This window comes from Pseudochaenichthys georgianus, chromosome 4, assembly GCF_902827115.2.
Source record: "Pseudochaenichthys georgianus chromosome 4, fPseGeo1.2, whole genome shotgun sequence".
Taxonomy (NCBI): Eukaryota; Metazoa; Chordata; class Actinopteri; order Perciformes; family Channichthyidae; genus Pseudochaenichthys; species Pseudochaenichthys georgianus.
This window is the reverse complement of record NC_047506.1, coordinates 26,500,830-26,555,751: the sequence shown is the minus strand read 5'-3', so window position 1 is coordinate 26,555,751 and position 54,922 is coordinate 26,500,830. Positions and strand designations below refer to the sequence as shown.

Sequence of the window (54,922 nt, the reverse complement as noted above, 5' to 3'; positions counted from 1 at the left end):
AACATCCCTCATCCCTACATCCCTCCATCCCTCATCCCTACATCCCTTATCCCTACATCTCTTCATCCCTCATCCCAACATCCTCCATCCCTCATCCCTCCATCCCTCCATCCCTCATCCCTACATCCCTACATCCCTACATCCCTTCATCCCAACATCCTCTGCCCGTCACCATTTATATTTGAACGGTGCATGTTTATATACTGCGTATACTAACACCTTAATTCCAGGTATCGTCTGGGGGGCCCGTAATCAGCCCACGCAGATCATGCCGGAGTCGGAATCCCCACTCTGAGTCTCCCACTGCACGGACCACAGCTCGTCCTCCCAGATCATCTGGGAGGACATGTTACTTCAATAAACTTACAAACATCACATTGTTGTGGCGTGGTTCCTGCTAGTGAAAAGCATATACACACTGTATAGGAGAGACTCAGTGTCTATTTGCAAAGAGAATATTTGTCTGAATTTAAATACGCTTCTTTGTTTGACTTTTCTTATGATCATAATGTCCACACTGATCCTTACTGCTACAGACTCTTCTCATGCAACAACAAAGCAGTAAAAACTAAAACTATTTGAAACACAGAAAAAAATAGCTAGAGCAAACTGCCTGCAAAATATTTGCATTAAAAATGCTTAATATTCTTCAGAAATGATAACAGACAAAAAGATGCGAAATATATGTAAATAATCTAGCTGCAGATCAATAGGAAACTAATTTGTATTGATGATACAAATAATGACTTTCTCTACTGAATTTGAGTGCCTGCATGTTGTCAGAGAGCATCATTGTCTGTGTATTGTCATTGTGTCTTTTGTGTCTTCTGTCGTGTGTGGCAGAGCACACATGCATGTGGGGGGTTTGACTGTCATTACATCATTACATGTGTGTTCGTAGCCGTGTGTGTGAGGACTAGTCATTGGTAAACAACAAAAACCTTGTCAGGCAAAGAGGCGGTAACTGAACACGTGCAGTGAACCCCCCCGCCCTACCCAATCACATTAAGTGATGTTACAGAGACGTACGTGATGTCACCGACTCCTGATAGACCCCACGATCGTTCTCCTGGCACACAAACACACACACACACACACACACACACACACACACACACACACACACACACACACACACACACACACACACACACACACACACACACACACATACCAAGTATACATCACTTCAGGGGACATTACATTGACTTACATGCATTTCCTAGAGACTTATCCTAACCTTAACCATAACCAACACATGCCTAACCCTTAACCTTACCCTAATCCTAAACCTAACCAAGTCTTCACCCTAAAATTAAAGAATCCCCTTATGGGGACCTCCAATTTGTCCCCATAAGGGAGGCGAGTCCCCACACGTGACTGTGTAAACAGATTTAGGTCCCCACAAGTATAGTAATGCTAGGCCACACACACACACACACACACACACACACACACACACACACACACACACACACACACACACACACACACACACACACACACACACACACACACACACACACACATGGAGAGTCATTGGCAGTATGGGCTCTTTCATTATCGTCTGCTAGATACATATTATGCTGATGCTGCAATTATGCACAACATTAGTCAACTTCATCTCTTGCTCCACAGTTCATCCGTCAACTTATATCTTCCTGAAACACTGCAAAGTAACATATAAAGTAACTGTTACCCCATAATTACTGTTATTAATATTACTATTAGTAATAAAAGCAACACAAAGATGATTTCTCTTTGTTCAAATCTTTTATAGTTGATGTAGACTAAGCTACATTAGATAAATAACAGAAGCTTAACTGAACAACACCCTATGTGCATTACATCTGTTGCAATTGTTTATCTGTATGAAGCACTGATGATAGGCTAAGCGGCGAACATCCCTAAGCGGTTGACCAATCACAAAAGAGCCGGCCAGCTCAACAATTAGAGCGGACTGGGCTCAGGTTTCAGAGGGTGCAGTGAACATTAAAGCATGTGAATTTTTCAAATTAGAGACACAAAATACAATTATGAAATCTGAAAATTAGCATGATAGGGCCCCTTTAAAAGTGAAGCCGTAACCACAACGTAACTGTACCCTACAGATGTCATCTCTTTGGCTTCTTTCAAGAAAATAATTATCGCACGGACATTCTTTTACATGCCATTTACATTTAAGTCTCTTCAAACTGCTGCCGAATTGCCTGGTTTTAGTTTTACTGATTAAAAAGGGAAATCAGTCAGGAAAAAAGGGTCCAAGTAACATGTGATCATCATAAAAATGTGCCATCAAGTCTATACAACTGGGTTTAATTGAAAAGCTAGAACGAGCCAATGAAACCTGCGATAGATAGCCACTCCCTGTCTGCGTACGGCTCTGCTTCAGTCTACTGCACAGAGACATCAGGACGTTAAAGTGCATCTTTCAGCCAGATGATGCATGTCACTACTCCTACTACCTATTGAACAGCTGTATGTCATTTTAAAGTGTTGAGGTATTCCATGATATGGTTAGCGGTTTATCTCATAAAAACTTCAAAATGGCTCCACATGGCTGGTTGAAAACTCTTGAAAGATCACAGAACCTTTTTCAGTCACAGTAATACATTTACAGGTTTAGTGAAAGGATTGCAGCTCAAGGAGGTTCGAAATGTCCTTTGGGGAGGTCAGGTTTCCTTTCCTGGATTAGAAACAAGCCCTGGTTGTCCTTAGAAGACTCAGTAGGGATGCCACCAAACTGGCCAAAGCGGAAGAGTTTCATCGTGTTTGGATTTCATTTTTTCTTTTTGTTTACATTGAAAGGACATGTTTGTGCACATTCCCTAACGTGCTGCTGACAGGATGAGGAAGAAGATAATAGGTCAGCACTGATGAGGGGAAAGATGTGCACTGAGGGAAAGTATTCCCAGAAGAACCAGTGTGAACAAGTTCACTATCCAGAAAGTGAACCCGTCCTCCAGTCTCAAGAGGATTCTACTTCCTGTCCAGTCCAATACAAGCGTCCTCTCATCTCCTCTCCCTGTTGGTTTGACCTCAGCTGTTTCCCATGACCGCATTTATCTGAAGCAGTGTCACAGTGCCCATTGCAATGTAAATGTCCTGGCAGCATCCAACTTACTGGAGATTCTACGCTTGGATATTTGACAAACACACTCAACAAATACCAAAGCACCTATGGCAAATATTGACCTCAAAGTACAGAGCAGCCATGACAGCACTAGAGGACAATTTCTCATTTTACTCAGTCACTCTCTAATGTCTGTATTGGCTGCCTTTTATAGCCCAAGGGCATTCGCTTTGCCAATCACATTAGACCGACATAATCCAACCAATTTAATTAAGCTACAAAAATAACATCAGCACCACCATGGCAAGTCCAGAAGCCTGTACTACGAAGCCGGTTCATCATAAACTGGATATCTTTAAGTTACCCGGCTACCTAATCCAAAAGAAACGCACTCGTAGCTAAGCAGTCCTACGAGGCTGGTTATCAACTTGTTAACTCAAGCCAGCTTTGCCCTATCTAGTTATGTAGGCATTCAATTTGGGGTGAAGTGTCTTGCCCAGGGACACAACGACATGCTGACTGCAGTGGGGTTTGAACCTATGACCCCCTGATCCGAACACCTACGGACAACCCACTACGCCACACGCCTCCCATACTTCCTGAATACAAATAAAACTATAATATTAGACATATGAAGAAGTTAAACTTTAAACATAAATAATAATAATAATAATAGATTTAATTTGTTAGCGCTTTTACAGGTGCTCAAAGACGCTTTACAGATATAGTGAAGGGAAAAGAAAAGGAAGGAACAACAAATAAATATATAGTTAAAGTCAAATAATACAAAAACAATCACACATTAAAAGCCAGATTGAAGAGGTGAGTTTTTGCAGTCTCTGATGGGTTGGGGGAGTGAGTTCCAGAGGGAGGGGGCAGCGACGGAGAAGGCTCTGTCCCCCCAGGTCCGGTGATTGGTGCGGGTGGGGATGGATAGGAGGTTGGCTTCTGATGAGCGGAGGCAGCGGGTCTGTGAGGTAGGGGGGGGCCTGATTGTTGAGGGCTTTGTGAGTAATTTTAAACATCCATGACTTAAACACTTTATCCAGGATCAAAGCCACATAGCTGCACCTGCAAGGTGAATACTGCTGGTAGAAAAGCGTTTGAATGCGTACATTAACAGGTTTATGATATCACTGCCCCGTCTAAGACACGAGTGGATCTGACTTTAATTACATTTGAAGTTAGCTTGCTCAGCGAAAATCCGGCTTCGTAGTACAGGCCTCTGCTCCTATTACTGAGCCAGGCAGCATGATGTTTGTTTATTTCAAATGAAGGACGCCACATAGAACAGATGATTTATTTCATTGCAATACAGTTTCAGGCACTGTGTTAAAAATCCAGGTGGCAGCTAAGGTTGCCTCCCATTTGTCCTATTTGAATAACAAGGAAGTATAACAATAAAAGCAAACTCTCCCCAGCTGGAATACAACCAAACTAACCAAACAAGGTTTATGTTTCCAATACAATACCTGCCATACAAGCAAAACCAAAGGTCATATTGTAAAAAAAAAAAAAAATACTGTGCAAGTATCAAAATGCTTAATACATGGAGAAATCAACACTTTAATCTTTAGAAGGGACACCAAGATCTCAATTCGAGATGTCAAACATTATTGTCTCTAAATGTAAGAAATGCAGCTTAGCATGCAAGTCAAAGTAGCACATGTAACTCAACAAATAAAAAAACAATCCATATTTTAGTTTTTCTGTGAGCAGATTATGAGATGTTGAACTATTTCTAATTTATCAGAGAAAGAATATCATTTTCTCCCTGTGGTTTTGCACTTGGTTTAAGAACGTGTCTGAAGCTGTCTGAGAGTGTTTACCTGGAGGTTACAGTAACTGAAGAAGCAGCTGGAATATGACAGCTGAGCATATATTAGTGAAAATCTATCATCTATCATCTAATCATCTACTTTCAGCTTTTCCTTCCTTACAGTTCTTAAAAGATGGATCTTTATGCATAATATCTATCTTTTTTTTGTCCATCTTCCCTTTGCTTGTCTACTTAATTAATCCACAAATGTCTTCTCAGAGTTATGAAATAGTAAAGCCACTATTCAGCTGGTGCTCGTATGCTAAAGTGAGCTGAGGCTGATCTACTGCCTGAGGGTTTTTGCACTGACAACACACACACACACACACACACACACACACACACACACACACACACACACACACACACACACACACACACACACACACACACACACACACACACACACACACACACACACACACAGGTGCATTTCAAGCATGGCTGAGCTTGCAGCTAAGTAGCCACACAGCAGCAAACATCTTATTTGTGTGAAATGCTAGATGACTTTCACTGTCTGTGCCATAGGCAGAGGGGCTATTATATCACACTGCACCACCATATCAGTGGTTTTCAGAAGGTTTGGATTTGTGGCCCCAGGAGGCTGCATTTCATTTTAAGTTTTCTTCTGATCCTAACCAGGTTTAAATCCTCTCTCAATGGCTGGGTGTTTAAATAGAATTGTCTGTATTTCTTTTACAAGCCCTGCAGGGAAATACTTTTGCATTGTAATTTCACCCAATAAAATGTACATTCTCCAGTCAAAGTTCATCCTCTTGTATGTTTTCCTACAACGAATATACTTTCATTTTCCTTAAATCATCAGGCTGATATGAATCATTATATTCAAACAAGTGAATTCATTTTATTCAGAGTTAATTCAATGTAAAAACCTTTCGGTAGGTTTTATCCACATTCCTGCTTGGCTCTCCAAAATATTTCCAGGAGCTGTAAACTCACATGTGTCTGCATCACTGTCTGATACCCTTTACATTACAACACCCTGGATATGCAGAGAAATGTGTTTGCAACCTGTAATCACTTGTTAGGAATTAGTTTATTCCTCGTAAAAAGAAATGGGGGAATCCTACCAGTATGGGAAAACGATTGCATAAATGTTTGCAACATTGATTTTCATATCCTGACAAAATGTAATGAGAAGTTAGGTGATGTGTTGTAATTGTCTCTATTCCTGAAGTAAACACGTTGTAGGAACATGCATGAAACGTTGGAATCGAGAAAATACTAAATAATACATTTTTAAAAATAGAAGAAGAAGCTATGCTTAAAGAAAGTCACTTTTTTATGAAATGTTACCTGTTATTGAAATTAAATGATTGGTAAAAACACATCAAAGTTAAGGGAAGGGAGAACAGAGCGGAGGTATAATTTGCATGACTCAGCTCTGAGGTAAGGGCATTCCTTCGAGAAGCTGTCTGACTTCTGCACAAACTGAGGACATACAAACAGCTTAGCAGCATATGGTTTTCTGAAGGAGCTATGTAGAAGGTACAACAAGGAATAACAAAGAAGGAACACTCTTGGTTCAATGCCCTCCTATCTTTATCCTTGTAGGTTACAATGCAAGATCACCATACTCATTTAGGGATACACTGTACTGTGTAATTCATGCTGCTGCATGCTGAATAATAAATGACAAGCATGCAGCATTGGTCTCAAAATGCATAATGAAAGTAATTTAAGTAAAAAGCTATTGGACAAAATCCTCAACAAAAACATGATTTAAAGCAAACTGGAACATTTGCTCCATTGAGTTTAATTTCTCCTCACGGACTTTTTCTATCTTTGTCTGATTTGAACTAATTCTGAACAAATTGTGTTGAAGTTGCAAGTCAAGTGCAGGGCACACACGTGCACCCTGCAAGGTGAAAGGCAAGTTGGATTTGTGGACTACATCTTAAAGGTGTTGTAGTAGCCTAATGTGCATTTCATTTCCCAACATAAACAAAATATGTCAATCACTTAAGTAACAGATGTGTCCTACCTTGCGAGAGTTGCAGTGAAACAGAGACTCAGATGCGCTGCAGCGGAATGCTGCATGCAGGGTGCACACTGGCTGGAGATACACTGCAGAGTTGATGTGGGAGCCCCGTTTGGCACGTTTACGGGTCACTGCAAAGTTTAACTCGGGGATTGACATCAACTCGAGCTGCTGTCGACACCTCAGCTGAGGACTGAGTCCCAACCTTGAAGTACCTGTCAGCACGAGAGAGAGAGAGAGAGAGAGAGAGAGAGAGAGAGAGAGAGAGAGAGAGAGAGAGAGAGAGAGAAGAGAGAGAGAGAGAGAGAGAGAGATACTCAAGCAGGTACGTGAACAAAATAGCAAAGTTAAATTAATGCTCAATGCTGGTTAGAAATCCCTCCAGCATATTATTTTTATCTTGCACAGATGACATTCATCTTTCAAAAGATGTAGTGTTGTGAATGACTAAATTAAGCTACGATAAAAATGCGATTGTTGTTATTTTACAGTTATGTTTAGGTTAGATTTAAATGGCCTGGGGTATTGGTTGTGATTGCACATTATTAATGTTTAAGCAGCAGTGTCTTTATTACTGTCAATCGTCTTTCTCATCTGTCAATGTTCCTTTTCAAACTTAAACACTTCTATCACAGGAAGCTACAAAATAAAAGCAAAACCAAAATGCAAAGCATGAACCTACACGAAACTGAGAGCATACAAAAACGGGAACATTGTAATGTGCGTATACACTAAATTCTTCTTATCGATAGCCTACCTCCCCTCTCTTTTTCTTTTGTGTTAAATACTGCCCCCATGTGATATTTTTCAGTAACTGTGTCAATACATGTTAAATTGTGCCATCCTGCATACAAACATTGCAGATCATATAAACGCTCATATTTCCCCTTCTGAGAACATACTTTTGTGAAAATGCACCCCTCATTACCAAATATAATATATTGTAGCACTTTTAGCCCATTTGAAACGGGGCATAATGAACGCCTATGTAACTTTTTATTTGAAACATTTGTATCACTTTTTTTTTGTACAATAAAATATATTGTATGTTGTCCTGTATGACAGGACAGAGAAGTTCATGAATATTTTTACAGTATGTCATTTTCAGCAAGCACTTTGTAGATGGTCCCTGTACAACTGAGTAGCCTGATACTAAAAAATGACAACAAAGTGAAAAAACAACGGGAAAATTAAAACATCATAACCCTGACAGAACATTACTGTTTCTCAACCAATGAGAACGTCAAAAACCCGGAGTGGGCGGGCACTTTCTTGTTGTGGTTGACGGTTCACTTCCTGCTTTGCACTGAAATCAATAAACTTCAGCACAAAAGTAGGAAAAGCGAGGATACCGAGGATCTGTCAGCATAGTAGGTACTTTACGAGTAATATTTCACAGCTTTTTATCGCAATGACTGTTATTTGCAGCTAAAATGTGAGTCAACCGGAAGAAAAGTGTTAATCCTAATGTGTGCACACACCCTATGCTGCTCACAAGACTGCGGCGGCATGTGATATCGATTAGTGAAACACACACTGCTGCAGCCCTGTTTCAGCTCCTGATAGAATTAAAGAAATGTATCGAAAACTACATTCTACTTATTGGGGTCATGTATCTTATTTTATTGTAATACGTTTACATAGGCTACGTGACATTGGTTTCGAAGTGTCAGAACTTAATTACATTTAAAATAACGGATATATTTTCTCTGAAAACGTCGATGTCGAATATGCAACGAATAAGTTAGTTTAAGGTTGGAAATCCAAAAGACATTCAAACTACGGCTGTCATAGGAAGGGTTTCTCACATAGCCCTCTGTTATTCACAGGGTTAGTGTTAGGGACCGTCAATAAACCGTTTGACTGACAAAATAAAAACAATGTTATATATATATATACCTTTGTACTAGCTTGCACATATGCTAAAATAATGCAAACATAATAGGAATACATTTTTCTTGTGTCACATGTGATTAACCTGGTCAAACTAAAAAGTGAGCCTATTGCCACAGTTATTCACAAAAGGCAAGTCATAACAAGTCGATATAATTTGTAATTATATAAAATGACACGTCTCATAACAAAAAAGTATTTTTGAATAATATGTCAACACTGTTCAGCTCTAAACATTTTTATATTTGAATGGAAGCTGTCCTGCTGAATGAGGACAGTCCGTTACATTTCCACCCTGGGCTGATTCCTGTCTGCAAGAGGGGATCCAACATGGTGCACGTCTACAACTGCCATCCTTTCGCCTCACAGCAGATAGTACAGGTAGGTGGATGTTGCTGTGTGTGGATGTTTTTATTTTCTTTCTTTAAAAAAAAAAAATGCTTATCACGGCTGATAATGTTGTTTCGTGTATGTGTCAGGTCCTAACTAATATACCTTATCTCTCTGTATCTCAGGTGGAGCAGGAGCCTGGACTGGTCTGCTGTGGAGGGGGAGCTCTGTTTGTGGTGGCGACTGGAGGATGCAAGGTTATTTTTTAAAATATGTATATTTTTAAATAAAAGTTTTCCAGTTATTTTATTTATTTGTGTTTAAATAAAAACTATGCCCTCATTTGTTAAACCCACACCTCATCAAAAATATATGTTTTTTTAATATGCAGTAATGTGTTGAACTGAATCAAGGTGGAGGCTTACAATGTGGAGCAGGAGGGCTGCCCTTTCATCTGTCGCCTTGCCACCATGGGCACTGTGAAGAGCATCCAGCACAGCAAGATGGGTAACAAACTCATTATCGCTCACCTTTTGTCAGTCTTAGCAACTGCATACATACTATTGCACTTTTGTTTGTTTTATGTGTGAGTAAGGAAGCCGACAGCATAAGGGTTGAAGTGTCAGTTGAAGAGAGTGATATATTTGTATTTTTCTTTCTTTTCTGCATCCCATTCAGGAGATTACCTGGTTACCATTGAGGAGAAGAACAGCGCCACTTACCTGAGAGCCTACACCAACTGGCGTTATCAGGTACATACTGAAAAGCTTTCTTGAAAGTATTTATTATCATATAACATTGAGACTTAAGGGACCATGTTCATTTCTTTTGTAATTTTCATACTTTATGTTGGGGATCAATATGTGACCTTAACTAGGGAATGTTATAAAAACATATAGCATTTGTATTATATGGACTAGAAGAAAATGTTGTCCCTCAGATACTACTCTTTGTAGCATTAACATTAAACTTGAAATTGAATTGATCCACTAAACGAAAGACAAATAGAAGAGATGGTTTTTCATCTGTATATCTACCGCAATATTACGTTCTTTTGTCCATGTTTTCTTCTGTACTTATTGCTCTCCATTCAGGCGGAGGGGAAGGCCCGGGTCGGGGTGCGTTTGTTGGGCCACCTGCTGCGAGGGGCGTCTGTGCGGGGCGGGGTGCAGATGGAGATCATCGAGATCCCTCTTTCAAAGCGCCCTGTTGCCGTGGCATGTTGTCCGGTGACAGGAGACCTTCTGGTCGGCTGTGAGGACACTCTGGTCTTGTTCGCCTTGAGGAGACAGAACCAGCAGAGCCTGGTAAGAGTTCAACTGATAATCTGTGGCTTTATCTCCTCTGAAGACCCCTTTCTACTTATAGAGAGAGCTTTACACAGTTTAGATTATTACAGTATTGAGAGTCCTACTGGTGCATGATGTAGTCACGATTAACAATGCAGTGTTTTCCAGAAGTTGACAGTTATCCACAACATTAGAATGTGTATTTCATTGTGTCTCAAAAAGTATTCAAATATAAATTGCAGTACATGAATAAGACATTTTATGTTATCATCGGATTTATATGGCTCAATGAAGCATGCTATGACATTCTCAGTTACTTTCTCGAAGTGTTTTACATTTTATTCTTCTTGAAAAAAATACCTGCAGAATCAGAGTCAGCAGATCCTTCAGAGCACCTCGCAGAACTCCAGTCAGAATCAAGGTAACTCAAGACAATTGAAACACATTTTCATGCAAAGACTTGTTTTGCATCATGACTTGTGTTTAGTTTATAATGTGTTGACTGGACAGGAGGAACAATTTGAGCAAATTGCTTCAACCATGTTGCTCAAAAAGAATGACTCTTAGAAAAATGTAATTCAATTATTTTGTAACGTTCTGATTGTCATTTAATCCTCTGTGTTTTTTACTGACCTTAAATGTGACCAATGTTCTAGTAAACAATGCCTACTCTATGTCTAGTGGTGAAGGAGTTAGGTTGCGGTGATCTAAGAAAAAATATCCTCTTCGCTGACTCTCCATGTTTTCCTTCTTCAACTGATCCGTCCTTTGTTTCTTTTTCTTTTTAGCTCAGTCTCCAAGTCCAAACCAGAATTTCCTGGATTTTGAACGCTCAGTTATCCTGCATCTCCCAAAGATCGAGCCTAAACAGGTAATTTTCCCTCTTTCTTTATTATGTTCCTTTCTTTTTGTGGTATTTCCTTCATAGTGCAGTCAAAGTATCTGTAATGCACACAGAACAATACTCACTGGTTTGGTTTGGTTATATTGCTCCTCTGGCCCCTAGGTGGCACTGTGTGGAGGTTATGTGGCAGTGCAGATGGAGCTGGAGGTGCTGGTTTTGAAACTGGATGCATCTTCTGATCCTAAAACCCGGGAAGAATCATCAGACACAAAGAAAAGTTTGTGTTTGTTGCCCTCTATAATGATTGATGCCGCATCTATAGATCTTTTTGATTACGTTAAGTTTACTGTGTGTGTGTGTGTGTGTGTGTGTGTGTGTGTGTGTGTGTGTGTGTGTGTGTGTGTGTGTGTGTGTGTGTGTGTGTGTGTGTGTGTGTGTGTGTGTGTGTGTGTGTGTGTGTGTGTGTGTGTGTGTGTGTGTGTGTGTGTGTGTGTGTGTGTGTGTGTGTGTGTGTGTGTGTGTGTGTGTGTGTGTGTGGTGTGTGTGTGTGTGTGTGTGTGTGTGTGTGTGTGTGTGTGTGTGTGTGTGTGTGTGTGTGTGTGTGGCAGAAGAAGAAGAAGAAGAAGATCATATAGATGACCAGGCTGACTTCATGGTCCTTCCGAGACACCAGGAGTTGCTGGGTGATGTAGCTAAAGACTGTGACATTCCTGTCAGCATTGAGAATACTGGGCTGGAGGACGGAACAGGACAATACACGCTATCTTATGTTCTCTTCAGGTGAGTGCGTATCGTGCTGAGTACCAGTTTGACCCTTTAGATCTTTACGGTTAGCATATTTCTGCCATATGAGGTGTATCTTTTACTTTTCTTGCTTCTTTCTTGCAGGCATTTTACTCCAGACTTCTTCCAGGGCTGCAGTGTGGAGGAAACTCAACTCCACTCACTGCAGCTTTACCCACTGTACACCAGTGAGTACAGCAATACAGTGAAAAGCAGAATATGTTGTCACAGGAATTAGGATTACTACTCGATGTCCTCTCTTTATGTCTCCATGATATCAACAAATGGTAAACTTCCAATCAAATCAAAGCCACCAATACCTTCATTTAACCCTACTGAGCTGTGTTGCAGCAAAGTCCTGTATACCATTCATTGCAACTGCAACATATTTCTTAACAAGATACCTTTGCTTTTGATCACATTTTCAAAAAAATGCATTCTGCCACTTGCCTGGGATCTTTTCAGACGTTGTCAGTGCAGTTTCCCTTCTTTCAGGACTTGGACCTCGTTCTTTTTGGTAAAATATTGTTTTCTGCATTCTCTCTCTCCAGGTAACCAATCCGTGCCTCTGGAAGAACCAGCATGTGTCTTCTGCTTCTTCTCTCTCCCAAACGCTGGCTACCTGTACAGTCTGAAGGGTGGTGTCGAGCTTCTCTCCACCTATCAGTATCCAGAGAAAGTCCTGAAGGCGGTGCTAACGGACCACCTGCTGCACGTCATTACAAAGTACATCTGCAGTCTCATTTGATATTTCAATCAATTCATTTTCACTGAATTACAGCTCGTTAAAATATCTTCATCCATGTCTTGTCATGGAAAATCATAAAAAATAATAAGTTGAAACTGAATAAGAAGACATGTGTTTCAGCCTCAGTAATAGACTGATATGAAATCATGTTTACTTCTGTAGTCTAAAGTAGGGCTGTCACAATATCAGATTTTAACTTCACAACCTTCCTGACCAAAACATATTAACAATAACAAACAATATTATTGTCAATGTCAACAGAACATTTGAAAAACAAGAAATATGCTTTGTTTTTTTGTTTGATTGATGTATTGCTTGTCTTTATTTTGGCATATAAATTACACTGTGTGTTGGTTGTTGGGAAGGGAGAGAAATTATTAACAAAAAAACTGCTGAAATTAAAAAGGTGTTTAATTATTTACACAATGTAGTCATAACTGTATTTTTAACATGACCTAAATACCTCATTGTTTAAATATTGCAACTATTGTCAATACTGGTATATTGCAAATACTCTATTCTGAATTGTGTATTTCTCAACAAGTAAGTTTGATTCTTCTTGTGTGCCTAGGAGTGCATTGCAGTGTTTCACAGTGCGCTGTGCAGCAGTAGCAGCCAGGATTGTGGACCCTTACATCGACACCACCATGAAGGTATGATCCTATCATGGAACCCTTGCCTCATGGGTTGTTCAATAACTTTCTGTAGGGTTTAGTCTCACCATTTCCCCCTGTGTGTGTCTGAAGGCCTGTCCGCCCTGCAGCATGGAGGTGTGTGCGCTCAGGATTCAGCTGTTTATTGGTCTGCGATCAGTGTGTGTCTACGGCCGCCATGTCATCCTGCTCTCCGCCGCTGACACAGAGACACCAGAGGAACCTGAACGCACCCCGCAACGCAGACGCCTGTAAGTCTCACACATATACCCACATGTCTGTGATCGTATAGAGTGTACAAGTGTTTAAAAGCTTCATCGGATTAGTCATCAGATACCTCCCTGCCATACCAGAATACTTATCAACACTGGTGATATGTGTGATCAGGCATACATACATTTAAAACATGTTTTACAGTGTGTGTATGTGTTATTTTAGCAAGTTGAAAGAACACACCTTGCTGACTGGTATTTTCCTCGCGGTGGGAATCGATCCCACAACCACACCAGCTCTGGAGAGCTTTCTATCACGGCCCTTCCTGTAAGATAAACCCAAACCCCCCCTCCCCCCGCAGTCTCTGTCGTCACTTTAGTCCAAGCTGCAATGCCAAGAAACCCTTGAAAAGTACTCACTGTAGCAGAGGATTTTTAGCCAAACCCTCAAATCATTATTTAAAAGGGGATCTATGTAACCTTTCATGCCACAGAACAAACTTTTTTAGCTTCCATTAAAGTACCTTGTTTGTTTTTGCATTTGTCACTGAACCAGTATTCCTAGCTGAAGAATAACCATGGTAATTAACATGAACTGGAACATCAGTTATGGAGACTTTTCCTACTTTAGGACAAAATCATAAATGCTAAGAAAATAGTATATTCAAGATGTCAACGTATCTTCTTACCCTCACTTTAGACCCTCAGTCTAACTCTTATTTAGTAGCACAAAGATCCTAGCTCATTTAAAAAAGGTGGGAAGTGAGGGTCCTAAGTACTTCCTCCTTTGATCTGCCTTGCTTTTCCATAAGTTATCAATATTCAAGTCACTTGGATAATACATTCAAACATTTTCAAAATGTAAGACTTAAGCTTTGTGTTTTTCTGTACTTATAAGGTATATTATGGATTAACATTTGCTGCACTAATCCTGTAGTTACACTGCAGATTACCTTTAAAAGTTTATGTATAATGACAGATTCTACAAATATAATGTTCATATTTAAAATCCACGACTATAACTATAATATATAAAACCCCTAAAACAACCGGTTACTTCAACTCATGGTTAATCGCTGTTTTGAATTAATGTGTGCCTTTTACAGCTTGGTCTAAAAGTGACAACACTACCTGTTTTAGTTCCTTAACCAATTTAAAACATAACCACCCTAACTCCCTTTAGTGTGTGTGACCCTTTGCTCATAAACTAATTTTCTATGGACTGAAATAGATCTGAACAAGATCTGTTTTGGATTTAATACCAGCTTGTTATCCATCTTTGTTGGACATGTTACTTGTCCCTTATAAAACTTAGATAGTGGCCCATAATTGCTAGGAGAAGCTGGCGTTAATGAGTGCAATGTGGTGAAGAGCTCTCCCATGATCTAACGCTGCCTCTCAATGCCGCCACACTTCATCTTTTGTTTTTGTTGTTATTGAGAGACTCCTAGTGGCAGAACATCACATATTGTGCATCTAACAGGCAGGTGTGCTTTGTAGATTGTAAAATGTGCCTGTTTCTATTACAAATCAAAATACAGGTTTGAGGCCACATGACATGACTATCGAGCATGGCATGAGCCACAGGAAACACATCTTACTTATTTACCATGTTAATCTGTTCACTAACAGTTCACTAATGTTTGTTTGTTCATGTTTAATGTAGTAACGCTTTTTAATATTGGCAATAGTACTGTATCACATAGCAACTGTATGCAAAATGTTGTACTTTACTGTGAGTATGATGGTGCTGCACACAGTACTAAAAACCTTCCATTGATTAAAAACATGTTCAATGTCATGCAAAGTATGTCGGAAACGTTTTAAGTAATTAATTGAATTCCTGTTATCGACATGTTTAGCATACCGATTGTGCATTTTGCATCTTTAAATAAAAGAACATTTGGCAAAATCATAGTTTGCAGACTCTACAAATCAACGTACTGTTACATTTTTCACTCGTTGTTTTCTGTGATTTTCTTGAATAATGGGAAAATCTCTCTAAAAAGTCTGCAGATTTTTGGATTTAGGCAAATGTATCTTCTATCTCTGTGTGATGAGAAAATTGTGATTTTCTCTGATTATTCTTGTTGTTACCCCTCTTTGTAACCTTTGACCTCAGGAGCAGGAAATGGACGATCTCCTCTCCCAAAGAAACCCGCCCAGCAGGACACGGGTGGAACCTGTATGTGGTCGACAGCGTCAGCCCCCTCACTCTTTACCAAGAGATGGTAACAGACATACCACCTTAATGAACTGCTCAAAACAATCCACTGTATTTGCATGTCAGTTGTTATGGTTGTATACTTCTACTTGTAATATCATTTCAGTGTTTCCCACAGATCTGAAATATACTTGGGCGGGGGGGGGGGGTGGGTGCGTGAAAAAAAAGAAAAGTTTTAACAACATGTTTATTTATTGACTTTTCAGTCCTGTTATCATTTTGCGCAAAGATGGCACTGTTTGTCAGAGCACTTCATCCTTCTGGGATTTCATGAAGAACAGCTCCGACGTGTGTATGGGAACGCCTCTGGTGCTGGTCCATTAACTGCCAGTGTTTCCCACAGATCTGAAATATACTTGGGGGGGTGGTGGTAGCGGGGAGGGGGGGTTGAGGTGACGTGCAACAACATTAACCTTTCTGTTGGTCGCTTGTTAGCAGACCCTTCACGCGATGGCAGAGCGAACAGGTACAGGCAGGGCCCATAATGATAGCCCTATAGTTTAAATCTACTACCCACACATGAACATATGGAAATAGATTACTATTTAAAAAAATAAATGTATTTATAAATGTATTTAGGAACCTATCCATGTGATCTTTAGTGGGGGTCGACCTCAAATCCTCTAGGGGGGTCCAGGGGCATGCCCCCCGGTAAGATTTTATTTTTTAGTAAATGCATCAATCTGGTGCATTTTGAGGGGAAAATAAAGAGACTAGATCTATGAAAACACCTATATTAAACAGAACTGTATACATTTCAATAATCATAACATCATGGCCATAACCAATAACATACCATTTCCAATATGAAAAAAACACTGAAACTTGTTTATTAATTTATTTTTGGTTCATTTATAGTTGTGAGTGTGTCTGTGCTCCTGAATCAGCCTCTCCTGTCTCCCTCCTCTCCTCCCTGCTCCTCTTTGAGGCAGCAGCAAAGACTAGTTTTCTCTCAACAAGTTTTAAAAGTGTATCTTACCTTTTTTCACCTAGTTAACTTTTTATTTATTTATTCATGCATATTTTACTAATCACATTACATTTCATTTAGCTGACGCTTTTATCCAAAGAGACTTATAATGACCGATTACAGGGACATTCTCCCTGGAGTAACTAAGGGCTAAGTGCCTTACTCAAGGGCACACTAGTGGTGGTGTTCCTGGTGGGATTTGAACTCACAGCCTTCCGATCTTCAGCCCACCTCACTATCCATTAGACCTATCACTACCCTCTCAAATGGAAATATGTGTTTACATAAATGGTGACCACACCGTTTGAGATCCACTGAGAACTTAGACTAAGTTAACTATCTAAACACTCAGAGAGTCCTTTACCTCACCTGAGCTGAGCTTATCCCGAGCTTGAATGACACACAGAGACCAATCAAGGGCTTTGATTTATGATCTGTATGACAGTGGCCATGTCGGCAGGCCACATCATGTGGACAGCCAGTCACCCTGTGTGAGGCAGACCACTTAACAGGCCAGAAGGAGGCGAAATCAGAGCAAGGGAGCGAGGGATCATTGTCCACAAGTTAATCGATCGCAGATGGCGTCGTGGTCACGGACGAAAACAAAAAACAAAACAAAAAAAACCTAAATGTTTCACGAAATATATCTGGGCGGCCCGCCCAAGTATAGTCTATGTGTGGGAAACCCTGCATTTATGCACAATTATTAATCATACAGTATGAAAGACTAAAGAAATAAAACTAGAACAAAACAAACATCTTAAATGTGTAAAGAAAAAACATGAAAAAGTATATAAAAAGACACATGACTGTGACTTATAGTTAAACAACATAAATACAATTTGCCTGTGGAATGAGAGTGCAAATGTATTTGTTGAAAATATATGTATTAATCAGATTATATATTTTCTAAATCTAGTGAAACGGACTGCTTTATTCTTTCTGTTTTAAAGAAGCAGGCAGCATTTTTGTGAAACTTCTTTCTGATCTGTAAATCTATTAAAACCTTTTTTTAGATTTAGTGACTAAATGAAAGGTGGAAATAATATGAAAGATTGACTCTGAACATGCTACACCTACTGTAGTAAATCTTCATGTGTATGAGTGTGTATAGTCATATTTTTGTCTCTGTGTTTTTCAGGTCGAATACAGCGAGCGGTACGCAGAGACCAACCCGCAGGCCCAAAGCCTTCGGCACCTCCTGAGTGAAGCTCACCTCTTCCTCCGCGCCTCATTACTCAGGACAGAGCCATCAGAGCAGCCACGAAACATCGAGGGTGAAGCCGCCGTGACTCTGCAGATAGATACAGACGCACCAGCTGAGAGACACACAGCTGCACAGACAGACAGGCAGGAGGTGGAGGAGGCACTCAGGCACAACTGTGCACAGCTGGGAGACTGTTTCAGCAGGTAACACACACACACACACACACAGCTAGTCAGGTTCTCTTAATTCACAAATTCAACCATTTCAAATTTGGAAATTAAGGAACCTTTTTTTGTAAATGTCTCCCTCAGACACTCTTTTCTTCTGACTGACTGTATTTATGTAAATTAGTTTCACCTTGCTGTACAGGTGGCATCCTTAAAATAACTTAATCCTGGTCAATTAAGTGATTCTGATTACATATTTTTATTGAGGTTCAAAAGTTGGGATTTTGTTCAAACAATTACATGCTTCTGCAATTCAGATTATGTTTTAATAATCTCAAAATTATTTTTTATGTATAATCTATTAAACATCTATCACAATTTCCTAGAGCTCAAGGTGATGAGGCCTGTTTTGTCTGGCCAACTATTTAAAGGTCCCATGTCATGCTTTTCCGGTTATTACCCGTCCCTTGTGTGTTATGTAGCTTTTTCTGCATGTAAACGGTCTGCAGAGTCACAAACCCTCAAAGTACACCCTGTAGCGAGTAAAACTCTAACACAGAAAATACCTGTCTATGCTGCCCCAGAACGACTCGTTGGACATTTCTCTTTTTCCATTTTTTTCTTCCGGAGTATAGTGACGTAACCATCCCCAGGTCCAAATGGACCAATCTGTGGAGCTCCTAACACACACACACACACACACACACACACACACACACACACACACACACACACACACACACACACACTCACTCAGCCTTATCTTTTCTCAGCCGCGGCTCCGCGGATTTCTCAGCCTGAACTCAGCCTGAGACAGCGAGACACTGAGTTTGTGTGTCTGCTCAGGCTGAGTTCAGGCTGAGTTCTCGCTGTCTCGCGGGCCCCACGCAGCAACCAGGAAACGACACCAGTAACCCAGCTCACACTGTCCGCTCCTCGATCCTCAAAGGGCGGAGCAGCGAGCCGCGCAACGGCCCGCCAACACGGCACCCAGACCCCACGCAGCATTCTCATCTGTTTGTCCTTGCTGGTGTCATTTTCTGGTTGCTAACTAACGCCATTGTAACACATAAACACTGATGTTCCGCTGTAACGGTGGTGGACTCATCAGAACAGAGTGGACGAGCTGACCAATCAGAGCACAGTGGGCTCATAGGGACGGGGGGGCAGGAGCTCCAACAAGGCGTGTAGGACAGAGAGTGAATACACATACTATATAGAGATGCTGAATGAGAAACCAATGTGAGTTTGGAACATTGAACAATGCAAATCTATTCTAGTATACCTCAACAATGGAATTATGATCAGTAGAAATGGCCATGTCATGGGACCTTTAAAGTAAAAAGCATCCCAAAAAATAAAGGGAAAAAAGCAGCATATATTATTTATTTTGTGTTTGTCTGTTCTGCAGGGGCAGTCAGAAGGACTGCCACCTGGCCTTGCCGTACTACAGGATGTCCGGCCTGTCAGTCACAGAAGTCATGGCCAGAAACCGCCCACTTCCCAGCAGCCCTCACACCTACGGCCCTGGCTTCCTGTTTTACCTGAAGCATTTCCTGTTTGAAGAAACAGAGCAGACTCTCAGCCAGGTATACACTAACATTATGCAAGGCTTGTTGTAATGAGACTTTTTATTTTTAGAAAGGTGGAAAGGTGTAATATGGAAGAAATTATAATTACATTTTCTTTGCTATGGAATTTAACAACATGCAATCATCAGACTTTAGAAAAGGTCTTCTCTTAGCTTTCTTGGGGAAGTCGTGACTTTGTTACGGCTATGATACAACCTATGATTTGTCTATAAAAACATGTAAATAAGTAGTTATTTTAGATTTGTATACATCAGTTCATCAGGTGTTTTATTCGTGTTCTACTGAACACTTGGTTCTTCAGTTAATTAATATTAAAATAAACTAATGAAAACAAGGAATTAAAGAATTATCTTTCTGCAGGAGGCAGCTGATGAGGTCATAGACATTTTCAGCCAATCAGAGCCCTCACAGCTCGTCAGTGTGTGTGCCAGCCCGTCCATGATAAACCTCAGTCCCGCCAAGACGCTGCAAATCCTAATACATCAGGAGGACACGTGTGGTGTGTCTGTTCTTCTCACAATCACCATGGCAACCATGATGCTGTGTTTGGACGACCTGCCACAGTACACACAGCTGATGGAGAGACACGCCGAGGTGAGAGGGGACAGGGGCTGTGCTGTGTGTGTCCTTAAGAAAGCTTCTTATTGAAGAAGAAACTGAAACTTTATTTTCTCCACCACCAAAAGTAAGTGTGTGTGTGTGTGTGTGTGTGTGTGTGTGTGTGTGTGTGTGTGTGTGTGTGTGTGTGTGTGTGTGTGTGTGTGTGTGTGTGTGTGTGTGTGTGTGTGTGTGTGTGTGTGTGTGTGTGTGTGTGTGTGTGTGTGTGTGTGTGTGTGTGTGTGTGTGTGTGTGTGTGTGTGTGTGTGTGTGTGTGTGTGTGTGTGTGTGTGTGTGTGTGTGTGTGTGTGTGTGTGTGTGTGTGTGCTAATCTTGCATGAGAGTCATCTCATCAGCATCATATATTTTGTTGTGATGATTAACAATCTTTTAAAATGTTTACTTAGAGTTTTGAACCTTCATTAACTCCTCACTCATCACTCCTCTTAACTGGCCAGTAGGGGTCGCAATATAGAAAAAGACATTTCCAGCAATTTGCATACCCATGGCTCAAAAATATCCATAGAAACAAATCAGATCAATTTCTTATGTAATATGTTATGATCCAATACAGTTAGAATATTTTTTACAGGTCACATTGTGCTATTTGAACAGTTCATTATGTTTAATGTTCCTTTTTTAGTATAGTGGAAAGTGAAAATGTTTCTGGTTCCGCATGAAAGGAAATGAGAAATAAAATGATCACAGTGGATTGAGAAGAGAATGTAATGTCTAAGCTCTTAACATTGTTTTTATTATCTTATAATATAGCAAATCACTTTTCACGAAAATCACGAATTACATTTCTCAGAATGAGAGTCATGAGAGTCATGCTGACAGTGTAGCAAAGGGCAATTGGAGTTCTGAGAAACCTGAGGACCTGTGTGTTTGTGTTCAGATGCTGCTAGTGTACAGGTTCATCGAGGAGCCCAGGCTGCTGCTGCACGGCGGAGTTGGAGGCCAGCACACACACATCCGTCCCACACGACTGACCCGACAGCTGGCAAAGTCCCAACCAGGACTGCTGGTGGCTGCCATGGTGGCTTTACATGAAAACAGCAAAGTTCAGCTGGAACAGGCTGATCACATATTCAAGGTGGATGTGGCACTTGTTATTCACAGCAAGTGGAATCTTACTGATTTGTTGCAACCTTTCAAGATGAAAACATATATGTGTGTGTTTGATTTTAGGAGCTGGGCTGTGAGAACTGCTTGCAGGTGGATTTCTGGGAGGCGATGCTCATGGCCTCCTCACAAGAAGCTGTCATCCAGGAGCTCCTGTTCCGACTTGTGTCCATCTATATTGACCGACTCACAAACACAACCTCCGATACACACCTCAACGAACCACACACACCTTCAAGACGAAGGCCGCTGAAGAGCGCTGACGATCTGGTACAGTAGATACAAATTGCAATTGTTGTCCTTGATTGGGAAAGATTAAGTTTCTGTTGGGAATTTTGTCCAGCACCTTTATCTACTGCCTTCAAATAATCATTGTGTATACATAGTGTGATGTTTAGGAAATGAATGAATGTGATCATCTTTGTACTCACTGAGAGGCCTACATGTTTGTGTGTCTCAGATAAACTCGTGCTCTCATTACGGTGCTCTCTACCCATGGCTCACTGTTCTCAATCCAGCTCACACTACCAGCTCCCAACACCAGGAGGCGCTGTACAAACTACAGGTAATGTGTCTTGAATCTAAATAAATGTGCTTCTATGGAAAATATACAAAATATAATTGAAAATGTAAGGGGCCTACTTGAACATTGCACTTGTAGTCAAATATGTCACGTCTTCTAACATTAGCCACCAAAGCTACATACCATAACATGTGAGTATGTTACAAAAATCTCATGAGTATTGAATTGAGTAGGGTTTTGTTTTTCAATTGTATAAGTTACATTTGTTTGATTGTCAAACAATTATTGTGCTATTTGATCTTGCATCATCTCCCTTTCCCTTACTCACCTTCTGTGATTGAATCCATGTTTCTGTCTGCCGACAGTCTCTGCTGTGTGGTCCGTCTCTGTCTGTGGGCTCCGTCGTGCCTCTGATGGAGCGTCTGTCAGAGGAAACTTTGTGGGGCTTCAGCCTGCACCTCCTCTGCTCCACCAGGAGGGGGCAGTATGACCACAGCATTGAGAAGCTGCTGGACCGATGTCCTCAGGCCATCATAGCCTACGCCAACCACCAGTTACAGGACACACATATGGTCTGTACTGAGCTGTAGCCTGAGCTGTGCAGTGTCTCACTTATTTTTTTAACTCCAATTGATTCTCAGTAGTATAACCGTGACTTCCTTGTATAATTTTTGCAGATGTTGTGGTGGCAGAAGCTGCTCCCTGAGCTTTGTAACAGGACGAGAGCTGCTTCGGACAACAGAATCCTATTGGCAGCCCTCAAAGGTAGACGCTTATCCCAGAATACCATCAGTATGTCAAAAGACCCTTATTTTGAGTGTATGGCCACCTTGCCTAGCTTTGTTTAACGACATCTTATATATATCTGTACTTTTTTTCCTATTTTCCCTCGTGAGTCCAATCACCTATGGGGCAGCAGAAGCGCAATGTTGAATTGGCTTATTTAACTGGGGATTTAATCTAATTTCACAAAGGCCCCGCAAACCAACAATGAGAAATAAGACAAAATGAACTAATTACACAAATTAATACTTCTTGTGATACTAGTATTTTATTACTTTCTCGTGAAAATCAAAAACATAAAAAAAAAAGAGTCTACATTTTCAGTTCTACTCTGATGTCCAATGTGGCCTGTGTTCGTGCCAACAGAGACGCTGGTTGTGGTTGCCATGGAAATGAGTCCAACAGACTTTCTGGAGCTGATACCTGACGACGGGACGGCCTCCTACTTCCTGCCTTACCTGTTGACCTGTAGCCAGAGACATTTAATGGCCTGAGACACACACACACACACACACACACACACACACACACACACACACACACACACACCACATACACTGTACTTAAATATACAAGGACAAAGGTGTCAGTTGTTCATTGAAACTGATGCATAGAATAACTATATCCCATTGTTTGCTATTGAACTGCTGCACCAAAACAAATTGCGGGTTGAGTTTTTCCGTTCCCGTAAAAGGTCCTAACACTGGAGTGAAAGGACAACCTGGCAACAATGAAAACACAAAGCTGTCTCTCTAATCTCTAATGTTGTGACAAGCTCTGTTTGTCATCAGACAATCATGTCCAGGTTTTTGCATGTTTACTTGACCAACTTTTGATATATATAAAGCCATTAATATGGATGTTTTATCTGTGTTTTTAACTTAATAAAACAATAAAATAATGTATGCAGGAAACACAAGACCAGATATATAAAGCAGACCCTGCAGAGAAGATAGAAATCATGCTTTCCAATTTTGAGTTTTGTTTGTCATTGCGTGTTCATTTTTGTTACAATTTTAAAGATATGTATCTAAAAGTGGGCTTTATGTTGCGATACAAATGTAATGTGTTGCTACTAACATTTTATTTAATAGAGTTTGTTGTCCTAACTAGTGCCTAAATGCCTAAAACATGGAAGTCACTTGGTTTAAACTAGTTAAAAGCTGCAAGATTGTGATTTTATTTTTCATGAATTGCGGAAGTTTTTACTTGTTGGTCACTCAAATAGAAAGTAGTTTGAATATATCAGTCCACTTTTGATTTGTTTTAATTGTATTTCACTCACAACTTCCTCATTTGGTTAACTCAACTATGTGTGCTGCTCCCTTAGTTGACACATGATCATAGATTGTTGAGTGTGTGGTTTTCTTTTGTCATAACAGTTTCACCAGAGACATGAGGTGTGACTTTGATCATATTGACTCAGATTAGATAGTATATCACTATGCTGTGTAACTGCTGCTGCTGAAATCTGCACACTTTATCAAGGTTTGTTTAGCAATCATTAAACCGGCCTGATGTTTTTAGCTGTGGATTCAAAGACATTTATTCTTTAATGGACGAGCAAAGACAATACACATAGATCCTAACATATCTGTGTTTTAATTTTATAAGCAAGTATTTTGTAACTTAGATTATTGACAATGAAACTTACTCAAATCAAAAGTGACTCAATCATGATGTTGATGATTAAACCGGCCACGAGTGATATGTGAAGAGGGGTTGATTAGTTTTGTCTTTTGAATCATGTACATTGACCTTACATCGGAGTCATTATGCAGAAAGGAGAATCACCCATTTAAAAGCTCCTAACAACAATGGGCCACATGTTGTAACTCAAGACAAAGCAGAACCAATCAGAGCTATTTACCCAAACCTCTCAGCCAATGAGAGCTTACGAACATTCCAAAGCTGGGCCAATCAGAGCCACAGGATCTGATAGATCTCAGCTTGATTTAATGAGCACTCAGCTATTTAGATCTTTGGAAGGCCACCATTACCTGAGGAATATTTGGAGGTTCAACTCAAACTAGAGAGGATACAGAAAGCAGTACAGGCCTGCAAACAACGAAGAGCAACACAGGATCAAGGAGATAGAAAGCTTGAGCAAGGACAGAAATCTAAGACCAAACACAAAAAGGCCAAACAGTAATTACCTGAATGACGAGGGAAAGTGATATTGTTCTTGGAGAAATGAGGCATCTAAGAAGAAACACAGGAGATAAAACCTTCATAGTTGTATCACAGAGGAAGAGGCCGAGCGAGAAGAAGGCGGTGGTGCTCGGCATCACAGAAAACATCGAGATGGTGCTGTTTTCTTCCATGGAGCACCGTGTTATTACATTAACGCAGGAAGAGGAAGAAGTCAGCTTTGTCCAAGTGGGTCTTGAGTATACATTTTAAGAAATTAAAACTGTGGTCATCCTCAGAGTGCTATCTAATGTGTATGTGTTCAGTAACAGCTTTTGTGAGTCTAATAAAGTCCAAACGGCATGTTCTGCAGGTATGACACAATATTTCAGAAATATTTTACTTATATGTTTACATTAGGTCATGTGATCTTGAAGGAATCTATAGAGTATGAACTGTTAAATAATGTAATGGATTGAGATTAGATACTGCTCCTTTATACCTAGAGTTGATGTGACTGGTCCACATGATACATCACAGAGGTTAACTATTTAAAACAGATACAGTAGTTGATCTAACTGGAGTGACGATATATGTTGATCAGAACTGAACCAATTGAATCAATCATCAAATGAATCAATTCACCAAAAACACCAATACACTTTTTAACAAATATACAAATAATTCTGAATATGGACGTAGTCCCTGTCCTATACACAAATAGTAATTCATAAAAAACGGTGTTGCATCTAATACGATGCAGGTCTTTCAGTGTTCTTTGTCCATATGTTGAATCATATGTTCACACAGTCAACACATTTTCCTTCCTATTCTTGAACCCAGGCACACCCGGAGCATCCTCTGGTCCCTAACTGTGAGGTGGAACCCGGGCCTCAGGTTGAGACTGCAACCAGGCTGCAGACCCAGCCCAAAACAAAGCCTCACACTGAGAAAGAGCCTGAGAACGCCCCCCCTGCCCTAGGATTAATGGAGGATATTAAAATGGAGATGAAGGTACGTGAATATGAAAAATGTAAATAAATTCATCGAACATCCACACGAGGAATATCCCATTCTCACTTGTCATAATACTGTGGACAAGGGGTGATAAAGTGAGTTTAGGAATGAAATGTACACTCTGAACAGCTTTTCAGCAACTCCTTCAGGAGGTTTCTTCTACCTTGTTTTAAAAAAAATCTAACGCTGCTTTCTCTTTCTCCATGCAGGGGCTTCCTCCCTTCAGATTGTCTGACAAGGAATTATTGGATACAAAAGCAATTGATCCTTCCATTATGGCCATGGTACTTTTATTTTTTTAAATAACAATGACATCACTTTTCACGTGATTTGAATTACATAAATTTTGTTGAAGGAACCACTCAGCCTTCTTCCATCTTAGTAATATAATAAAACTAATTAAAGTATAATTTTATCAGGTTTAGCAGACAAAGCTTAGTCATGCGCTAATCCTGATCACAAAGGGGAAAAACTTAATCCAGCAAGCGTTATGGACTCAGTCAATCAATCAAAACAGTTTCACACGTCTGCTTTCAAGCTCCATTTTTGCTTATTTTTCACATCCATGCATTTGTTTATTCCTATTTTCCTACGATGTATCTAATGTTTCCTGTTCAGTTGATTTTGTTTCAATCTTCTCATCATTTCAGGGGTAATGTTTCCTTTTTGTTCCTGTTGTTTGCTACATTTGCAGCTCCTTTTTAAGAGTTGTTTTTCTTTCCCTGACTAGTTTAACATTGACAAGCAACACATTGTTTTTCTGTCTGTGGTTAAAATTCTTGCACAATAAGAACTGTGTGCATGTGATTGGTCAATATGTCTAATCTCTGTCTGCCCGTTTGCTTCCCTTTGCGGTGTGCTACAGCCCTCTCCGAACAAAGCCACTCGTCTCAAGTGGAAAAGACTGTCTCTGCAGATGACCGGACTGGCGGTTAAAGATGTGGTCTGTCTACCCAGAGGACGCTACGTGGCACAGCTCGAGAGGTGAGAGTGTGTGAGATCATATTTCATCCATTGGTCTTTCGGTACTAAATCATATATATCCTAACTTGCCACATTGGTAATACATTTGGTATCGACATTCTTGGCCTCTATTCCTAATATTTTTTTTTAAACATTAACAATAGCTGGACTAATATATTGCGGAAAGACTGCATGTCTCAAAGGGATAACCTGGGTAAATAGGGCCAAATAATGTTTTCCAATATCTCCCAAAAACAACATTACAGTGCAAGAAGGATTGCAAACTATTTGTCATTTTATTTAAAAAAATTCACAAAGTTCTCATTGTGAGGTTTCGTTAAATTGCCCTTTCTGTTTTTTTCATAAGTTTATATATTTATGTGTAACCACATTTAGGGGCTTGGTAGCCCATCGCGCCCATGCTTAGTATATAATCGTCTATCGTTCCCAATTTCTCTAGCACTACCATAATGAAATGTTCTCTTAATATGTATACTGTACTTACCGACCTTTTTATCCTACAGTGCCACCATTAGGGCACAAATTCCACTCCTGCCCCATTTACTATCAACACTAACTGGCATAATGAAATGAGCCTGTTCATACTCCTCAGAGGGTAAACTCTTTAGATTTAGTTAAAATGTATAAAATATGCATGAATTAAAATGGCCGGAAAATAAGTGAGTACTATCTCATACTCTCATCCAATGGAACTATATCAGTGAAGTACATTTTCCCATATATTTTTCCAGACACACTGTTCCACGAATCAAAGAACGAGCAGCTCTAGCGGCTATGGGATTGACTGCTCGCATCACCATAGATCACAGCTGGTCGGCCAATCAGATGCAGAGTCGGCTGGCGATGCTCTTCAGGGGAAAGTTTGCGAAGCGGGCGGGACAAAGATTCTCCTTCACATATTTACAGGTGTGTAGTATATCTTTTTTACATGTATACTAAACACACAATATAATTTACTGGCTCACCCATTATTACTATTTGGAAATTTAATAATCAAGAATTCAGCTACAAATTAGGATCAACATTTAAGATTAAGTTTTCACAAAAGTAAATAGGATATCTGAAAGCGAATCAGGCAATTTTCCCTCCAACTCTTCCACATGCACTACTTGCCAAGTATATTTATCTAATATCTAGTCAGAATATTTCTTTACACCTGATATCAGACATAATAACTTCAGAAGTAACTCGGCAGTGAGATATCTGGTCTTGTTTTTAGACAATGCATCATCTTAAGTAAATCAATCTTATTTTGGGTTGTATCTCAGATCAAACACATTGTTTAACATATTTATTAGAAAATCACCAACTAACATCAGAAAACTGAACACTTTTGAGCATTTTCAGCTTGTATTGTAACATAACATTTCCTGATTCTAGTAAAATATAGTTCAAAATGTGTTCTCCCAGCTAATTACAAGATCTCATTTAACTAAATATCCCCTCTTATTTCAAGAAATCTTACCAAGCAAATGTTCACTTGTTCTATTGGCAGATCTTTGTACTTATTTCAAGTGAAAACAGCTTGTTTTCCTTATTGTTTAACTTGTTTTTGGAGCAGCATTCTTCCAGTGTGTTGCTACATTTGAATCTGATTTGTGTGGTTTCCAGTGTGTCCCAGGCTCTAGGGTGCTGTATGTCCCAGACACTCCTGCGGAGGGCTGGACTGGGGAGCAGGTGCTCAGGACTTCTGGACATGGTGCGTTGTACATCCTCAGCCACCAGGAATACCCACATGTAAATATACTCTATACTAATGTTGACTTACCTTTTGGCAATTATGATTACTAAAAGTACATTTCTTACAGATTTAGAGTGATCCATTTCATTTTATGTCATATGATTCAGCTGTGTGTCCATCGGCCTTCGGTTTGAGATATTACTGCTCTGAAATAGAATCGGAGGACCCTCTTTAATGGTCACACATGCAGAGCACACAGCACACACAGTGAAATGTGGCCTCTGCATTTAACCCATCCTAGTACTAGGTGCAGGGAAAGATATTCAGTGCTATGGTTAGTTATTAAATTCCACAGAGCTTGCTTTCATTTTATGTTATGTTTTCTGATAGAAATTACCATCACTAATTACACTTTTACATTTATTTTCCACGGTAATTAAAACAATTCTTCTCTCATACAGGCAGGATCCGAGGAGTCAACCATCGAGACACCTATTTTGAACAGGTAAAAAAGCAGGTTCACAGTTTCTGAGAAGAAACATTTGAAAAAGATAAATGGAGAACATTTTACCTAAACCATTATATTTGTGTGTCATCCATTAAGGAAGGAGTTTTGTCTAGAGGCCAACACAGAGGGCAGAGGCATTGAGCTCATACACACCCGGCCTGTTGTTCCGACGATCACAGAGGAGGTCAGTTTATTTCAGTATTTTGGTTATTCAAAAAAATAATCAGATTGTTAAATGGCAGAAAATACACACTATACTTTAAACCTTACTGTGTGGTGTGCAGTCCTCCCTCGATCTGGACGCCATCCTGAGAGTGTTCAAACAGGAGAACATGGATGGAGACGTGGTGACCTACATCCAGGTGAGGAGGAGAAACCTTCTCCACAGCGCTCTGAAGGTCGTGAGGAGGCCTGGCTTCTGTTTCAGTATGACACCCATCATCGCCTTCAGCGAAGAGGAGACTGATGCCCACGAGGGACCTCTCAGAGAGTTTTTCAGGTTATTATTGTGTACCATTTATATTTAAGTAAAACAGGCGTATTCTATTTTTATAGATGGTTCCATCACTTGTACTTGACTGTGAAATATACCAGGGGATACAACAGAATAGTCTTCGTTTGATATTGTTCTTTGCTTCACTAGTTTTCAGGTATCTTGTAGGAATATGTCTGTTATACTGACATTTACATAAAATGAGGGAACAAGGAACGAGATAAAAATCCTTATCGATCATTTTTGTCTTAAATCACAATTTACCAAAGCTACTTTGTGACTTAAGATGTTTGTGTTAGACCAACAGTCAAAAACCCTCCATAATGATTATCATATTAAATTATAAACCTCAAAACACAAAATAAATGCAAATGGTTTTCTAGAGTCCTACAAAAACAATGCTTATTAGAGGAATTACAATCTTTATTTTAATAATCTACACAAGATCATTAAAGCATCCTTTTTAATAATATGTGCAAATCCCTTTCCTCCTGCTCACACAGCTTGACTTTGCTGGAGCTGCAGCGAAGTTCTGTATTTGAGGGTCTTCCAGGGCGTCTGTTCTTCACCTATGACCTTGCAGCTCTTAAAGACAGGAAGTATTACGAAGCAGGCGTTCTGATTGGCTGGTCTCTGGCTCATGGCGGGCCTGGACCCCGTTGTCTACACCCTGTGCTCTTCCAGGTTGTGTACTTGGATATCCAATTTTGTATTTAAGATTCTCTTGAATGTTACCTTGATCAGCTGTGTTAAATTGTATTTCCACATTGATATTCTATTTAATTAAATTGTATTTTATTGTCACAGTTGATGTGTGGCCAGAATCCATCTTTGGAGGACTTCAGCTGGAGAGACGTTGTTGACGCTGAAGCACGGATCCGACTGCAACAGGTGGCCTAAAAGACAGATATTTCACACATCTGTCCTTTTTTAAACCGATGTTGAAAAAGAAAATTAGGTTGAATTTAATCTGGATCTCTAGCAGTGTATCACAGTGTATCACTATAGACACTAAGTCAGTTTAAGGTTTTAAATAAAACATTATAAACCATAGCCTATAAATCATAAGCAATCAAATAGAATCATTTTTTTCCCCCACTCAATACAATTTAGTAAATAAACTTACTAAACGAGCGGGTTATGTTAAATCTATACAGGATTGGATGCAACATGAATATGAAATCCTTCTCTGTTGCTTTTTAAAATAGCAAATACCTCCAGTGTTTATGTGAATGGATGACTGACACTTTTCCAGTGTTTTTTTTTGTTATTATTTTAAACTCTTCCGCCACAGTAGAGAGAAACTGACCACAAATAGATTTAAATGTCGCCTCTCAAATGTCATCTATTGAATAGGAATGTGGTTAAATGTGCACATACTTTAATATCATGTTGTCCTGGTTTTGAGTGAGACAAAATATAATCTAGCAGGTATGCTGACAGCATACATGGTACTAAAACTGTGTACTGTCAGTGAACAGAAATATGATTAAAATAAGTTTGTACATTTTAACAAAAATGCATTTAAATAGAAATTGTCCTGTGATGATAGTGTTGGGATTATGGTAAATATTTTCACTTATATACTTCTTGTAGTATACTGTATGAATGACAAAGGACTACAAAAGGCATATTACAACTGTCATCTTTAAGGCTTCTCGTTTTCTCTTGTAGCTGCAAAGCTGTACTGATGTGAGGCTGCTTTCTCTCAGTCTGTGTGACTGGGTATCAACATGCGGGATCCCGGGAGTATATTCGGCCCATTCTGATGAAATACCATCCATCTATATCCGCCTGGTCAAACATTACATCTACCACAGGTAGGACACACACACACACAGATATTTCATACACGTTTTGCATCCCATACACTGGTTTATTCAGTGTTCTTTTTAACCTTTTATATTTCAGAAATTGTTGCCCTCTGATCTTCTATCTCAGTTTTTTAAACATCAATTTCATAAAATGTTGTACAATATTGTAGTTCTGTGTGGTCTCTATCGTTTCCAAATGGCTGCTAAAAGGAAAAAAAGTGTTTTAAAAAAAATTACTAGTGGATAAAGCAATCACTCAGCCCCTCTGTTGTCCATAAGGGTGGCCTGTATGATCTCCCAGTTCACAGAGGGGATGAACAGCTGTGGTGGTTTTTGGGGTACGGTGCAGTCCCACTGGGAGGAGTTTGTGCCAGTGATGACCAGTGCACAGCGTCAGCCTCTGATGCTAGAAGAGTTCAAAAAGCTCATCAACATCTGCTACAGCCGGGCAGACAGCCAGCTGAGGGCGGCCGAGGAGGAAACGGTGCGACACTGGGAGAAAGTTCTCACTTTGGTCAGAGGTAAGAACCCAGGGATGGGATGGATGATGCGTGTGATCAACGTGATGTTATCTACTTTATATTTAATTTAGCGGATAAGATTTTCCAAGTATATTACAATGAGCGCAATCACCTATGAAGATACAAACTCGGAAGTACATTTCTTCCATTAAAACCATTTTAAGTACTATAACTTTTATTTCTTGGTTTAAGTACATGAAACTGTTAAATCTTTTTATTTTTTATTATTTATATCAAGTCAAAATGGTGTGTGCGAGAAGTTTTGAAAAATGTATCCTCATGCCAAATCAGATGGCCAGGCAGAATGTTCCTTTGAAGACCTCCTCACCTTCATCACTGGAACCGATCATCTGCCTCCTCTTGGGTTCCCCAGATTGATCTCCCTGTGTTTTTTCTCCCAGGTTGGTACTTTTAAGATAATAACGGATACAAAAAATGTCCTGAAATAGTTCTATTTAACGTTACACAGAAATGTTTAACTTTATTGTACATATTGAGATGTTACAGCTATTCCACCTGTTGGATAAACACTGGCAATGTATTACAATGTTTTAGCTTGTACAATTTTTAAAATGGGATGTTTCCCTTGGATACATGGATTTATTAAATGTCCGAAACCTCACATTGCATGAATTGGAATGATTAGATTGATACATTTCGATCTTTAATCTCAAAATCACCATAGACGAGAGTTTAACATTACAGTTGTCAGACCTCTGTCATATCAGGTTACACTTAGTCAGTAATCCAAAGAATATATTTAAATTGGGTATTTAAAACCCGGCTCCCCAAAAGGTTTAACATTTCAAAGAGTTGAATTTAGACCACATGAATTTAGATATGGTAAAATATGCATTATCAATCTTTGAGTTTTCCGTAAGGACTGAATTTAACATTCGGGTCTTCAGTTAAAATGACTACAAACTTTCTTTGATCCCACATGTTTTGTTCTGTCTGAGATAAATCTTTGTCACATTTGAATTACATTCCCAGGATGTGAGCATGTCAGGTGTGTGTCTGCCTCACGCCTCCACCTGCGCTCTGGAGTTCTTTCTGCCAAGGGGAATGTCAGCGGCTGCAGACCTGATGGTGATGCTGAGCAGAGCCATGCACGTGGCCCTTGGCTTTAAACGTTTTCAGATTGAGTGAGATGGAGAAGGCAGCTTCAGTCTACTGCAAAATGAGCGGCTGCCTGGATACTTGAGGTCCTGCTGAGACTGCATAATATGAATAAAGTGACTAAATAGAAAGCCAGCCCACAGTTTGGGGAATGGTATTGGTCTTTGAACAATTTGTCACTATAACTCATGTGGCCCAATGCAGGAGTGTAGACAGAATCATTTTGAGTTATGTTTATAATAGCTGCTCTGCACATTATTAAATTAGTGTTGTGGGAACAATGGGTCTTTTTAGAAGAGTTGGGAACAGTTTAAGAGTTGTTGCTAGTAGTAGATCAGATATGATGTGTTGATATACTGCATGCTCTCAGTTGTTAATGCAAATACAGTATGTGAACATTAATATATAGCATGCAAGTGAACTTGCATGCTATATATTAATGTTACCGTCAAAGATTCACATTTCCAAAACAATCTATTTGTCCCCGGGGGGCAATTTGAAGCACCACTTAAGAGTAGGACATTCAAATAAAACAACAATATAGAACACGTTTATTTTTCCAATTAAGATAATAATTAATGTTTTGTTTAAATATTTTAAAACTTCTCTAATGAACTGTAGATACACATTTCAAAATCATGCAACAGAATGCGTTTTTGACATCTTAGAAAATGGCTCATTTGAATACTTCCTCACTGTTTATGTCTCTGCTGAATTTTAAGAAAATGTTTTAATTTGTTAATATGAATAAATGTAACTTTAAATATGATGTAATTTTGTATTTCCACATGTCTTAAGCTAAAAATGATATCTATTGTGTTTGCTTTGAAAATGTTATGTTATAAATGATTCATTAAAGAACACAGAAAAACAAAGAATGGGGACTTCAAATGTTTATCTCTTTCAGAAGGACACATAAAATAAACTAATCCCACTAAATCATATATAAACAAACCATTAATATGGCCTTTTGTGCAAAAATCATTACTTAAAAAAAGGAATATTTTAATCAGTGATGATCAGTGAAGAAATCCATTCAGTCGGCAGGTGAACATACAATGTATTGCATAGCCTTGGAGCAGGTGGGTAACAAATGGCTAATGCTTGTGGCCTAAGTTCAGAAGACATTTCTATATAGGTACCAAGTAAACTATTTTCCAGGAGAGGCACATTTACAAAATTGACAAATGACTGAAACAGATCAAATGACCACAACCATACAAAGTACACAATCATTTGAGTATCTCAAGCCTAAGTAAAGGTCACTTTTATGAAAGGTCAAATAAGCCTGCGAAGAACATTTATTTCAAACAAAAGACCTCAAATGCCACAGCCAACAAGCAATGCTTTCATGTTCTGGTGGTCAAAACAAATTGGAAAGAGGTATTTTTATTATAATACTAAAGGCAAATCACATTCAATTAACATTATTGTGCTTTGTGTAAGAAACACCTTTTCGTTTCATAATTCACATAAAGTAAGGAGTGTTGTCAGCAAGGCAGCTGCTAATCCAGTTACAGAGCGTAGGATTTATTGTCCCAATTTGAGTGGTCTGTTCACTTGGTGTGAGATTTCCATAGTCTTGTGCAATCCATTGTCACTTGAGCAAAATGTACATGTCTACTTTTCACTTTCTTGTAATTAAAGTTTTTGATTGGACACAAATGAGAGGCTGCGGTTGTAGGGTCTGCAGTTGGTTGAAGTTGTGGATGTTAAAGTCGTGGGGGTCGATGTTGTTCGAGTTGCAGTTGTGGGTGCTGCAGTTGTGTAAGGTGCATTTGTAGAACCTGTAGTTTTTGGGGAAACAGTTGTATGACCCACAGGGGTAGGGTTTGTAATTGTGGGAGTTTCAATTGTAGGGGTTGAGGTTGTAGGACCTGCAGTTGTTGGAGTTGCAGTTATAGGGGATGAAGTTGCTTGAGTTGCAGTTGTGGGGGCGCAGTTGTAGGACTGGTAGTTGTTGTTTCTGCAGTTGTTTTGGTTGCAGTTGTAGGACCCGCAGGCATAGGAGTTGAAGTCGTAGGGGTCGACGTTGTAGGAGTTGCAGTGGAGGCTGCAGTTGTTGGGCCAGCAGTTGTAGCGTGGCGTGGCAAGGCAAGGCAAGGCAATTTAACTTTATTTATATAGCACCTTTCAGCACCAGGCAATTCAAGGTGCTTTACAAAAATGAAAGACATTCAGACAAAGGCATTTAAAAACAGTAAAAGATAATAAAAGAAACATTAAAAGAAAAACAAAAAACATTTAAAATCAGTCATTAAAAAGAAAAGCTAATAAAATAAACATTAAAAGATAAAAGTTACAGTGCAGTCTAAGATATGAATAGTTCAATTATTTCGGTTCTTGATTTATAATTTATTCACAGAACCTCGCTTTGGAGATCTGAACATTTCCGTCCCGATTGTTAATTTAGACTGATTGTTTTCACCATGTTATGCTCGCATGACATCCACAATCGGACCCTCAGGAGGGTGTACTAGCCCCCTACTCTGCTTTGCGTTCCATAACAAAGTCTTTAAGTGTTACCTGAACACCCTGTGTTACCAAAACACTATTTTTCACCCGTCGGTGATGTGATACTTGTTCTTCAGTACAAATCACCCAAAAACTGATCGTAAACCCTGGCTACGATGGATATCCCAAATATCCTACTTTCGAGCAGTCCCTCTCATAAATGTCATGGAGAAATTAATTACGTTTACATTTAAAACATTAAAAGAAAAAATACATGGATAAAAGTTACAGTGCAGTCCAAGATATGAATAGTTCAATTAAAAGCAGCGACAAAAAGAAAAGTCTTCAGCCTGGATTTAAAAGTAGTCAGAGTTGCAGCGGACCTGCAGGTTTCTGGGAGTTTGTTCCAGATATTTGGAGCATAATAACTGAACGCTGCTTCTCCATGTTTAGTTCTGACTCTGGGGACAGAAAGCTGACCAGTCCCTGAAGACCTGAGAGATCTGGATGGTTCATAATTTAGCAGGAGGTCAGAAATGTAATTTGGGCCTAAACCATTCAGTGCTTTATAAACCAGCAGCAGTATTTTCAAATCTATTCTTTGACACACAGGAAGCCAGTGTAAAGACTTCAGAACAGGAGTGATGTGATCCACTTTCTTAGTGTTAGTGAGGACTCGAGCAGCGGCGTTCTGAATCAGCTGCAGCTTCCTAATAGATTTTTTAGTGAGACCTGTGAAGACACCATTGCAGTAGTCGAGTCTACTGAAGATAAAAGCAGTTTTTCCAAATCCTGCAGTGACATTAGTCTTTTAATCCTAGATATATTCTTTAGGTGATAGTAGGCTGATTTAGTAACTGTTTTAATGTGACTGTTGAAACTCAGGTCAGAGTCCATGACTACACCTAGATTTCTGGCTTTATCTGTTGTTTTGAACATTGCAGACTGAAGCTCAGCGCTCACTTTTATACGTTCTGACTTTGCTCCAAAAACCATTACCTCACTTTTATCTTTGTTTAATTGGAGAAAGTTCTGACACATCCAGTCATTGATTTGTTCAATGCACTTACTCAGTGTTTGAATTGGAGCATAGTCTCCTGGTGAAATTGTTACGTAGATTTGTGTGTCATCTGCATAGCTATGGTAACTTATTTTGTTGTTTTTTATTATCTGAGCCAGTGGTAGCATATAGATGTTAAAGAGAAGAGGCCCCAAGATGGAGCCTTGAGGAACCCCACATGTCATATTTGTCAACTCAGATGTGTATGTACCTATAGAAACAAAGTTGATTCTGTCCTTTAGGTAGGATTCAAACCAATTTAGAACTGTTTCCGAAAGTCCCACCCAGTTTTCTAGTCGGTCTAGTAATATGCTGTGGTCAACAGTGTCAAACGCAGCACTGAGATCTAATAATACTAACACTGAAGTTCTGCCACTGTCTGTGTTTAAGTGGATGTCATTGAAGACCTTTACAAGAGCAGTCTCAGTGCTGTGGTTTGGACGAAAGCCTGACTGGAACACATCTAAACAGCTATTTAAATGCAAGAAATTACTCAACTGTTGAAAAACAACTTTTTCAATGATCTTACTTAGAAATGGGAGGTTTGATATGGGCCTGTAATTGTTCATTACTGAAGCATCTAGATTATTCTTTTTTAAGAGCGGTTTAATGACTGCAGTTTTCAGGGCCTGTGGAAAAATACCTGAGTGAAGAGATTTGTTTACTATATGAAGTAGATCTGAGGCCATGCAAGGCAAAACATCTTTGAAAAATCCTGTTGGAATAATATCAAGGCAGCAGGAGGAGGATTTCAGAAGTTGTATAATGTCCTCTAGGTTTTTATCATTAATCTGATGGAATTGTGTCATGATGTCTGAATTGATGTTAAGTGGACACAGAGACAACACATTTGCTGTTCCTGATGCAGAGGCACTGACTGCTTGTCTGATTTTCTGAATTTTGTCAGTGAAAAAGGAGGCAAAATCAGTGCATGCCCTGGTGGATAGAAATTCAGAGGCTACTGACACTGGGGGGTTAGTTAGTCTGTCGACAGTAGTAAACAAGGCACGTGCGTTGTTTTTGGTAATGATGTCAGAGAAGAACGATTGTCGTGCGTTTTTCAATTCCAAATTATAAAGGCCAAGTCTCTCTTTATAGATTTCAAAGTGAACCTGGAGATTTGTTTTTCACCACCTGCGTTCAGCTTTTCGACATTCTCTTTTTTCTGTTTTCACGGTCATGGCCTTTCTCCATGGAGATATTTTCATGCCAGACACTTCCTTTACCTTAGTTGGAGCAATGGCATCTATAACATTTTGAATTTTTGAATTAAAATGATCTACTAGCTAATTTACTGAGATGTTAGCAGGGGCAAGTGTGGAAGAAAAATTCTGAGTAAACAGTTCCCTAGTATTTTCAGTTAAATATCGCTTTGTGGTTATCTCTTTTTGGTAGGGGTTGCAATCGTAGGAGCTGCAGTTGGTCGGGCTGCAGTTGTTGTGCCTTTAGTTGTGGGAGTTGCAGTTGCGGGGGCTTCAGTTGTAGGACCTGCAGTTGTAGGAGTTGCAGTTGTAGTGTCTGCAGTTCTCATTCATAACACTCCGTTCGATGTCTCACTATGGGATGCGCTTCAACGCGAATGTAAACAGAAGCATCAATCTCATTACGCCAATCCTGATTGGCTGGTGATCTTGACGTCTGTTACGTACTCCCCCCCTTTTGTTGTCCTCTTTGTTCTCTCTGCTGTGCAGGTACACCTGGCTCCGCCTTCCCCAGGTGTTCCCAGTTGTCACTCAGCCGAGCTTGGCGCAGGTGTTCCCAGTTGCCAATCAGCCGAGCATAAAAGAGGAGACTGAAGGAGAAGGAGGGGGCCGATCACTACTCCGGATGTCTCTGCTGTGTCAGAGCTCTTTTGCCTTTTTGTTGTGTTTCCTGGAGGACGTGTTAGTATTAGGTTTTCGCGGCTTTATTTCTCCCGTTAGGTTCTGTTGGATTTTGGGTAGCGGAGGAAGGCTCTGGATCCTACGGCCCGTGGTGTGGTTGGCCCAAGTCCCCTCCGTCTGTTTGTTTGTTTTACCTGTCCTCCAGTGGAATGATTTAGTATTGTGGCAATAAATGTATGATCACAGTTTAGTGCCTACGTGTTGTGTACTTTTGTTTTATGTTGCGGACTGCCTCACGAGCCACTACTATTGAGTAGGGAGGCGGGTCGTAACATATGGGGGCTCGTCCAAAGGCTGTCTCGGGCAGGTGCCGGTGTGGTGAGTAGTATTACTTTCTAAAAGGCCCTTGACAGCATTTTGTTGTTTGTTTGGCTGTATAGCGTAGAGTGGCAGTGATGGATTTCGACTTGGAGGGGTTTGTGGGTGATCCGACTCGGGGGAAGTTGGATACATGTAGCAAACAGCAGCTTGGTCTGATCGCAGGCAAATTTGACGTTGTAGTCAATAAGCAGAACAAGAAACAAATCATTAAGGGACAGCTGTTGGCTGCGCTTATAGATCGGGAGGTATTGTCAGAGGAGGAAGTAGACGACGGGACAGAGGTCTCTCAGAAAGTGAGCGACCTTCAACTTCAGCTAGAGCTGCGCAAGCTGATGGTTAGAGAGAAGGAGAGTGATAACAGACTGAGAGAGAAGGAGATCGCCTGTAATCTCGAATTGAGGAACCAGACTCAGCAGTTGGGGTCTGCGCAACCTCATGATTTTGACGTAGGCAAGTATACTCGGTTTATCCCAGTGTTTAACCAAAAAGACGTTGATAGCTATTTTGTCCTGTTTGAGCGTGTAGCAACAACGTTTAAATGGCCTGGGAACATGTGGACTGTTATGCTGCAGTGCGTTCTCGCGGGTAAAGCGCAGGAGGTGTATACTGCGTTATCTGAGGAGGTTATGCGGGATTATGAACAGGTGAAAGCTGCAATTCTGCATGCTTATGAGCTGGTGCCTGAGGCATACCGTCAAAAGTTTCGTGGTTTGAAAAGACAAGATTGTCAAGCGTATGTGGAATTCGCCCGTGAGAAAGAGGTTCTGTTTGAGCGATGGTGCTCATCAACGGGGACAAAGTCTCTAGAGGACCTAAAAACATTAGTGCTCATGGAAGAATTCAAAAACTGTTTGCCTTACACAGTAGCCACATACCTCAATGAGCAAAAACCGGTGAAAATGTTTGATGCTGCGGTTTTGGCTGAGGAATATGTGCTTACTCACAAGACTGTCTACAGTGAGAGGACTAGGGCACAGGCCGGGTTTGTGGACAATAATATCAGAGAAACCCCAGTCTTCACTAAAGTGCCATGGCAGTCCAGCAGGCCAAGAGTTGCTGAGGAAAAACCGGGAGAGGTGAATTGGGGATCTACGGAGAGGCCAGTGTGTCATTACTGCAAGAAAAGAGGTCATATTGTTGCGAATTGCTATGTTTTGCGGGATGAGGAGAAGCCTGTAAAGACGGTCGCTTTGGTGAGTACTTCAAAGCCAGGGTCTCTCAAATCAGAACTGGACGTTTTTGCTCCGTTTCTCATGGAGGGAATGGTGTCTTTACCGGGGAAGAACAACAGGGTTCCAGTGACCATTTTGAGGGATACAGCAGCTTCGCAAACCTTTATGATGAGGGGTGTGTTGCCCCTCTCTAAGGAGTCTGCTGTGGGTTTGTGTGTTCTTGTGAGGGGGTTTGGTATGCAGTGTGTGGGTTCGCCATTGCATAATATTCATCTTGAGTCAGATCTGGTCACAGGTCCGGTAACTGTCGGGGTTCGGCCATATTTTCCCATTGAAGGGGTAGATTTGGTCTTGGGGAATGATTTAGCCGGCTCGTTAAACCAGGGGTGAATATGGTTGCAGTCACCCGTGCAAAGTCAAAGAGTGGAGTTGACGTTAGTGATGGTGATCTGTCTGACAGTTTTACGGCTACGGAGTTGGACGGACCGATCAGGGACCCGCCATTATGGCGTGAGGGTGGGAAAACTGGTACGATAAGCCCCGGGGCTGTTTGTAAATCTGTCGCTGCCGGTGTGGTGGCGCGGTCCAGTGCTGAAAGTGACCCCCCTGTCACCTCGGAGGCCCCGATTGCTGCGGAGACTCTGGTGAAGGTTGAGTCTCATTTGGCACACTTGCCTGACGCGCAGCGGGCAGATGTACTGGAGCTGATCGTGAGGTGGAGCGCTCTGTGTCGTACCGCTCCGGGAGATTTGATCGACATCAGCGGGTGTATTCCACCATCGAAAAGGAGGCACTGGCTATGGTTCTGGCTTTGAACCATTTTGAGGTATACGTGGGGTCATCAAACATTCCTGTCACTATTTTCACCGATCACAACCCCCTTGTGTTTCTGCAGAGAATGCGTGACACAAATCAAAGGGGGATGCGGTGGAGTATTTTCATGCAAGCCTTCAATGTTGAGGTCAAACACATTCGTGGCAAGGATAATGTGTTGGCTGATGCATTGTCGCGCTTATAATATAGAAGTTATTGTGTGTTGTTAACCTGTCTGGTGTGTGGAATGAGTGGTGGTGAGCACGTCTGTCAACTACGGTTGATTGTTGTGATTGTGTTGTTTAAAAAAAATAAAATAAAAAATCACTAACTCATGGTGGGGGTGTTACGTACTCCCCCCCTTTTGTTGTCCTCTTTGTTCTCTCTGCTGTGCAGGTACACCTGGCTCCGCCTTCCCCAGGTGTTCCCAGTTGTCACTCAGCCGAGCTTGGCGCAGGTGTTCCCAGTTGCCAATCAGCCCACGCATAAAAGAGGAGACTGAAGGAGAAGGAGGGGGCCGATCACTACTCCGGATGTCTCTGCTGTGTCAGAGCTCTTTTGCCTTTTTGTTGTGTTTCCTGGAGGACGTGTTAGTATTAGGTTTTCGCGGCTTTATTTCTCCCGTTAGGTTCTGTTGGATTTTGGGTAGCGGAGGAAGGCTCTGGATCCTACGGCCCGTGGTGTGGTTGGCCCAAGTCCCCTCCGTCTGTTTGTTTGTTTGACCTGTCCTCCAGTGGAATGATTTAGTATTGTGGCAATAAATGTATGATCACAGTTTAGTGCCTACGTGTTGTGTACTTTTGTTTTATGTTGCGGACTGCCTCACGAGCCACTACTATTGAGTAGGGAGGCGGGTCGTAACAACGCCAATGTCAGGGAATCCACCCACCCTTTAAGTAGCTTGCGCTACGACGCAGCGTCATTCAAACACCTCTTCTCGCTTCAGAGCACATCTCGATGTATCAGTAACCGGGCTAGCTTAACGGTCCACAGACTGAACCCAAAGCTAACATTCGGTCGACGGGCGCTTGCCGGTTACTTTTTTGCTTTGCAAGGAGACTGAGCAATATTAACACACCAGTTAATATTGTAATCTGCCTCCCCGTTCTTTCTGTCGAAATAACGGTAAGGTTTGATTTTTTCTTCAAGCTAGTAACATACCTGTTGCTAGTTTGTTCTTCCCTCCACACCGACACCACGGTAAAGAGGACGTTCTCTTTTCTCTCTCACACCAGAGGAGACAGAGATTAAAAAAAAGGTATTAACACACCAGTTAATATTCTTTAAAGAATAAAATCTACACCGTCGCCCTTTTTCCTTTCGGACTAACGGCAAGGTTGGATTTTTTCTCAGTAACGTACCTGTTACTAGCGTGTCCACTCCACGCCGACACCCCGGCGATCGAAGATGGACCCTTCTCTCCCTCACACCAGAGGAGTCAGGGACTCGGAGGCTCGGCTATGCTGCTGCGGGTTTAAGATTTCAGACACAGACTCACACCAGGTCTGCTCGTCCTGCCTCGGGCTGGAACACGCCTGGGAGGCTATCGATAACCCCGGCTTGTGCGGGCATTGTACCCGCTTCACCATGAAGAACCTCTTAGCACGCCAAGCTAGCTTGTCGGGACAGGACCCCCTCATGTCCGCTGTTTCGTCGTCCGGCAATCAAGACATAGTGGCGTCAGGCCGCAGAGATTGAGCCCCGCGCTATGTCAGACTGGGGCTCAACAACAGCGACAACCGCTGAACCGGAGCCCCACGCCGTTTCAGGCTGGGACCCGGTGGCGGCAAGAGCCGCGAGAGCGGAGCCCCGCGCTGTGTCAAGCTGGGGCTCCCAATTGGACCTCACCATGGTTCCAGCCGCGGAGGATGTCCTGGAGTTGGACTACATGGAGGACGAAGAGGATACCTCTGAGTTCCTCCTGTCTGACTCGGATGGGGATGACATCTTCGTTTCATCGGCTCAGGCTGCAAAGCCGGGAGCGATGTCCGCTCCCCCAGCTTCGCCTGTTCTAAGCATGGACTTGCAGGCCGTGTGTCAGCGCGCTGCGTCCAGGCTGGACATCCCATGGCCTGAAGTGGCCAAGGAGACCTCCAGATCTCGCTACGAGGGGAAGAACTTGCCCCAAGCAGCGAGGACGAAGAGGCAGCTCCTTCCAGTCTTTCCGGAGATGCTGGACGAGGTGGTGGTCTCGCGGAGAGACCGTCCCTTCAGCAACAAGGCCCCAATCCAGGGTGCCTGCTCCCTGGACTGTGACGGTATGGAGAGGCTCGGCCTGCTCCGCATGCCGCCCATAGATCCGCTGGTGGCAGCCCACCTCCAACCGAGGCTGGCTTCGACACCAAGCAGGAACCCCATGCTACAGGCAAAGGCAGACAGGTTCCAGTCAGCGATGACCGAACGGGCCTATAAAGCCGCAGCTTTGTCCGCCAGGGCTCTCAACGTCTCCTCGCTGCTGACCGCCTGCCAGGCGGAGCTTTGCGAGGACATGACGAGCAGACCTGAGCCTGCCGTGTGGGACGAGATCGCAGCGATCACGGACATTTGCCTCCGTGTGCAGCGCTGCGCAGTCCAAGCCATGGGCAAAGCGCTGGGAATGATGGTGGTACAGGAGAGAGCCAGGTGGCTCAACCTGACCAACCTTCCAGACCGGGAAAAAGAGGATGTTCTGGACATGCCTATTGTTCCCGAGGGCATATTTGGCTCCGCTCTAGCTTCAATGCAGCTGAGGTGCAAGTCAAAAAGGAAGGGAGACGAGGCTCTCCAGCTCTGTCTCCCCCAAAGGGTCTAGCCGCCACCTCCAATGGTCCCGCGGCATGCCTTCACCCAAGCTGTCTCACATCCTGCCCGGTTCAAAATACCGAAGCAGCAGAGACCGCAGCCCGTCCCGGGTCCCCAGCCCAGGCACGAGGCAAGAGGGAGCTGGCCAAGAAAATCTCCGGTTCCGGCAGCAGCCGCTCAGGCGCAGCCGACCCAGGTTTTCAGCCACCAGGCGAGGAAGAAGAAGCGGGCGGCCTGACAGCCTCCTCTCCTCTCCTCGATGAAGGAGCTGGAAGTTCCCTGTTCCCCAGCTCCAGAGCACGTTCCAGTGTTGGATGCTCATGTGTTTTCGGGGTGCCACCATGCCCCTATCTTCCCGCCGCCTCGAGTGATGCCAGAACGTCATGCTCAAGTTCGCGCCATCAGGGAAATGGACTTAACATCAAAGACAGCAAGTTCCGCTGCCTGTTTAAGTCACACAAACACATGTTTCATCATTGTTGTTTCAAAATAAATCATTTTCCACTGTCGTTTCCAGGCTTAAAGCCAAGGACGCAGTCAATAAAAATGAAAAGAAAAACAATAAAACAATAAACAGTCTGTCGTCTGCCCCTCTTTTGAGAGCGGCTACGGCCTCTCTCAAAAGGCGGACAATAGACGGGATTGTGAAGGCACCACCGCCACGCGCATGCGCAGTGTCGGCCGGGGTTGTCAACCTTGGGTACCACCGTGTTCAGACACTAGAGGGCCCCATAACACATCAAATAGAGACACTGAGGGTAGACGACAGAGCTGTGACATCTCCGCCTGCTTTGAGAAGCGAAAAGTGGAGGATGCTCACAGATTCTGCTCACAGATTCTACAGGCTCCAATTCGCTGTCACCCCCCCTCACTTATCGGGCATTCTGTATTCACAGGCCTGGGGAGAGTCGGCCCATATTCTAGAGCAAGAGATTTTCTCGCTACTAGAAAAGAAGGCTATATCGATAATAACCGCCGAACAGAGTCAGAGCGGCTTTTATTCCAAGTATTTCCTCGTTCCCAAACTGGGAGGGAACGGAATTCGGCCTATACTAGATTTGAGAGCTCTGAACAAATATCTCAAAAGATACAAATTCAGAATGCTCACTCACACATCTCTGTTGCGTCTCGTGCGCCAAAACGACTGGTTCACATCAGTCGACCTGAAAGACGCGTATTTCCACATCCCAGTATATTACCCAAACAGGAAATATCTGAGGTTCGCCTTTCAGGGTGTCTGTTACGAGTACAGAGTACTTCCCTTCGGTCTGTCTCTCAGCCCGTGAGTGTTTGTATGGTGTACGGAAGCCGCGATAGCCCTGTTAAGACAACAGGGTATTCGCCTGGCAACTTATCTGGAACATTGGCTCCTTCTCGCACAGTCGGAGCAAGAGGCTATTACGCAGACGAATGTCCTCGTAAAATACCTGCTCGACCTGGGTTTCGTAATAAACACAGAAAAGAGCATGTTTTGGCAATAGTGGAGAAGAACCGGGCTTTTCCTTTTTTGCTATGTCGGGGGCGGGAGATTCATGTGATTGGTTGTTGGTCACGTTGACTCCCCAAGCTTCAGACACGCCCACCGCCAAGCGTCAACGCACGCCGCTGTGTGGACGGCCCGTTAGAGGGCTGCGCCATTTACTCATAGAAGCTGGGTTACAGTAGGTAACCTCAGTCCTAACTTGAGAGGGAATGTTTGGTCAAACACTGTGTTTTGTCTCATAGTGGCGTTTTGGCACTTTTAATGAGCACCACGGTCTCTGAACAAATGAGACACACTGGTTCTGTGCTCCCAGTGGGCAGGATGAACATGAATGAGTCCGTCCACTCAGGGTTAAAAGCGCTGTTCTCACTGTCCACTTTCCTCTTCTTGGAGAGCGCCATGTGTAATTATTTGTCTCTCCCTGTCTGTCGCTAACACACCTGTTCGCTCTCCTCTCCGTCTTCTCTCCCTGTATCACTAACTCTTCTCTTCACTCACTTTCCTCTCCGCTTCTCTCTGCCACGCTCTCATCTCTTCTTCTGTGTTTCTCTCCCTGTATCGCTCACTCGTCTCTTTCGCCCCCTGTCGGCGGCGGTTAAAATAGAATCGCCCAGTCAAAATTGAAATCCCCTATTAATGTACTGATTATAGATCCGGGTCCGTATAGGTCGGCGTCTGGGTCCGGATCCGGACCGCGGTCCGCCTGTTGCTGACCCCTGATCTAGAGAATTCGAACGGCACTTATCATGGCTGCCACTGAGGGACTTCCGGGTCATTTCACTCCGTTAGGAAGGTTCCTAAGCTAAATGGACTATTCGACTGCAGCCCTTGTGTCATTCAAGCTCGGGGGAGAGAGGGAGAGGGAGGGACCGGTGCCAGCAGGGACCGTGTTGTTAGCATCTGGTTAGCTAGCTGCACTAACGGACATAAGGAGCTGTTTGTTCCACAACAAGCTGGAGGAGAGTCCTCTCCTCTCAGACTGAGAGACTCAGGTGAGCTAAAGGACTCTCTGAGTGTTTAGATAGTTAACTTTAGTCTAAGTTATCTCAGTGGGTCTCAAACGGTTTGGTCACAAATTATTCAAAAGATTATTTCCGCGGCACACCATATGATCATTATAGTTATAAAAACAATAAGAGAATAAAGGAAAAACAGTTATGAAATATGACAGTAAAACAAGAATAGAGTTTAAAAGGGGAGTGATTTGTAAAATATCCATAAAGAAAAAGAAAATCTGTTTCCAGTTCTGTTTCATATGGGTGTTGAGAGATGTATCCATCTCTTAATGTTGCTCTCAAATTGCACCAGATTGATTTTTTTTGGTGAGGTCCGCTCCCCACTCATAAAAAGTAGCACTTTAGCCATGCCTATATGCCGTGAGCTGATTATCGAGCCTTCATTGTAACATTTGCGGGTGTACTGTGTGTGCGTGTGGCTGTGGGGAGTGTTGCAGTAGAAAATTCCACTGCAGCGCCGCGGCCGCCGCCACTGTGGACTAAGCCCCGAATGTTTTCAGGTCCAGGCGACGCCCCTGCTCAAAACCTTCAGGATTTGGAGAGGCTCTTCAGAGGAGTAGACAAAAATCCTTCCTGAGATGTGCACAGAACTGGTGACCAACTACAAGAAGTGTCTGACCTCTGTGCTGTCCAACAAGGGTTTCTTCACCAAGTAGCCTACTAAGACATGTTTTGCAAGGGCATCAAATACTTATTTCCCACAGTTAAATGCAAATCAATTTGTATCTTTTATATAAAGTCAATTTCTGGACTGTTTTATTTGTAAGTGGGCAAACATACAAAATCTGCAAGGGATCAAATACTTATTTCCTCCACTGTACTTCCATAATGTTCGATGGAGGACATCGACGCACTGTGTGTGGTTTGTAATGAGCCACCATTTGCACTTTTACAGAAACACTGATCCAAATAAGTTCACGCCCAACGGCAACGCTGAACGTTATGTGATTGCTCTCTTACTCCATGAAGCAAATCCTCCCTAAATACTGTTTTTGATGGGATCCTAATGGTGTATCCTTTGAACAGGAAATCTAAATATCACAGTAAAGATTGTAGTGAAATGTAAACTTTTAATTGTAAACTTTCATCTACTCTTTTGCTTCTGACAGAATGGTTTCATATCACGCTTTGGAGAGAAGCAGGGCTTGGTGGGCCAGGTGAAGAAAGGATGCGGCTGGACTCTGCTGGCGCTGGCCCTCAGCATCAAACTACTTAGCCAACACTGCCATCTAGTGACCTTTGCCACTACCTGCAGGAGTGAGCTGCCTGCAATATGTAAATGACTTCATATATCTTTTAAAAGTGTGTAGAAACATGGTAGAAACATGTCGGATCGGTAATTAACTATAGAAATCTGTATTATTCACATGACTACTGACAACTATGATACGTTGTGTAAGGATAATTTCAGCCTTTGGAATGGTCACGAGGAAGCCATTGTTTATGCTGCAGCATGTGATCTGGCATTGTTCTCGTGTCATGTTCTGCTTGTGTATTTCCTTTATTAAGCATATTTGTGACAACAACAAAAATGAGCTCATGTATGGTATTGTCATATATACACAGTTGATATCTTTGAACCTACATTTGAGTGCATTTGTTAATTTCGGGAGAAAATAGTAAGCAGCTACACTTGCAGATTCATATATTAACTGGAACAGCAGCCAGAACACTGAAAGATCTTGGAACATTAAATTGTATTCAAACGTAAAAGCAGACAGAACACTGAGACAACATTCCATCTTAAGCCAACATTATCAGACAGAACACTGCAGGGCCGTATTCATGGAGTCAACATTGGGGGGGACCAAAAATTCAATACAAATTTGAATACTAATTTCCTGCCATTCTAAAGGAAAATACATAAAAAATCACTAACACATTGGATACTTTAAAACCTGTTAAACCCCATGCCCCTGCCTGTGGGGCCAAAACACAACAATAGTCATGAAACTGTGTCTCAGGCATGGGTGTAGGAAGCATCCTCAATGTGGGTGGGACAATTTGACGGGGGGTGTGGGCGGGCGGGGGACCTAACCTCCTCTAGGGGGGTCCGGGGGCATGCTCCCCGGGAAGATTTGTTTTTAAATGTTGAAGTTAAAAGCATCAATCTGCTGCACGTTGAGAGCAACATTAGGGACTAAATCTATGGATACATCTCAACAACACCCATGTGAAACAGAACTGAACAGATTTACTTTTTCGTTATGCATATTTTACAAATCATTCCCTTTTTAAACTGTAGTATGAGTTGGAATGATTTTATACCTGTTATTCTGTTATTCTCTTATTTTGTATAACTATAATGATCATATAAAGGTGTGCCTTGGAAATACTTGTTTTGCATCAATCTTGATACAGGGTACTTATATGTTATAGTTTGGATTCCTAAAGCTTTTAGTCTACTATCCCATCATTCAAGGGTGGTTTTCACAATAAGTAATGGTTTATTTTTTGCACGGACACAATCATTTACATTGTTTTACTATGTTCAATCTGAATTTACTTTAAAAACATCTATATTGATTCTGACTTTTTCTACATCCAACTCACAGGTTCATCATTGCTTTGAGAAAAAAGATTATTAATTTACCCCATTTAGAATTGAAGATATAGTCATTTGTTCTGGGAATGTCATTTTCGAGCCTGAGACCTGAAAAACAGGTCAAAATGTTTTACCATAATGTCTAATTGTGCATTGTATTACATCGCCCTATTTTATCTAGTTTAGCTTTTCTTGTTTTGTTGTTTGTAATGGCAGAGATTAGGGATGAATAAAGTACAACTATAACCATAATCACATTAAAGCATTTCAATCCATAGAAAGGTCTGTGCCACGCAATTTCAGTAGAAACAGGAACACTTAATTGCCCTTTTGTTTTACAGCCATGACTCGCACTAGCTGCTTGCCGCTCATTCAAAATCAAAAAGACCCCCAACTTCCTCCCAGACACCTGCCCAAAAAGCCCAACCCTCAAGTAAAGGACCCAAAAGCCTTTTTGCGCTTATCGTTGGCACTGATAAAAGACTGGCATATTCCTTCAAGGTCCAGTCTGTCCAGTTTCTTCTGGTGCACATGACATATGGCCACATTATTCAGCCTCGTTCGACTCATCGATGATCTAAGCCAGGGATGGGCAAATGGCGGCCCGCGGGCCGCATGCGGCCCCCACCTCCTCTTTTTGCGGACCCTCAGATGAATTTATAAACAACGTAATTAATAATAAAAAAATAAAAAATGTAATTAATTTTTTTTACTTGTAGTACTGATACCGTCCACTAGTTACGTCGCGAGCTGCGTAGATGATTTCAAATACCGCGAAATAATCTGTGACGCATTTGTGTGTATTGTGTATTGCTCACAAGAAACACCGGCTGTTGTTATGCCTGCTGTGACGTTAAGTTGCCTCTTGTAATTATGCCATTACAAGCTTAAAAGTTGTTTTTATCATCTGAATTTGGCGAAACAAGTTTAATATTCTTAAAACCAAGACTTTGTTTATTTGAAATCAGATGAAAACAAACTGTCACGGACCCTGCCATGTTATCTATGATTACTACGCTTTTCATTCATAATTTCAGCGGGAGGGAGGGGGAGCGGTGCTGAGGAACAGCAGTCTGACAGGTGTCTGTGTCCCCTTATTCCACAATAAGGGGAATGCAGAGACTGGCTACAAGTGTTTTAGGTTCAAGTTAGACAACTAATGTCTGGGTTAGTGTTTATAACTTCATGTGTATGTCATCTCATGGTTAATCTCAATACACACACATTTTCCGTGCTTTCCAATAGTTTAAAATAGTTGTATTCCACTGTTTAATAACCTGTTCAATACAAACATGCCACTTGTAAAAATGAAATAAAATTTCTGTGAACTGATATTTGTTTTGATCCCATTTTTGGGGGATGTTCACTTTGATTGTAAAATGTCAATGAAGATGTCAGACTTAGTATATTTGTTAATAATTACATACAACACATGGAATTTTTGTGTGTGTGTGTTCCAAGTGAATCTGCGGCCCCCTGGTGGCCAGTACATCAATGATGTGGCCCCCACCACCATCAAAGTTGCCCATCCCTGATCTAAGCCATGTCTTAAGCCTCCTCAGGGCACTAAAACTCCACTCAGCCTCTGCAAAAGAGGCAGGGACGACCAACAGAAGCCTTACTAAAGCTTCCACCTGACCGAAGAGACCTCTCACCTCTGGCACCATTTCCCGAATAATGCTAGCAACATCTGAGCTTGTTTCATAGGTGTAATTAGCCCCAAACATGGCCAGCTGCACCTGCTGTAGTCTTGAATTCAATTCAGGATACTCTTCTACCACCTTGTCCATGTCTCCGTGTAGCAGCACATTTTCAAGCTGCTGCAGCTTGTGGAATCCAGCTTGTTCAAATCTCTCTATGAATTGAGTATTCACTGTGTCCAAGGCATTGTAGAATTGGACTCTGTACAAGGACTGGGCATCGGGATGGATATGGGCTGAAGCCTGACCGGTGTAACGCTTTGTAGGTTTGCGGACATGAGGGATCTGAATTGGTTGTAGGTCCAACTTTGTTGCCACAGCAGTTGCTTTTGAGAACAATACATCAAAATGCTCCTCCGTTCGTTTGACCTGCATGCTTGTTTTGACATGCCTGAAACGGTCTGTTTCCTAAGCTGCAGGGAGGTGTTCAGGCACTCCAAATCCCCCATCAGGTCTTACATTACATTACATTACATTGCATTTAGCTGACGCTTTTATCCAAAGCGACTTACAATAAGTACATTCGACCAGGAAGACACAACCTTGAAGAAAACAGAATCATAAAGTACATCAGGTTTCATAGAGCCAAGTATTTCAAGTGCTACTCAACTGGCTATAGATAAGCCAGTCCTTTATTAAGTGCTCTGTTAGCAGTTCTTAGTTAGTAATTCTATTGCTCGAAGTGGAGTCGAAAGAGATGAGTTTTCAGTCTGCGCCGGAAGGTGTGTAAGCTTTCTGCCGTCCTGATGTCAATGGGGAGCTCATTCCACCATTTTGGAGCCTTCAGCCATTAAAAGGCCGAGCACAGTGTTCCCTTTAAGAAATGTTCCATGAAGACCATTGGCCTTGGCTGAAGTTTCAGGTGAGCTGCATGATGCCATTTCTTCAAGGGCCATTAGCACTGACTCATACTGCTTGAGAACTGAGCGGGTGGCAGGGGTACGTACAGTCCACCTGGTGGGACAGAGAGGCTTCAATGAGGTGAAAGTTGAACCATGCTCTGATTTTGCGATATTCTGAAAAATCAACTTGAACTTGCCAGATTGATTAAAGAAGCCCCCCAATTCATGGACCAGACCCATTGCATCTCTTACTAGTGGCTGCCTGTGGAGCACAGGCAGCCTGCGTAATTAATTTCACGCAGTGGGGACCACAGTGACAATACACAGCCAGCGGTTGTTCTTTCCTTAAAATGGCTTGTACTCCCTGCAATCGTCCAGCCACCATCATAAGTTTGTCCTCGGAGTTGAGACAGAAGAAGCTGTAGGCGCGTCATCACATCACATGCCATCTTGGCTATATTTTGCCCTGTTGTTGATGACACTTGGTAGATTCCCAGGAATTCTTCCTTTGGTTGTAGATCTGCATCTACAGAGCGCACACATATTGACTCCTGCTCAACTCCTGATATATCTTGGGTGCCATCAATGATAATTGCGAACTGGACCACTGGCATTGATGTTATTTCCAACACAATTTCTTTGATGATTGTATTGGCCATCACCTTCAACAGTTCGTTCTGCAATTCCGGACTGGTGAAATCGAGGGGACGTTTTAGCCAGGAGGTCAGCTCTGCATCGCCCGTTGCCTTGTACTTTAGAAGCTGGCTTAAATTCCCACTCTCCTTCTGATCGCCTCGAAAAGCCAGACCTTGCCGCGCCAAGTACCTCACACCCTCAACAATCTTCTTCAGATTTCTTCTTGCTTGTTGCTGCCGTCTTTCAAGCTCACGTGAAAGTTGCACATTAACAGGCTCTGGCTCCTGAATCCTAGTCATCACAGCTAATTTGTGACACTGCTGTGTTTATGCACACTACATTTCTCCAGTGCCTTCTTCCAATTGTTAAAACCAGTCTTGACAAACGCTGAATCTTCATTTCATCTCATTTCAAACCTTTATTTAACCAGATTGGTCCCATTGAGATCATAGATCTCTTTTTCAAGGGAGACCTGCAATCTGCTTTTGACGCAAGCTTAGACTTTTGTGCTGCAAAGTATTTAGCACAATAGAAACAGAGGGCCCCTTTTACAGAGGGGCTGTAATGGAGCCATGTATGATCTTCAAACCACTTCTCCTGAAAGTAGAGTATTCTATTTGATAGGGTTTGACTGGGTATGACTTTCACATTTGGATGATTTGGGCAAAGTCCAAGCTCCTCCCCTTCCTGTCCTGTACCTTCATTTTCGCCTGCCTGGCTGCTCTCTCTCTCATTGTCAAACTCACTCTCCCTACTTGATGGTATTATCTGAAATACATATGAGGATGATCTCATCTTAAATTAACATTAACATTAGACTGCTATGTTGTCATTATTCTGTCTTAACCATCAATATAGCTCCTTTCTGACTTACCTCCATGTCACCAGCGCACACTCTCCCTGTCTGGTCGCCATGCTCACATTCTCTCTCTCCCTCTCTCTCTTTACTCTGAACACACCAGAGTGAACATGGAAGAAATATTATCAGTAAACAAGCTATCTGACTGGTAACAATACTCACTTTCTCACTGCTCTAAACTTACTTTTTTTCTTTTCTGAGGCTGCCCAAAACACTGTCTAATGTCACTGCCACCCTTCCTCTTGCTTACAGCTTGACCTCGGCGATCTGCAGTTGCTGATGTGATGAATACGGGTCAGCAGCGCTGGATATAAGATAATTAAATATGTTAGTAGTGTTACAAATGCCATATCAATCTCATTAGTATGCAGAAAAAGTGACAGGTCGCCCCGCCCCTTTTTGGCCGGAAGTCCCGCCTAATCCTGTATACAGTATTGAATGTAACATACAAATACTTGCAAATAACATGAAATTAATCAAAAGTAAAGCATCTAAAACAAAAACATATTTAAACCTCTCTGTTTTTGCGAACAGGACATGACATGACATGAAGGGAGAAAACATATGGTGGGAGGAGGGGGAACACACACACACACACACACACTTTCCCCGCCCCTCACCCCTCTCGCTTTAGGGCTGTCTAGATAAAAAGCCAGCGTCACTCATTTCTCAAATCGAGAGAAAATGGCCAAGAGACGTCTTGATATGAGTTTAATCAGCGAGACACCGGTGACAACTTACAGCCATCCGTTGGGTGCTCCAAATCAAAGTAAAGCATATAAAAAACAGATATTTTAAAAAGTCAGCCTTTTGAACTACATTTCTACAATCTGAAGAATGGAGAAACGTATGGACCTCGTAGTGTTAAAGCGACACTGACCTCAACAGATTGGGCTGTGTTAACTCTGGTGTCTTCCCGAGATCTACACGCAACCATGAAGGGAGAGAGCATATGGTGGTCGGGGGAGGAACACACACACACACACACACACACTTTCCTCACCCCTCACCCCTCTCCTGTTAGAGGTTGGTTAAATAAAAAGCCAGCGTCACTCTTAAATATTTTTCAAGTCGAGAGAAAATGGCCAAGAGACGTCTTGATATGAGTTTAATCAGCGAGACACCGGTGACAACTTACAGACATCCGTTGGGTGCTCCAATCAAGAAACGAATACAGTTTGTATGCCGGGTTCAGACGCCTACAGCTGAAGATATGCTTCAGTCTCCTCTGTCTTGAAGGCATTCTTAAGCACATAAATGTAACATTAGGCTATGCATAAAATAACCAAACGATTATTTCATTAACTAATTTGAACAGTAATTCACATCATCATATCATAACAAAATAAGCAACTATTTGCATTCACTGACTTGATTTTTTAAATGAAAACCAGGGATATCTTTTGTTTTGCGGTCCATATCTCATTAAAAATATCTAATGTTAGTAACTATTAAAGAAAGAATGGGGACAATTCTGTGTTAATGTAGTTTGTCCATTGTAACTGCTGTGCAGACATACTGATAAAATAGGGCTTCTAACTAATTACCTTAAATAAAATCACTAATTAATTAAACCAGTTCAATACGCATTATTCTTATTCTTATCATTCTTTATGAGCGCAGTAACGGTAAGGTATCTAATTACTTATTTATCTAGTATTCCATCACATAATAACAGAGATGGTCAAACTGAAGTAGAGACATGGCAGAAATCCTACAATGAAGCGGGAACAGTGAAGGGGAAGTCTCTTTGAAGAGGGTATTAGTAGTTTAAAGATCTTAATGCCCCTTGATCATATCTTTTTTTTTAAAAGACTGTTTCTCTAAAAGGCAAGTTTTGTGATTTTTAAGACTTTTTACAGACACTCGGCAGATTTGTGTGTAATTCTCTCACAAAGGAACAGTAAGTCTCTTACTTTTTTGATAGCGTTTTTTATGTATGACAATATCAAGCCACAGTTATTGCGTTTTTTATGTATGACAACTTTACAACTGGTAGAAAGTTAAGTACTTTTTCTGAGCAGATTTTCTTTAAGACTGTGACTCTTAACACACCAACCCCCCGAGAGACAGACATACTCATCCCCTTTTCAACGTATTTTGTTTTTGTCTTTCTCGCTTTTTTCCATTATATTTTTGGAAAAAACGACATAGTGATTGCTAGCAAAAATACAACATGCAACTAATACATTATACAATATTACGACTTTTGGCGATATTTTCAACACAATATACTTGTACCTTTTTTTTTTTTTT

General features: G+C 41.5%; 2 protein-coding genes and 1 long non-coding RNA gene across 7 annotated transcripts; 2 read left to right on the top strand and 1 right to left on the bottom strand.

Annotated features, from left to right (window-relative positions):
- Positions 1–8,182: 8,182 nt before the first annotated feature.
- Positions 8,183–24,360, top strand: hps3 (HPS3 biogenesis of lysosomal organelles complex 2 subunit 1). 4 transcript variants are annotated; one of them, XM_071202939.1, is made up of 24 exons: positions 8,183–8,264; positions 9,044–9,168; positions 9,303–9,374; positions 9,531–9,624; positions 9,796–9,869; positions 10,212–10,424; positions 10,773–10,827; positions 11,195–11,277; positions 11,413–11,527; positions 11,859–12,030; positions 12,139–12,221; positions 12,585–12,759; positions 13,353–13,434; positions 13,528–13,685; positions 15,769–15,877; positions 17,982–18,250; positions 19,626–19,803; positions 20,167–20,400; positions 21,302–21,499; positions 21,595–21,798; positions 21,989–22,093; positions 22,417–22,623; positions 22,729–22,816; positions 23,201–24,360. In XM_071202939.1, exons 2-24 carry the CDS (start codon positions 9,118–9,120, stop codon positions 23,326–23,328), a joined length of 3,147 nt encoding a protein of 1,048 aa, XP_071059040.1. In that variant the 5' UTR covers positions 8,183–8,264; positions 9,044–9,117; the 3' UTR covers positions 23,329–24,360. The 4 variants fall into 4 exon arrangements, with proteins under 4 accessions (XP_071059040.1, XP_033937371.1, XP_033937370.1 ...); XM_034081480.1 differs by having other exon boundaries at positions 8,183–8,268; positions 11,865–12,030; XM_034081479.1 differs by having other exon boundaries at positions 8,183–8,268; positions 11,862–12,030.
- LOC139433717 (uncharacterized) lies at positions 10,310–12,567 on the bottom strand. The gene is made up of 3 exons (XR_011643110.1): positions 12,484–12,567; positions 11,376–11,491; positions 10,310–10,396 (listed from the first exon to the last, which is right to left on the bottom strand). It is a non-coding gene; the product is annotated as an uncharacterized lncRNA (long non-coding RNA).
- Positions 24,361–24,733: 373 nt separating the features above from the next.
- LOC117445745 (uncharacterized) lies at positions 24,734–33,896 on the top strand. 2 transcript variants are annotated; one of them, XM_034081582.2, is made up of 15 exons: positions 24,734–25,213; positions 25,808–25,978; positions 26,191–26,265; positions 26,847–26,965; positions 27,697–27,871; positions 28,577–28,702; positions 29,108–29,151; positions 29,251–29,338; positions 29,439–29,653; positions 30,151–30,331; positions 30,455–30,538; positions 31,322–31,467; positions 31,741–31,982; positions 32,274–32,383; positions 32,976–33,896. In XM_034081582.2, the coding sequence occupies exons 1-15, from the start codon at positions 24,995–24,997 to the stop codon at positions 33,129–33,131; spliced, it is 2,151 nt and encodes a 716-aa protein (XP_033937473.1). In that variant the 5' UTR covers positions 24,734–24,994; the 3' UTR covers positions 33,132–33,896. The 2 variants fall into 2 exon arrangements, with proteins under 2 accessions (XP_033937473.1, XP_033937474.1); XM_034081583.2 differs by lacking the exon at positions 26,191–26,265.
- The last annotated feature ends 21,026 nt before the right edge of the window (positions 33,897–54,922 follow it).

Bases quoted from the DNA above. Each gene is read 5' to 3' on its own strand.
- LOC117445745 (XM_034081582.2), top strand. From the start codon at position 24,995: ATGACGAGGGAAAGTGATATTGTTCTTGGAGAAATGAGGCATCTAAGA. The intron at 27,872-28,576 runs GTGTGTAGTATA...TGTGGTTTCCAG, and splicing joins TCTCCTTCACATATTTACAG to TGTGTCCCAGGCTCTAGGGT. The intron at 29,339-29,438 runs GTCAGTTTATTT...TGTGGTGTGCAG, and splicing joins TTCCGACGATCACAGAGGAG to TCCTCCCTCGATCTGGACGC.
- hps3 (XM_071202939.1), top strand. From the start codon at position 9,118: ATGGTGCACGTCTACAACTGCCATCCTTTCGCCTCACAGCAGATAGTA. The intron at 10,425-10,772 runs GTAAGAGTTCAA...AAATACCTGCAG, and splicing joins GACAGAACCAGCAGAGCCTG to AATCAGAGTCAGCAGATCCT. The intron at 15,878-17,981 runs GTAACAGACATA...TGTGTTTTTCAG, and splicing joins TCACTCTTTACCAAGAGATG to GTCGAATACAGCGAGCGGTA.